The following is a 70,861-nucleotide window of genomic DNA, read 5'->3' as shown; positions in this document are numbered from 1 at the left end:
ACCCCATATAGGGTCACCAAATCGATGCCTGAATTCAAATAAAAGAAAATAATCCTTTAGTTGCATTTGAATTAAATAAATCTGTTTTTTATTTCTGTGGGAAAATTGGTCAAAAATGGGTATAACCCCATTATTTATTTATTCATAGAAACTTGTGGACAACTAAATTATTGATCAAATGAACCCTTTTGCTTTCCCAGTCAAACATGATCTAAAATGATCTGATTCTCCTCTGATGTCATAGACGAAGACATTACTCTCTCATGTCTGTACCGCAGCCACCTTCTCGGCCGTATTCTTATATCCTCTGACTCTGAGAACGTGCAGGTTGTGTGCACGTGACCCCTGTCCAGGCCCATAATTAGCCCTCTTAATTATGAGAGAAATAAAGTTGCTTAGGAAGGAAATAGATTTAATTAGCCCGGTCTTTGCCCAGACGCGTGTGCACGCCATCAAACACGCATACATTCGCGACCACGTGCGCGCACAAAACAATTAAGCCTCCTTTATCCTGGCTAATGGCTTCAGCGACTCAGAGCCTTTCTCATTAAAACTATCAATAATATGCTGATTACAAGCATCCACGGGCTCCCTCCTTTATCGAGGCAGAAAAGGGACAAGAGGGGGTCTTGGGGGGTTTGCAGGGGTGGGGCAGTTTGACGGCAAGACCTTATCTGTTGGAACCAACGTTTAAACGGTCGCCCGGAGGAGCCTGGAGAGGCCGCGCTTTATTGTGCGCAGCTTATCTTATCATGGAGGACGCGTGCGTCTTTGGCGCTGAGGAAATTCCAATGAAGTCGGTGTGGCTGAGGGCTTTATTGAGGGGTGATAGCAGACGCTCCCGTCTGGCCGTCTGCGCTTCCATAACGTTTAAAGTCTCCCTCTAGTCCGAAAGGGGCCGTTTTTTTGGTACCGCGTGCAGTGATGTATGTGTAGAATGTGACACAATATGCAGGTTTTTCTCAAATGTGTCCCTCAGAGTCTGAGAAATGACGTCACCAATAGCCCATTATCCAGCAGATGGTGGATATGAGCTCTTTATGGGATGGTATCATTTTTATGGAATGTGCGTTGGCATGTGCGTGGCAGTCATGTGACCATAAAGCCTGAACTCGCATTTGGGAGTCACGTTACTGGAAATAATGTGGGTTTTGCGATGTTAGAGTGTTATGCTCCAATTCAAACTGGAGTTTAGCTGCGTTGGCAACCATCCGATCCTCCTCCCAGACAGGTCAACATTTTTATTTACTGTCAAACGATGAGACCTTTATCACCGCACGGTTTAGCAAAGCAATTTCAGTCAGAAATGAGCCGAATCGGCCTTTTTGTGCGAGAGCGAAAGGCGTCTGTCACGCTGGCAGGAAGTGGCACACGTCTGCGCCGTGACCTTCATCCTCTTCCTGCTCTGACAGAACCGGGTGTCCTCCCAGTGGACCGCAGAGGAAAAAGGTGGTGTTGACCCCTGGTGCCACGCCTTCGCTCTCACCTACTTCGTCGTGTCCCTGATGGGGGCTGCTGCTGTTTCCCACTTGGAGCTATTGTGAAAGTTGCCTTTCATCCAGGTTTAGGGGTCTCCTGGGGTCACGTGTGTGCCTGATCCACACAACCTCCCCTTTGTTTGGTTCAGAAAAATAAACGCCGACCCGCTTATTTTTCTAAAAAAAATGTTTGCCTTTTGTGCAATTACAGGACTTTCCATCCAAACTGGCGTTTTACCTCAGGACGACCTTAAAGGGGTTGGGATCAGGGAGGATTCATCCACGGAAATCGCCGTTTTGGGGGGTTTTTTTCATAAAATTTGTCATAACTGTAGATGAGCCACACGATCCAACGTTCCCATGGTTCCTCATCAGCTGTGCCAACAACAGCACCGCTCAGAACCTCTCTGGCCCAGACCCACCACCCCGCCGACTGGACCAGGTCAATAAATCACCACGCTGGGAAGCATGTGCACCAGGGAAGCTAGCGCGGATGTGACTTACTGCAGAACAGATGTCTTCTCCCACTGAATCAACACCAGACTCAGCACACACGGAACCCAACACCTTCCTTTAAACCACCAAGAGGACGACCACAACAAAAGGCGCCGCTTCCCTTTATTCTCACTCTAGATGTGGGCTCTTTTTTTTTCTTTTTTTTTTTGCAGACAATGGATGAAAATATTTTGGCCTTGGTGTTTGATGTGGGTTCCTTTTTTGTCCGCTGCTGGTTTTCATGGGAAATGTTTGATCAGAGCGATCAGCTGCACAAAACAGGAACAGGGCCACCGACAAAGGGAGGGAGAGAAGCGGAGAAATCCACACCTCTCATTGGTGGGATCTAATGTACTTACATTCGTCCTCCAGAATATGACCTTTAATCCTGATTGACACCCAGAAAATGGATCAACACGCAAACACGCTCCTTTTATCATTCAAAGTGCGCCACGGCTATCAACCTGAATAAATAAATCTGGCCCTTATCTCCTGAAATAAAACTGGATAAGCTCTCCCACCGGGCCTGGATGGAGGAAACCGTCAGCACCACTATTTTGGTTTGTCTCAGCCTCATACAGAGACAGGATCCTGTTTTTCCCTGTGATCCATCCTCCTGCTTTGTGATCCCCGGGGACTCCTTTTCCTATGTGTTGCGTGAGACCGATGGGCCCCACAACCCAGCCCACACGCACAACATCCCTCTTTTCCTGCTACAGTGTGTGCAGCCTCCATATCTTTCAGCATTTATCAATCCAAATTTGAGGGCAGGTGGGGGGAGGGACCCTTCAGGGTTTCTTTTGAGATATATTTACCAACCAGCGTTCCAGGACTGTCAGGCTTACAGCCCGAGGACCAGAACCAGCCCAGCTGAGGGGCCCATCCAATCTGCAGTACAATACACACCTGAAAGATTTATAAAAGTGACATTAGTTGCTTTTTCTGTTGTTAAATTAGGAGTTGTGGACAAAATATGTTGCAATTAAATGACAGTAATTCCTGAATCTGTAAAACACAAAATATAAGAAAAAAAATGGAGTTCTTGCTTTCTGTGGATTTATTTATTTATTGAAGTCCAGCCATATTCCTGATACTTCTGACTTTGGTTTGTCAGAAACGGTCACTTTCAGTCAACTTAATGGTAGTTAATGGTAGTTTCTCATTTCAGAGAACAGAGGCCGTGGAGTCAGATGTTCGGCTGTCAGACGGAGCAACAGCGCCGCCTGCTGGCGACAGTAGACGATGATCAATAACTGAGTCCGCAGGCACGCTCAATCCAACCCAGACTTTTGTTGGATAAAGGTTTCCACATTTTAGAACTTTTACCCTCGAAAGAATTCCGGTTTACATGAATCCGGATGTAACTCTTTTCTTCTGATGCTGCACAGTCTCCTGTTGAACACATCTGGGAAGTTCTGTCATTGGTCTGTTAGTTAATATCTGTTAAAATGACAAATTTAAATGTTAAATATCACCACAAAAACGCACTACGATTCTGTGTAAACGTTTACTTTGCTGTCAGAAATCTGAGCTCTGCTCCCACTGATCCAGAACCCACAGCCTTCCATAGTGAGCGGCAACGAAATAGTTCTTATAAATTTACAATATTACTTAATCCATATATTCTAAAGTGACACATAAAGTACTATAAAGATATTTTATATAAAAATACAGATGTACAACTTACTTTACACATTTAATATTGATAATGTGGTGGAATATAGATTATCAAAAGACACCAGGCCTCTCTTGTATTCGAACTATATCAATATCGGCCACTAGATGGAGCAATAATAAAATTGATCCAGCATATCAGGATTAAAATACTCCGAATCCTATTGAAAAACAATTGCTTTCGACAGTTTTTAAATCAGATATTGGACAAAATGATCTTTTTCCTTTCCAGCTTTTAATAATGTGCAAACCCAGTGGTTTCTGCCATCTCCACAGATGTTTTCTCTGTTTGATGCAGCCAGTGATTTATTTGACCCTTCTCAAACAGACCAGGGGCACGCCAGTCCTAGAACTAGCAAAACTATTTGCAAAATGTCATTCTGTGGTATTTAATAATGAATAATGAACAGTGGAAAATATCCCTTATGAGGAATTTTGCTGAATTGAACCAGACTTTCCTACAACAAAAAAGCCTCTTAACATCAGTGATTTCAGCTTTTTGAGGTTTCTGATATAATGATCAGCTGCACTGGTTTTAATTATAGATGCAGATGGCTGCTTGGCTGCAATATAGGATGTGACTGGTTTTAGCCTGCATACTGACGACCCTGAGTGAACCTCACCATATGCTAGTGAACGGGATCCTGACACAGTCTCAGAACCTAAACTCCTGCAGTATATCACATCAGCAGGGTGTTCTGTGAAACACATGAATTAGAAATTCAACGGCATATAGGGAAGGGTGTTAAAATGTAAGAAAACCCCAGAAAGAAGCGATTGATTACAGTGGGGAGAATAAATATGTTCAGCCCTGAAGAGCAAATTATATATTTTATATATTTTGAAGCGTGCTGCATCTCAAATGAAATTTGTAGTGTCTACTGTATGTCCACCGTTCTACTCTCTCATCTCTGTCAAATAATAACAGCACTTAAAGGTCGATTAGCAGTGATATTGTGTGTGAAAGAGTGTGTTGTCAAGGTACTACTTGGGTTTAACCATCAAAACATACACTCACAGCATGCACACGCACATCTTCCACCCACTCTCCTCCATAAATACACCCTCAGTGTGAGTCACTCAGCAGATAAATCACCATGGTTACAGTAATATAATAATTGCTGTACTCAAAGCACACTGACTGATGATGCTTGGGAGACCACTTGAATGTCATTAAGGAGAAAAGCAACAATGGCCACTCGTTCACGGCATCAGTTATCGACGCCCGTCTGATCTTCTGAGCAGGATGGGGAGGCTCTTCCCCGTTATGTTCTCTTTTATTTAGTCACTTTGAGAAACTCATACTGTGATTATGTTTTTGCATGCACGTGTGCAAGAGCTCAGCCAGTTTCCAAACCTCTGGGATTTGTCTGATAATCACAGGAAGATTAAGGAGAACTGAAGGTAAAAGTTTGAAATTCCTCACTGGAATTCCAACGACACGCGTCAGTTCTCATCCCCACAATGACAATATAGTTACGGCAAGTCCAAAATCTCTAAAGTGACAGTGGAATTTCTGCACGTTCAACAGTAAAACAAGAGAGTTTAACGAGCACATCAGGACGGTTTGTAGCGATAAAATGTGAACCTGTCTTGGTTTTCAACATTAATGTTGCACAACAGAACATTGAATAGTTAAAAATAAGAAGAAAAAAGCCCTATACAGATTTAGTTATTATTATTAGGATTATCGTTATTATTATTATTGTTGTTGTTATTATTATTATTAGTTAGAAGGTTGAGTTTAGAAGTTTAGCTTATAATCAGGCGTTGGTTGGGATGGTTAGGGTTAGGCGAGGTAACTAGGTAAAACATGACTATGAAAGTCCTCTCAAAGACAGAAATTTGAGGATGTGTGTTAGTGAATATAATGAGCTGCTTTCTGCCTGATCTTTCATGGCTTATTGAATATTTTAAATGAGTCTTTATCATGTTGGATAGAGTGATTTAGCACAGAATCCTCTCTGACCCATTCATAGGCCGGATCAGCCATCGGACAGTCAGGCTTTGAGCTGTGAGCAGATGCTGGAAACTCACCACGTCTGGGGTAGAAATCATAGATTATTGCTGATGTTGCTGAAATTTGTGAGTGAGAACAAGCACCTGGGTCTTGTTTCATCGCCTTTGGATTCCACACACCCTGGCCTTGATGAAATGGCTCCGTTGTCATGGTAACATGACATTTCCCCTTGACATTTCTAAAATGTTCATTTCTCTCCATTACAGCTACTGTGTTTTTATTTTCAGAAATGCTCGTTCTTTAAGATAATATCATAAATGTCCCAAATTGAGAACACTTTAAAAACACTTAAATTTCCTTTTACGTTGTTCCGATTTCTTGAGAGGAAAACTAATTGGGGGAAACATAAAGAAAAGGAGTTCTGGAGAAGAAACAGGGAGAAGGAGCTCACAATAAGTAAAGAGGAGCTGAGAGATCTGAAAAAGCTGAAGAAGAGAACCAGCCTAAGAAGAAGAACCATGAATTAAATGCATTCTGCTGCCATGTGTGCGTGTGGATTTTAGATCAAATGGCATCTGTGGAGGTGCGTCTGCAGTTGGGAATCAGTTCATTGTCAGGAGACCACAGCCACCTTCAATCCATCATGTCTGAGACGCTGAGATTAGCAAAATGCTGATCAAAGTTGTCGTGAGAATAACGTGTCCAGTACAATCGATCAAATCGACTAAAGCCCAAACTGAATCACCCACTGGACTCTTGGTGGTTCAGAGTCCCACAATTCCGATGGCGTGAGGAATTCTAGTGGCGGCAGGAAGTGGAGAATATTAATTGTAAATGACAAAAGCGAGTCATCAAAAGTGTGTTCTGGATTTAATAATGTCACTTTTTGGAAGTCTCACTGGTCATTTGTGCTCCTGGTTATTTCTTTCAACAATTAAATAGTTGTACTGGGTAATCTTTATAGATACCACGATAAAAAAAAGGACAATACTGCTCTGGTACAGTCATTTAATATCACAATTGATTCTATAGTTAGTATATATTCAGATTTAAAGATCATATTAGAAGATTATAATTGCACATTGTCTCCAGAAGAGCTAGGAGCTGCTACGATAGTGCACAGGACCCTTGGGCTCCAGGCCTCCGGTGGAGGAGCCGAGCATAAAGGACCACCCAGGGGAGGCAGGTGATGGTGAGATTGATAATCAGCAGTTATCTCCTGCAAGTGGCACCAAAGCAATTTTTTAACACTACAAAATACAAGGCCTAAAATTCTGGTGTTGTGCCGGTTTATGTCAGCCTTGTGACTTTTATCCTTGTCTTGCAATTCCCGCAGGAACAAAGACAGAGAGTTGCAGTTTACTGGGCCTATTTTGGAACTGTCCTTCATTGTCAGACTGCTAAATTCTAATTCACTTGGCAGAAATTCACAACGATTTCTTAAATGAAACAGAATGACACGTGAGGCACTGCTTACTTTTACTGATAAAAGAAAAACTGTCCATCAGTATTGATTCTGATGAATCTCGTTAGTCTTTGCAGAAGGACCATTCAGCCTGAATGCACACATCTGTTTATGTACTTTCCTCCTTCTGCCAAATGCTCCTTCCTTTGTCTCATCAGGGTTGTCAAGATGCTGCAGTCACCACAGTTTAGCATGTTTGGCCTCATACTAATGGGAAACAAACCCTGGATGAAAGCCAGTTAAGGATCACTAAAATACATGGAGATGTCTGCTCAACGACCTCAGCTGTGCTGAAAACATCTTTTTTCCCTTTCTTTTTTAAAATTGCATCGAGGTTTCATGGCCAAAATTGATTATTTCAACAAGGTTTGAAAATATTGGAGGAAAAAACATCATAAACCTACTAATATCTCCTCTACCTCTCATTCATTTTGGGATAGTTGCAATTGGCGACATTGTGTGTGTGTGTGTGTGTGTGTGTGTGTGTGTCTTTTAATTCTCCTCTTCATATATGTTGAGGGCACGCTCATGCTCTCCCTCCCTCGCTTTTTCGTTCAAATCGTTCATTGTTGGGGCTTGTTGGGGAGTAATAACCTGAAATTGTACATGTGCATTTTTTTAAAAATGAAATCTGGTGAAATTGTGTAGAAATATTGGCCAGTTAAACATGAGGTCTGTTTGAGTTTTCATGACTCTTTTACAGCTGAAATTACTGTGGGAGTCTGTAGAGTTAGTGTTAAGTTAATGTTTTTAATGTTTAAATGTTTCTGCAAAGTATGTCATTTTTATATTATGGGGACATAAACGGACAGTTATGGCAAAATATGGAGCCCGGCATTTTTAAGCCTCGCAACCTTAGGTCAAGTGACTCCAATCAAGGGAACCATAACATTGCTAACGTAACATCACAAAATGGAGGGAAATTCAATGCTTGGAACATGTGCTCCACCAACAGAAACCATTACTGTTGGGAGTCCCCAGTGTTTCCCTCTCCCCCTCCCCATCTGTGTCTTGTCCCTTCTCAGGCTGGGCGGAGTGGCCTCCAGACTCCCCCCCGTCGGGCGATTGACACACACCTGAGACTGATCTCCAGCCAATCACCCAGCCTGGTCCACTCCCCCATCATTGCCAGGTCATTGTCCTCGAACACCCCCCCCCCCCTTCCCCGTGGTACAGCCTGGCTCCTAAAACTCTGTGCAAGTTTGTTTCATCGTTCCTGTGGAACTGATTCAATCAATCAATCTCAATCAATCTTTATTTATATAGCGTCTTATACAATCAAAATTGTTTCAAGGCGCTTTCCAGAATCCCAGGGCCTGACCCCAGACAAGCAACAGTGGCAAGGAAAAACTCCCTTTAACAGGAAGAAACCTGGAGCAGGACCAGGCTCATGTAGGGGGACCCTCCTGCTGATGGCCGGCTGGGTAAAGAGAGAGGAGAAGGGGAGGACAGGTAGAGGATAGGATAGGTAGGAGAGGAGAGGGGTAGAGGAGAGGAGAGGTAGAGTGAAGGGGAGGTAGAGGAGAGGAGAAGGAGGAGGAGGGGAAAGAGGAGAGAGGAAAGAAGAGGAGAGGGAGAGGAAAAGGAGAAGGAGAGGAGAGGAGATTTGTTGATGATTGTTGGTCTCTCCCTCAGATCACCTTTGGGATACCTGCCGCCCGTCCTGCTCCCGCTTGACCGTGTTTGTCTGCTTCCAGCACCACTTGGTTTTGCCCTGAACCAAATCTTAATTCCAGCCTCACCCAGTCGTGTGTGTCTGCATTTGGGGGTCTTGATTCGTGTCTGCAGGGCTTAACAATTACATGTTTGAGGGTTTGATTACTGAATCTACTCTATATTTGAGTTTTCCTTGTATTTCCACATCATGTATGTAAGTATGTTGGACTTGCATTTCTCCGCTTATTTTTTTGCAGAGCAAACAAGGCATTTCTTGTAAAATGTGTAATTAATGAAAATCTAAAATTCAGTGATCGTGGTGGGGCTGCATATATGTTTTGTGTGGTGCGGCTCTAGTTATACACCAAACCTTTGGTAAAATCCTAAAAACAGGATGTTTAACTTTGTGTTTCGTCATATGTAATGAGGCCCTGATCCAGCAGGTTCTGCTCTTTTAAAAGATGCTTTATCTTTTTAATTTCTTTTCTGTTTTTGAGAACCATCATGTCAGGTTTCTTCACTTCTTTCATTTTAATGTGTCTGATGAATTCATTTTAATCTCATTAACTTCGCCAAGGAGGTTATGTAACAGCTGGCTTTTATCTGTTTATAAAAAAATAAAAATTGACAACTACAAAAGGAGCACATGATTACATTTTGGTGATCTTCCAGATTCTGGAGGGACTTTGACCTCACTAATACATTTCTTTGATCATAAAGCAACTACTGTATCATTTCTTTGATCATAAAGCAACTACTGTGTCATTTCTTTGATCATAAAGCAACAGCTGTGTCATTTCTTTGATCATAAAGCAACTACTGTGTCCTTTCTTTGATAATAAAGCAACTACTGTTTCATTTCTTTGATCATAAAGCAACTACTGTGTCATTTCTTTGATCATAAAGCAACTACTGTGTCCTCTTTGATCATAAAGCAACTACTGATTCATTTCTTTGATCATAAAGCAACTACTGTGTCATTTCTTTGATCATAAAGCAACAGCTGTGTTCTTCTTTGATCATAAAGCAACTACTGTGTCATTTCTTTGATAATAAAGCAACTACTGTTTCATTTCTTTGATCATAAAGCAACTACTGTGTCATTTCTTTGATCATAAAGCAACTACTGTGTCCTTTCTTTGATAATAAAGCAACTACTGTTTCATTTCTTTGATAATAAAGCAACAGCTGTGTCATTTCTTTGATCATAAAGCAACTACTGTGTCATTTCTTTGATCATAAAGCAACTACTGTGTCATTTCTTTGATCATAAAGCAACTAATATGTTATGTAACCTTTTATTAGTACTCCCCATGACGTCAGGTGTGTCACAATTTGTGAGGAATTGACGTGCTTGATGGAGGTTTGAGCTCTTCTTTCCTAGTTACCCTAGCAAGGCGGTTATGTCACAGTTGGTGTTTGCTCAGGTTTGTCATTCTATTAGCAAAATAATCCAAAACAGATTTTAAGGCAATTTCAGGAAAGGTTAATAATGGGTCACGGGAGATCCCATTAAAGTTTGGTGATGTTACAGATTCCACAGAGACTTTGACCTTTGATCTTCAAAAAATCATAGGTGATGCTCAAAGCCAAAGGTCTGGCAACCTTGTGTTTTATGTAGCATTGAAAAGCTACTGCCGAATCTGTTGAGTGAAAAATCTTTATTTTTTTTAGTTGATAACTAGTTTTTCCCATGTATCACTAGATTATTTTTTTCACTAAATACTAGTCATTTATTGCTACATTTGTGTAGAATGTAACAGATGAATAAATTAATGTATCCATCTGTGCTCACATTAAATGTGACTGCTTTTTAACTCACTGGGTTGTTTTTTGTTTTGTTTTACTGTTTTTATTCAGGGTTCTTTATGAAGGTAAATTTGGTCAGCTGTTTAAATGATAGCATGATCGGAGGGCCATACATATTACATTACAATTTGGGCCACTATTTTGTGTTTAATATTTTGCTAAAACACAAGTGCATTTGTTAGACATTTAAAACATGTATGGATGTCCACGCGTAACCTTTATCTTTGCAGAAACGCACTGCCTGAGCTTCAGGTTCATGCTAAGCAAAGCAGTAGAAGGTTGAACTCTACCTATAAAAATGAGATTTGATCCAAATGAAATTTTGTGAACATTCTCTCCAAGCTTCATTGAGGGATGTTCATTGATAGTCTGTTTTTCTCTTTTGAATACATTCTCTTTTCAACAGGAAATGTCTGGCTCTGTGTTTACTAACTTCCCCAAAGAGGTTTGCCCTCTTAACCAATTCAAGTTCAACTCACGCCGAAAAAAACTGAAATGGGAGCGTTTGCAGCATGTGGACATAGATCAGGTGGTGAGCCAGCTAGATGTTGGTGTTCTTCAAAAGCATTTAAAAATAACCATCTACAGCAACCTGGACAGGGAACGATGTCACATGTGCATGAGCCCCATAGATCCAAACCTGCTCAAGCTCTTTCGGTTGGCTCAGTTGTCATTGGAGTGGAACATCTACTGCCAGGAGACTCTCATATACAACTACAACCAATTTAAGGGAGAACAGGATAAACTAAAGACTCAGGTCACTGAGCTTAAGGTACAGTTGCTAAATGCTTCCTCTGGTTCTGTTCATGACCCTCTGCTACGTCAGATAACTAGTGTCCTTTAAGCTTTTTCTTAAATGGAAGGCTTTTCTTAATAGGAAACACATGATTCTGTATGCTTTCTATTTCCTTTCTTTTGGCCAAAGTTCAAAGTTTAACTCTGCTCATGGGTCTGAAAAGGTTAGGGAATTAAATCTAATTTAATTGTCTGAAATACTATGAGAATCCACTTGAAACATTCATTTAGATGGCTATCATTGTGTCTTTTTGACCACCAGGAGCACAACCAGAGGCAACAGAGCTGTTGTGAGATGTGTGTTGTGAACCAGGAGGAAAACAAGAGGCTGTGTGAAGGGAAGATGAACCTCCAACAGGAATTAATGCAAATTCAGAAAGAAAAGGAGAAACTGTACAGTGAGATGTTGGGGTTGCTGCAGGAGAACAGCACACTGCAAACGAAGGTGCTAACCACTAACGCTACTTGGAGTAGTAACTTATGGTTTTATTGAGCAAGTGGGCATCTTGGTTAGCCCAATTTCAGGCTAATATGTTTATAGTGGAAACTCAACTGAATTTTTTTAATCTCATATATTGCAATCAGTGTTTTGATTTTACAGGTCGCAGAGCAGAATTCCATGCAGCAGAGTACTAAAACTCAGCATGAGTTTGAAAAGACTCAGGTATATTTATTTAATTATTGATTGCATTTGTCATTCAACATGTAAAAGTCGGATATTTTGCATTCTTGATATAAACAAAGTTCATTATCCCTCCTTTTTGGTCTCCCAGCTGTTGAAAAAACTTAACAATTTGCAGTCATCAACATCAAAACTACAGGAGCAAAACCAAAGACTGCAACAAAAAACCAAAAGACTGGAAGAACAGAAGGCTGGGTGGCTACAGGACAAGAGACTGCAGCAGGAAAATGAAAAGAGCCGGAAGCATCAAACCACAATGACTGAGCAGGAGCAGGTTAACATGATAATATTTCTACTATCTGGCCATAGAGTGCTGTTAACGTACAAGTTGCTGTTCAGGAGAAAAAATTAATCAGTGGTGGGGTCAGGGCCAGCAAGGCATTCTCAGCTGGTGTAAATATAAGCCAAAAAGGGAAAAAAAGGCAATATAATAACTCTCCATATTCCGATCTCGTCATGCCATATCATATCTAAATGGTCGCACTACTTCCAATGTAGGTAGAGTTTTTATCTAATCATATTTCAGCTCATTTGTGTTGTCAGGTGACATCAGATGTGGTGGAAAAGTGAAGGTAGAGGCAGAGGAGATAAGGACAACATGACTATAAAAACTGTGCTGATACAAGATGCAACACTAACACCAACAATTACTGACATGTCTGGTTCTTTATACTTAACGCTAATCTTCCCTGCACAAATAACATTTCTGTCAGTTGCGCAATCGCAAGCGCTGTCAGACCGAATATATAATGAAATTAGGCAATAGTGTGCCGCAATATTGTTTACAACAGGCGCGTCCAAACCCAGTCCTCAAGGGCCGCAATCTATCCAGGTTTTGTATCCTACCTGGACAATGCATTCACCAGGGGTCCTACTTCCCTTGTTGAAAGGGTTTTTTGGCTCGTAGGGCAGAAACCCCAGCTGCATTGTGAGGACTGGGCTTGGAAACTCCTGGTTTCCAAGATAACCCCAATTAATTTAGGTAGGACTAAACAGGACGTCACTAAAGGCCTAGCTGTGCGATGCGCGACCTGCCACTTATACAAAATATGATTATAAATAGTTTGTAATAAATTTTGACACTATAAGTTCTCATTTATTGTATGTTTTGCTGTTTCTCATGTTTGTGATGATCCATTCAGATTATACCAGCCGGGTCAACAAAAGATACAGAAGAACACAATGAGACACAGCACGAGGCCATTAGCTGTTCTAACGGCGACAGTTCTTCTCAGAGGAGAGCAGATGGTACTTTCACCCCAAAGTAAGACAATAAGTGGATAAATGGATTATTATGATTATTGTAGATTCATGGATTAGATTCAGATTCAGATTCAGATCCTTTATTGTCCCACACGGGGAAATTTACAGTGCAACAACAGCAACAAGAGCACTCAGAGAAAAATAAGATAAAATCAAATAGAAATCAAATGGAATATACAAAGAGGATGTATATTTACAATAATCCAGATAAATGGATACTCGGCCCTTGTATACCTGTACATAGTACAGAGGGTGAATACAATATACATATCAGAATATATAATATTCAGATTGTGTTAGCGGGTGTTCTGTTTATTGTGCAGTCTGACAGCAGCCGGCAGGAAAGATCTGCGATACCTCTCCTTCACACAGCGAGGGTGGAGCAGCAGATTTTTTATGGTTTTCTTATGTGTTTGTGCAAGTGATTGTAAAACAAGATTTAAAAAAAACAATGGAAAAAAACCCAAGTAGAAAACTTACTTCCTGATTGATTTTGATACCTTCCTCACAATTACAAAGGAGCCCATCTTCTCAGCCAGAAGTACTACAGAGGCGCAGTGGTGATTTACAGTGTCCCTGCGTCCTCATGCATCGGTCGACTGCTGGTCTTCCAGACAAGGTCGCGTCAGAGGCTGGTTCTGATCATGGAAACAGAAGTAAGTTCTGGATTGATGACAATTATAAATCCTCCATCAGGTGAAACTGTCGACTACTTACTGTAGCAACAGTCCAAAGACATGTTGATGCAGATAATCTATTTTTGTAATTAAAGTAAATCGTTTAAAGTTACAAATCTCTGCACCAGAGACAGAAGATGAAGAACAGGAGGAGAAAGAAGAGGGGGAAGAACAAAAAGAAGATGAGGAGGAGGACGAGGAAAAGGGAACAGAGCTGATGGACATCAGTCACTCTTCCGTTGTTGAAAGTTCTTCTGAAAGGAGCCCAAAAGAGACCGAACCCTCCTCTGCACCAACAAAGGCCACCTCACTGGAGTATGCCAATAAAAAAAGAGAAATTTGTTGCAATAACTGCATTGTTTTCTCACGTTTTATTTATTTGTACAGAAGATAGAGATTCATGCGTTTTTGAATCTAAAAACACATTAAACCTAATAACGCCTGATCTTAATTATGCAGGAGTTCAACTTCTGAAAACTCTGATGATAGGATGACTCAAGTGAAAGAGCAGCCAGAAAAACGCCAAAATGGCGAACCAGACAGGCCCCGTGCAACCACGGCCGTGTCCACCGTTGGTCCAGAAGAGAGTCTGGAGTCAGCGGAGTCGGAGGTTGATTCCCTCACGCTGCAGTGGTGTGAAAAACTCCAACAGACGTTTCAGCTCATGAAAGATCAACGGCCAATTATTCAGAAGTGTTTAACGGAGAGGCTAAATAAATTGGGCATGAAACCTGTAAGTTCACGTTGTTAATTACAGTTTACAATCTCCTCGATTGTATCTGTCGCTTCTCATTTTTTCCACTCCAAACGATTTAGGATCAGGCTGGTCTGAAAGAGGATGAATACAAGTCCATCTTGTTAAAGATGCACACAGACCTGGAGAAAAGTAAAGTGATGAACCCTTACTACAGGAAAATCCAAGCAAAGCTGTGCAACAGAGTGGAGAAAAGGACACTCATGAAGATGCCTCCTGGCGTGGTATTTAGCCGGAGAAAAGGTGTTCGGAGTGAGTGCATAGAAGATGAAAGAGCACATGGTGTCAAAGAAGTGAAACAAGCTGAATCCCAAGCTTGTAAAGAATGGAGAAACCAGATAATTTCCAAAGAGCTGATGGTTAAAATGGATGCCAGAGTCTTTAATATCAACATTGTCATATTAGCCCTTTGTTTGCAGAGGTTCACTCGTGATCTAATCCTAAAATTCTCACCAGTATCAAAAACCATACAATCTGTACCATTTCGAATGGCCGTTTTTCCTTGTGTTCTATCCAGAACGTAGATACGTCTGTCCTTTGGAGACCATACCAGAAGAGTCAGAGGATGATTCCACTGAGCTGCACAGTTGCGGATAAAAACCAAACCTCCACAGCAGCGACGGCAGAAAAGAATAGAGCAGTAAATTCTAAGACTGCCATTACCTGACCCTATTATGGAGGAAGGGAATGCAGGCTAGGTCACACAATCTCTTTTCCTTTTAAACATGTTTCTAAAGAAATAACAATGCAAAGCACACTTATTAAAAAAACAAAGAAACAAAAAAAACATCTGGACTCCTGATCATTCAGAAAAGATTGTAAAAATTGTATGTAGTTGAACTGACTCAAGGACTTTCTGCCACTATTATCAAGAAAAGACAATTCCAACCTCTCCTTTCCTTTATATGTGTGGGTAACAACCACAGATAAAGAACTAAATTAAATTTAGATTTAAATTGAACACAGCAAAGATGTCATGTCATTCATTGACATTTCCATTCATGTTTTATCTATTTGTTCAGTTCAATAATTATAGCAAGGACCAAGGCAACCTTATAATTAAGAAACCTATGGTCTCCCTATAAATACACCCTTTATGACAACATTACCTTAGTTTTATTTATTGTCTATGACTTTTTCCAATTAATTTCAAATCACTTTTTTCTGTAGCATTTCAGTTCAGAATATCAAAGCATTTTTCAGAAAAATATTTTTAGTGTAAACCAACAGCCAAAAAACAACCAACAGCATCTGAAAAATAGAAAAAAATAATTGTTGGTGTGCGGTGCTGCTTATGTTCTTTTTGTTCTATAAATCATCTCAAGAATGATGTAAGTGATCACAACGTATCACAAAACTTTATATGGGGGGAGGGGGCTGAACTCTAGATAAAGGCATTTGATTAGATTAGGTTATTTTCAAATGACCATTTTATAGGGAATTTATAGCGCTTCCATATGCACCTACTGTAAATCAGACTAGACTTTTCGCTCAATTGGCGTTAATAATTTACTCAACCGGACTTCCTGTCTATGTAGCAGTTTGCACTAGTCCACTGGGGAACACAATATTTGTGGAGTTGGGTCTGACCGCTGTTTTTAACTCATTTTTAGCTCCAGAATCTAAAACTGATCTCAGTTTTCCTCTATCACATCAACTTTTTGAACTATAGGATCCCCTATAGGTAGTTCAACCCCTATATTGATAGCTGCACACACCGTCTCTATTGTAACTGCACCAACAAGTTGCCTGGTCGCTGTAGATGAGTCCAGTTGTAATTAGCTGGCAAGTCTCACAGCAGCTAATCAGTGGAATTGTGCTTATCTGGAGGGCGAGCTGTGGAGGAGAAAAAATGACATGCTAGAAAAAACTGACTGCAATTCAATTTGAGATTTAATCACCATAAAAATCTAACTCAACGGATTTTTATTTTTTTTAAATTGTTCCCCAGTGCAGTCAAGCCACCTCCCCCCGGCTAGCTGGAGATTTGCATTGGTTTTTATCAAGAAGAACTTTAGGCAGCGAGGTAGCAGCCAGAGCTAAAGCAACAGCAGCGCTGGACATATTTACATGTCAGTACGCCACGCAGCATCGTCGCCATGTTGCTCCAAAATAGGCTCGCATAGGCAGCTTCGTCTATGCTCTCATAAATCAACTCACAACCAATGTAAGGAATTTAGTCATAATATTTCCATGACACTTGAAAATAAATGATTGCCTTAATCTGACTATTACTGTCTGAAAAGTATGTAAATGCGTCTAATATTGGAGTCCTCCTTTATCCGATAAAGACACCCAAATAATGTGATTAGAAATAGATTGTTATAGGCGTTAATCAGAGTTGCCACAACTAAAACATCTCTCAAAATCACCATGACCACAAAGGTTTCACCCTCATCCAAAAGGCTTCTTCAGCTGTATTTGACTGTCACAGAGAATCTGATACTCATACTGGAGCACAGAAACATCGTTTTATTTTTGTAGTTTGGTTTCCTAGTTACATGTGCATGCGTGCTTCTGTGTTAGTTTTACTTTTGTTAAAGTAGTTTCTGATTATCACCCATCTCTCATCGCCTTCCCGCCCTTGTGTTAATCTAACACCTTAGATTCTAAGGTGTGCCCTTTATCCCTTCTGTACCAGATTGTCTTCATAACTCTCATGTCTAAGCTCTCATGCTTTTGTTCCTTGTTTGACTCCTGTGTTTGACTGTTTGGCACCTTCGACTTCTGGGATTTTTTTCTGCCTGTCCTCCCATGTGTGACCTATTGTCTTCACCCGGATTAAAGCCCAAGTTTCCTGGACATTGATAACTTTGTTTGCCTTCTTTTTGCACTTGGATCCATGCCCCTGGGCTCCTTTACAGATGGGCATCATTGAGGGTCAAGGACTGGCTCTGACATCATACACTCATTGCCTATTCTCTACTCACTATATAGGGAATCGACTAGAAGGAACCTTCACTGATAAACTGAAAGCCAACTTTTGGACCCTATGCTGGTGAGCTTTAAACAATGCCATAGTGTTGCTGAATAAATTTGTCCCACATCAACATCAGCGCTGGTCTTATTTATTTTAGGTAGATTAATAAATATATTACACTCACTTGTTGTTTGATGATGTACTGGCACTACTATGCCCATAATAATTACATATTTATTATTTATTGATACTTAATGTCATGTATTGCTTCTCACACATACCAGCAAAGGATGATGGGATATATTGCTTTCACAATTCATTGTGGGATACATCGAGTGCAATAAATGGGTCCTAATATTCAGATATGCTCAACCTTTTTAGGCCACAATTTCTTGCTTCCACCTCCTTACTTGAAAGAATATTTGATGGTAAACAAAAGACCAAATCAGTTTTTTCAGTTGTTAAATTGTGAAGATTTTAGTAGTTCTTAAAACAAATGTCAAGAGGAACAAACTGCTGTGCTATACAGAGAAACTGCTTCTTGGACAGGGATTGTGAAAAGGTGATAAAGGCTGCAGTTAAACAACTCACTGTGAAACAGCACTATTTAACGCATAATCCAATGCATTCAACACATAGAATCAGGTATCTTATATTGGTAGGAGTTGCGATAAGCAGTTCTGATAATTGTGTGGTTCCTTGCTGCTCTTGCTGCATGTATCCGTGTGTTTTATGTGTCCAGTTTATGCTGGCACATTTGTTTGCAACTGCGTGGGTGTTATGGAGAACTATGCTGGCAGCAGCCTTTTTTTTTTAAAACAAGTGCCTCCTCTGCATCGAGATCAATACATTAGGCCTTGAGGGGGATGAGCCGGACCCATGTGAGCACTTTCTTATAATCATTTGCATGCCAAACACACTTTTTTTTATAATTTTATATTCAGATATCCCTAGATTTTTTTTTCTGAATCAATGCTGATGGCAGGAACGTCACTAAATACGTTTACTCAATTACTTTAAGTAAAAATAACTGTATTTGCATTTGAGAATTCATTTTCCTGTTATTTTAAAAGACAAATACTTATGTCACTCTGCAAGGAGTTGCAGATTTCACACTGATTTACACCCACAACATAGCAGTAAATTAGCATCAGTCGTAACTAAAAAATAAGAAAGAATAACAGTATAATTCTAAAAAAAAATATGAGTATTGCCACCTGTGTGGTGAGTGCCAGATGTCCCATGGCTGCCATCACCTGTATAAGCCCAAATCTTTTATTTCTGTGAATTTCAACAGTATATTTGATCAAGCATTAAAGTTCTCTTTTGTGTGCATGAAAGACATTAACATCACTCTATGGCAGCATGCTAGTCATGTCTTACTGATACTGACAAACACGCTTTCATTCTCAGTGGGGTTCCAATGAGTCGAGCAATCTGTGACCTTGATGATCATTGTTCATGCCCTCAATGGGCGGCGCACAGAGTTGGCAGTAATCAGTGGGACTAGATCCCCACCTCCCTTTCGATTCTGGCGATATTTGTCACACGCTCCTTGTTGACTTGTTGCTCCTGCTGACAATTGATGACTCTGTGCGACTGCACAATCAAGCCAGCTGTATGCAATTAGCCTGCATGCAAAGGTGCACACGCGTTAGCCTCTGCAGAGCATCAACTGGATTTATGATGATGGGATTTCTGTGGTGATTATTTTGAGAGGTTTAAAACAATGCTGGCATGCATTGCATCACATAAGTCAGCGTACCACTTTAAGAATGCAGTTCTTTGTTTATTACACGTTTTAAATACATATTCTAAATATTTACATCAGAAATTGTTGCATAAATGATAAATGCTTTGACTGACATTAGCATAGAAGCATCACATAGTGTGTTGTTGATGCAGTAGTTAATAAGTAAATTTCAATAATTATTGTTATATTTCCCTAACGTTTTCATCGGTCTTTGTTGACAGACAGTCACTGGTTCATAAATCAGTGACTACATCTTTCCCCAAGGGAGATTCACTGTTGTTTCCAAGGTAACAAGCACCCCCCTCCCCCTTCCATTTACCCTTGGTTCGTCTGGATCGTACCATCTGGACTGTAGGGTGTGAAAGTGTTATAGATTAAATGTAGATTGACTATTGTATTCAAGTGGAAGAAAATACAAGGCTACACTAAGTAAAAGAGAACTATCAATATTAGTTATAGTATTTAAGGGGAAATAGTGGCTTATAGAGGTGTTGTTGATATTTAGATCGCAGTGAAAATCCCCCCTAGCGGAGTACCTTCAACACTTCATCGAACTGTCAAAATCGCTTGTTGCTTCCTACCTTAGCCTTAAAAGTAGTTAGCGAGCTAGCACGTAGCTACTGGCAAGCTACTTCAGTCCACAAACAGGAAAGGCAGAAAAAGTTTGCTATTTACCGGGAATAAGGAGAAGAGTGAGCCAGAAAGCGTTTCCACCGTCCTATCGCGGACCGTGTGCCCTGTTTCAGACGGCACAGCGCTCTCGACAGGCGGCCGCTTCGCCAAGTACAGCTGGATGTGACAGGTTCGTCATCAGGTAAGCAGCAGGTAGTTAGCTTGGATGCTAGCACACCCAGCATTTGTTCTTATGTTACAAACGTGTTGCTGCTTCAAAGCGTATGCAGCTGCCATCTGTCAGCCTGCGAAAACGGCCGTAGCTGTGGTATGTTCAGGCAGAATTGTCTTACACTAGTGATTGTTTTGCTAGCTGTGTTATTGAAACCTTTTACTCGGATAGCTAATGCCATTCAGTGAAAGCAGCTCCATTAAATAAAATCAGATTATATCAGGGTGCGCCCTCCCGGAGCAGTGCTTTCAGGAATAAGCTGTTTGTTGCTACTCAATTACTTTTAATGACGGAACCACAAGAAGTCTCTCCCCCCCATCCAAAAAAAAAAATCTTTGAAATGGGCTATGAAACCTTGCAAGAATACAATCGCCTCCACTCCATGAGACTGACATAGATGTGACTTTTCTAAATGCAAATGCAGAACGGTCATACATTGATGAGAGTAAATAAATGTTCAATAATAGCTGCCCGTTGTTGTGAAGCGACCTGCCGAAGCAACAGAGCTCTTCTCTGAATGGCTTCTTTCATTGGGGATCTGCTAACTGACAACTCGATCGTTTGCCCAGAGGCTTCATACTGCTCAATCCTGACTAGATCCATTGGTTTTTTAAGAAATGTACTATTTATCAGGCCACGCATGTGGTCAGAACCTTCTAAAAACAGACCTGTAGATCAAAATGTCCTGAAACGGCATTCGTTTTTAGATGTGTTATTATATAGTTGCTAAGTCCATGTAGTTTAATGTAGTTACAGATATTCACTTGGCAGGACAATTATGTAGAAGTTTGTACTGGGGGTGGGTACTTGAATATAAAGTATAAATCTAATTACCTTTGAAACCTGCCTGTCTACTGATTTCTACCAATGGAAACGTGTTTTTGTGCTAATCCCAACTGTGACATTTCAAACTCGCTCTCTTTGCACAGAATTTTTACCAACCGGTCCATGCATCTATGTAGCTGTCTCAAATATCATGCATTTACCAGAAGAGGTGCTGAGTAAAAAGAAAACATCTCTTTGCTCCTTGATTTGATTTGGCTAATAATAGAACATGATACAGCCATTGCATTGATCTCTCTCTCTCTCTCTCCCTCCGTCTGTCTCTCTTGCTCTTTTCCTGTCAGTATAAAACACTTGGAATCTCTGAAGAAGAGGATCGGGCGCATTGTTTCAGAATACTAAAGTAAAAATGAGGGTTTGCCGAGCGACAGGATCTGCTGTGCACAGAAGCCCAAACCTTTTAGGGTCAGGCAGGACAAGGATAAAAAGAGGGGAGGGGACGCCATGTGGGAAGGAAGTGGCCTGAGTCGTTTGCCTGTGAGGGTTTTGTTTGTTTTCCTCTCCGACAAATCTATTTGGGACTTAGATGGTTTTAGGTGCGCCTGCAGAAATCAGCTGCAGCCAGGGGTCCTTACACATTCATTGATGTTCCATTGACAGTTTTGGCTAATGTGGTTGAGAACCCAGCTGTTCTCGAGACGCAGCCCCCCCTCCTCCTGTCTATTGCATCTGTGTGTAGCATGTTGATGTGAATGATGTAAGGTGACACTTTTGCTTTTGAGAAAGGTTAACACCCCCACCTCCTCAGTTCAGCCCTTGCTAATGGCGGCGCCTGCCTGTGTTATTTAATTACAGGTGCCCCGATGCATGGTGACGTAAGCGTTTAGTCTCATCTGCTGAGGTAGACAATTTTTCACCCTAGAGGGGAAAATGAAGAAGGTCGGTCCCCCTCAGCCGCTGAAAGTGTTGAGAAGTACGTCGCTTGTGCAGCACAGGATTGTGGGAATCGTCTGCGAAAAGCAAATATTTTTGATTCTTCCACAACTGTAAAGACGGTTCGGCCTCGGTGACGTCAGCGAAACACTCCGGCTCTCGGTCCCGACCTTTGTCAAGCGGGAGCGCGGTGACAAAGATGGTACAGCCGTTGTATTGAACGCGGGCTAAAACGTGGCGACGCCGGACCTCTGACTCATCGCTTCTGTCCCGCTCCAAGCTGCACAGCCCCATCAGCATGTCATCGGCTGGGAATTGGGGAAAAGTTCAATTTTAAGAGCCAGGCAAAAGCTTTTTAAACGCCAATGACGGTAACAGAAATGGCCACTTCTTTGGACAACCCCTTTTTAGTCCTGCAGGGGAAGGATGCACATTGCTCTTCTGAAAGCATTTGTGTGTCTTTGTATCTGTAGGGGTGGTGCTGATGAGTTTAGAGGTCAGATGCTGAGGGGAGGGCGAGGGCCAGCGGGAGGGGGAGGCGGTGCGGCGTGTTTGTTTCCTGGGGGGGGATGGTGGTAAATATGATGACAGCACAGAGACAAGGACAGGGCTGATCAGCATCATATGGCTGCATTTTGGCAGCGGCTCAAAAAGCTTCACTGTCTTGCGGCGTCGTCCTGCATGCGCGGGAGTTAGTTTTCCTGGGACAAATTTGTCGTGCGTAACCGGCCCAGTTTTATTTTATCTTAGTTTAATGGAAATTTTCAAGCCTTTGGAGATTGGGGGAATACCTTCACGATCAGCATTCAGAAGCTGTTTCAACCAGAGCACTTTTTCATCCAGTAACTTCTCTTCAACGCAGAGGCAGAGATGCTGTAATTGAAAGCAGCCCTTCTTCTATTGGCTGATTTGCAAGGAGGCGGAGCCTAGGCACAGGCTGGTGGGCAGGAAGGGGCTGGATATGGGGACTGCGGGGGGAGTGGTTGGCTGGAGCCGTTCAGCCAAATAGTTGAAGTAGACACTCTTCCTCTTCCTGCCTGCCGAAAGAGAGAGAGACACCGAAAAAGAAAATCCCCGTCTAGGCATGAACCTCCGGCTGCAGCAGTCTGCGGCTCGCGTGGAATGACAACAGTTCACATGGTCATTAACTCCAGTCACTGAAAAGCCGCGGTGTAGTTCTCTGTCACTGAGGCATCGGCTGCCTCCTTTTGCTCCGGACGGCCAAAAGACACGGGAAGATCTACTGGATCCTGTTAAATAAGGTGGGAATGGACTGTCATACTGGCACGGCTTTTTCCTCTTCTTTTTTAGAGGCTTTTTCAGAAGTTTTGCTGCAGTGTGCTGCAACACCAGCCGGGGTGGGGGAGGGAGCATGAGGGAATGTTTTATCAGTGTGAGAGAAAGAGAAAAATGAGAGAAAGAAAATTTAGAGAGTTGGGATTAAAGAGCAGGAGCACTGGGGCTTGCAGAGACGGAGTGACTAGCATTATTGCAGCTTCCAGCACTGTAATGGACTTTCTCTTCAGAGAGGCTTTATTATCCCAGCAGTCAACTTAGCCCTTCCTCTGTCCAGATGTCACGTGGACCGCATATTTTTCACTCTATTGGGACCAACTTGGGCTATGTTACATTTGACCTCATGAAAATGTTAACAGACTGCAACTTTTGGGTTTGCTTAATAACAAGTTGTTCTGTCATTTGTCCTGTATGTTTGGACTGAACAAATGGGAAATTGACTGTTTGAGAAGGGAAGGATCGTTTCTGATGCGGTGCGTTTGTTAGCCCGGATTTAGCTGTCACTTGATGCTGGGTCTGCCGCAGTCAAACCGTGGACATCATCGCCTGCATTCAGGAGGCCAGCGTAGTGTCATGTGCCTGGTTGCAGATCAGGGGGAAGTGGGTGTATTCTATGATGGAACATCAGTCCAGCCTTTCCTGTTCCTGTAATGGGATACGTGTTAGACGAGGTCGTTTATTGCCGAACCATTCGAACCAGAAACCCTCTATCAATGTACCAAAAGTTTTAAGGAGGAAAATTGTTGGTATTTTTCAACAGTTGTATTGCTTCTGTCATATTTTGGATGATGTTACCTTGGTGTGCAACTTAAAGATACGAGCCACCCGAGCAGATTTGCTCACCTCTTTCCAGCTGTAATGTAATGAGTTTAGGACTTCTTTGATTCCCAGTTTAAAGTGTTACAATTGTCCTTGAAAAGAGCTGAAAATCGTCGCGTACAGAAAGGTATACTGTATTACAGAGTAGCCCTCTAATCTAAGAGATGGGTCCCGTATCATAAGCAGGCCATTTGGGTCACTGCGTTGAAGCTGAGGCTAATATCATATGGGACACATGTACCTGCTGAGTCTGAAATCCTTATTGTGTTGTCTTTGGACAGTAGCTTAGCCCCACTGATCTCACTCAAGCGTCTTTATCGCTAATGGCACTTGATGATATTGAATGAAAGAAGCTGTAGATTATGACGGAGACAATTCCATAGGTGTCATTGTGACTGTAGGATTAAAAAAAGAAGTTGGGCTACAAAGAACAACCCCGTTATTTCCTTTTGAACTTTGGGTTCAGTTTGCTCAGAACAGGGGAGATTTTGATAAAACTTCTGCTGTAAGTGTAACTCATTTTCCATTACACACTGGAAATGGAACATTTTCCAGTTTCCCCTTCACAATGAGCCCTTTTATCCACAGCCCTGCAAAACATTGACTACCCCTTCCTCTCGGCTGTGCAAATGACCAACAGAACTGCGGTTCGACAGCATAAAATAGTCATAAATGGAAAGGCAGGCAGTTAGACGCCCTGGTCATGTACATGAGTCACATGGTCACGTCTGTGTTTGTCTTTGTTTGCTGGTTGACCTCAACTTAAAAGTGTATAACCAGTGGAAACCAGGTAGCTTATCATGACCACTGAGCAAATACCAGCAGCTCCGATAAACTGCGAGGCACAGCCACAGCACACGGATGCCAGACTAATGGGTTACATACAAGAGGTAACGCAATGAGTTTCACTGGAGTTGTCTGGGTCCTGCTGACTCTCATTAAATTAAACAGACTGACTAAGATAATGCCCCTGCCAGCTGGCCATAGTAAGCGTCAGTAATCCATAAAGTCTAGTACCGTGGTGCTTCCCTTCACATCTCCACCCTCCTTTATCAGGTCACCCTGTCTGTACGGTGTTTATACTGTGGACATGAAGGGGACATTTCATAGGAATGCTAAACATAAACAGAACATGGCTTTTTATGTTTGATTTGGATTTTTGTCCTTTACTGCAGAGGCCACGAGAGACGGCAAAAAGATAAATGATTTAATCATCAAAGTAAACATTTCTCCTGATAGTCACATTCTTTTAGTTTCAATCTAGTTCATTACAGTAAACTGAAATGTATTTGTGTTGCCAGCATGTGACTTAGCTCACCTAAGGAGGCACTGAAATATCTTGTGTGAGGCCTTTTCTTTTTCTGGTGCTTTTATCACAAGATACTCTGCCTCAACACACCAGCAGTTAGTTATTAAACTACACAAAGCCTGGTCTCAATGCAGCACATCGACAGTAACCATAATAATAAACGGGGGGAAATGCTTCCACGGAAGTTAGATATGTGGCATATTGCACAGAGTGGAAGTGGGAACAGATGTGGTCTCCATCCTATATGAATTATTAGAATCTTTTTGAACTGCTGTCCTCAGCTTAATTTTGTTTTCAGTCGCTTTCATGGCAAACACTGCCAATGCTTCCTGTTAAATCCCTGTGTGCTTTTCAGATAAATCCAGCCATCCCTTTTCAACACTGCCAACCATCTCAATTCTGTGACAGCCTTCAGTTCAGTAATATTCATAGAAGACTAAGGAATAACTGAACACAATTTAACCTATAATTGGCTTCTTCTAAGGCCAAATAAGAGAAATGTCGCTGTTATCCCTTTACACACACTGATAAAGTAGGTTAGTGTTACCACACACATCTTACGGGTTCTAAAAATAAGAAGGGATTAATTGTTGAAGGTCACATTTAACATGATTTTTACCTGACTTTCTGTTCTGCAGTGATTGGCTGTCTCCCATGGGGAGATGATGCAAAATTAAATCTTGCCTCAGAGAGGAGTGGGGCCTTCAGATCAGGATGTTCAGGCCAGGACGGTTCTCATCTCATCTCATCTGAAATCATCATTACACAATGATGATCACAATGTGATCTTGCATCATTTTGGTCTTAAATTGTTTCCATTTCCCCTTGATCCACGAGCTGTCTGTCCCCTGAATGCACAGTAAAAAAAACAAAAAACCCGGTCTCTGCAGACAACAGGGGGGTCGTAAACGTCAAAACACGAGGGGGACAGGCAGTGCACCTAAACATAACGAACCACATTCCAGCCAATCACCAACACGATGGTGGGGGAGGGGTGGTCCTCAGTGCATGTACATATATAAATATCAATTTACTTACCGAACATTTGGGGCTAGCTCAACCGTCTTAGCAACATTAGCCTAGTACAGATCCACTTTCTATTTTGACGGTTATGAAAACATTAGGGGAAGGGGTGAGATTTCTCTGTTTTGTTTTTTATTAACTTTGAATATCAACAGATGTGACATCATGCTATATCTCATATTGCATCTTTAATGGAACAATACAATCATACAAGATCTAGTTCCACATTCATATGTTTGAAAGAGTTGATGGCAGTATTTCACATGACCCACGATTGTGCTGTAAATATGCAAATCTGTAAGCACAAAAATGCCATACGCAGTTAAAGTAAGTTGGTGTTTTGGATTTATCATTGATATCTTTATCTTACTCTATTTTTCACGCTTGAGGCTTACTTTAGAAGAACTGCAGAGTGTTCAAGAATGACCAAGGCAAAATGTAATATTTAGGTTTTCAGGACAAAACATCTTGCCTTATATTCACTCCTGGGAGCGCTTATTCATTTGTTTTTCATCATTTCAGTGGTGCATGTCGCAAATGTTCAAGTTTTTATCCCTGACAATCTAAAGGAATGCACGTTATGTTCATTGGGAACTGAAAAGTGGTCTCAGGCATGAGTGTTGTGAGCCCTTGGCTGGATTGATGATCTCCTAGTCTGTTTAGCACAGACGGGTTTCCAAGTTTGGAGGAGCAAAGAGGGAATCTTAAAGGAGCTGTTTGTTTTTACAACCCTTTGCCTTCTTCTCCCCGTGTCTTAGCCCTGAATTCCCACCCCCCAGTTAGCAGGAAAACATTTCCAGATGTGCCCAGAACAGAGCTCCCTGCACAGTAGCTTAGCGAGGGATTCCACACACTGAAGCTAAAGGTCACTTCCTGAAATTGTTGCTTTATCAGTTATCACCGTTGCCTTTTCTCCATAGAGGCATGGATCTAAAAGCCTGTCCTAATAATGGCGGGTGAGTGTAGACCTCTCGCGTATATGATCTGGCAGGAAACTGTCAGCGAGCCGGTGTCTAGATTCAGATATATTGCAAGATGCTGGGTTGCGTCATAATTGTGTCTGGCATATGGATCTGTCTGGGCCCCTTTGTGGCTGCTGGGTAGGAGCCTGGAATAGTGCTGCACTGTGCGCTTTTCTATTGGCTGTATCATCCCACTGTGCATGACTCCACAGGGTGGGTTGGATGCCAGAGCTTTTTTCTATCGCTGCTTTAACTCAATGCTCTTGTCCACTGTCTCAGAGCACAGAGCGTTTGGCGTAGCGCAGTTTTTGTATGCATTCTGTCGGAGAGTCGACGGGCTTGAAAGCACAATGGCACACAGCAGTGATTGGGGATACTTGAACTCAAGTGGCTTTTGAATAACATCACAACTGCCTTTTCTCTGGTTCATCAGCCCCCTGCCCCTAAGAGCTAGTACCCCTCTGTTGCACTTTGCACACAAATGCAGATTGGCAGACTAAAACTGTTTTTTTCATTTGAAGCCTGTTAGATAAGTGGTTCCTCATCATAATATTCCATCCTATTTATCAAGCTATTTTCTCTCCCTGAATGACATTTTCTTTTTTGTTCTTTCCCCCATCTCTCTCCTTTCAGATTGCTGACAGAAAAGTGCCTTGTGAGACAGCATACTTGAAGATTCCAGGCTGGAAGAGCTCCAGATTTGTTCCATTAAACTCCTGACAGGACATAGCGCAGCAGCAGACCCCCCCTCACCTTTTGCTTTGCTCTTACCTGGCCTAGGTGAAGAGAAGCTACAACTGGAGAAGCACAGGAGATTCACGAGCAACAGAAACCTTGTGTTGCCCTTAAGTGTGCCATTGAATCTCAAAATAGCGCCACACTTTTTTTTCCCCTGTAACATCCCCTCCTACACAGATATCATCACTCATACGAAGGACATTTTGGGGACACTCGTACACCCAGCTGAACTACCTTCCAAGAATGTCCCCTCTGCCTTGTCAGAGCTCTGCATCTGAAACGTACTGATTGACCACTCAAACGTGTAGTCCCATGGTCCCCTCTCAAACATATTGTCATTCGCTCACCTCCGTTTTTTTAAAAGCAAGGACAAACCTCACCAACAGAACTGAAGAAGATCCGTCTGGTTGCATGCTTGAACACTTTTAGTCGTGTTGTGTATTTTCACTCTGATTCAAGAAGATAACCGCTTCCCAAAACCAAGACACAAGGCTTCTACTCTATTTCCACAGCCAGCCGCTGACATGGCTCTAAATATTGCATCGATAAGGGACACAAAATGGCTGACCCTGGAAGTGTGCAGGCAGTTTCAGAGAGGAACTTGTTCACGCAGCGATGAAGAGTGCAAATTTGCCCACCCTCCTAAAAGTTGCCAGGTGGAGAATGGAAGAGTAATTGCCTGTTTTGACTCTTTAAAGGTAAGGAATTCTTTTTAAATATCATTTTTATATATTTTCTACTCTTGAATAAACACAGACATAAAAGTCTGTGTTTATTTTCATAACACAGAAATAAGGCAATTTCTCCCAAAGTAACCTCACTATAATCTAAGATATAATATTACAGTTTCATGGTTCTAAATAGTTGGTGGTGTAGGTTGTCTTCTCAGCAGGTTTCAGCACTTCGTGCTGTGTTGTAGTTAGCAGCTTAACCTGTGCAGCCAAAGGTCATGGAGGTGTGTTGTCTTGTTTCATACCACCATCATAGAAAGAGAGTGCCATTTAAAAATGAAAAAAAGAAACAAAATCTTCATTGATTGTCATCATGAAGACATTTATTTCAAGTATATAGATGATTTGAAAAAGGATTTGATAAGTCATCACATTATTGTAGTTTAGTGGCCAAATGTTTGTCAGTCAGTCATGATCAATTTGTTATCATCCTCCACCAATCTGACACAGATCCTCTGCACGCTGTGCACTCGGTGATTTATCTGCTTTTGGAAACTACAGTCAGACAAGCCTGGCTGAGGAACATGAATTATTTCACCAACTTTCAACATTTTCTCTTGACTTCTTCGAATTGTAGCTTCCAGGCACTGACGGATCAGGTGTCATTTTTAACTCTTTAAAGTTGTGATACATAAATCAGCTCCACTTATTAAGGACATACGTCTTATCTTCTTACAGATGTTTCCATCATTGGAGATGTTTCTGTTCAGGTTTAATAGAGCAGCCTGCAGAATATCAGTAATAACTGGTGCTAATGCTCTGAAAAGCATAACATCAATATCCTGTGTGTTTTGGATTAGAATGGTAATGCAGAATTGTGGACTCAGCTTTCGGGTCTGATATTTACTTACATTGGCTAATGCTAATGAAGTTGAGCTCTTTAATACTATGATTCTTCTGAATGTTGCAATGAATATCACAATTATAAATAATACCTGCATTATTGACGCTTTACCTCTTTTATGCCATTGTTTTTGTATTTATTGCTCATGGAAATATACAATTTAAATGTTTCCAGGCATCTTCCAATGTTCATATTAGATTTATAAGATGAAGGTCATGCATACAGCAGGAGAGGAAGAAACACAATGGTCATTTGATTCAGTGTTTAAAACAAAAGATATAGAAGCTGTTGAAAATATCAAACATTGCAGAATTTTCTTGTAATATCCGATGCATCATTTCCCCTCAACGCCATGAAGGTGGAATAAAAGTGGTATAAAACGTACGGATTCATGGATCCAATCTTGAGACAGTTTATGCCATTGTTCCTCAAGAAATCTTGTGTTTGTCATTTCACGCAGTTTAGGAAGCCCCATCAGCTAAAACCCTAATGCCACTAAACCAATAAATGTATAGATGGGTCTGTCTGTAATTAAAGGCTCTATTCAGAACAAGGAAACTGGAATCGCTTAACTCATGACTCCAATTCTCTGTCAGCCTTGCAAAGACTTTCCTTGTGACAATGAAGAGATTGAGTTCTTTATTACACATCAGGGGATGCATTTGGCTCCACAGCAGGACAGTTTCCACCCCATAATGCCCATGTAGCCCTCCCAAACCTCATGTGATCAGGTTATTGTGACAGCCAGCGTGTTAAGCTGCCAGGTGTGACTTTGTCATTGATCAGAGAGGTACTTTAGAGACCCATTAAGCTGGAAGTCAGCAGAGTTATGGGGTGGGAAGCATAAACTGTGTTGCATTTTTTAGACAGTAGTAGGCAAGAAAGTGGGTGGAGGAATCAACCCCTTTTACTGTTGTCAGGCTAACATGTTTCTTTCTACTGAACAAGATTTACAGCCTGCAATTTTTGTGTGTATGTGGAGTTTTTCAAAACTGTGAATTTTAATTCACAATCAGAAAGTTTCATACTATTGGAGAAAATGGAGAAACTCTGCTAATTAGATTTGCAAGTGTGTTTATCTCTGTGTAGCTTGTGACTGTGCATCCACCCTTGTACCTGAGCTTGGAGAACAATCTCTTCTTTCAGTATTTTATCAGGCATAGTCAGCAGATAATCGGCATGCTAAGGGTAGGGATAGTGGGGGTTTTGGACCATTCACTAACACAAGTTCCATTTGTGTGGAGCAGAAAAGGACCATCAGATAAACGTTTGCATATTCAGACAGCTAGTGTGATTTGCATGGGCCACACAGTGAAGAGTCATCCCTATTGGGGCTGGTTTTAGAGTCACAAGATCGACGCTCCGTGCTGCTCTCGGGGTTTCTGCGGTGTAATATTGAAGGTATTATTTTTGTCTCTATGCTACATTTGTCACCACTCTGCTTCATCATGAGCTGGATTCACTCGTGCTTAGTTGTGTTGTTCGAGCTTTAGTTTTCAAGGTATCATTAATTTCCATTGAAAGCAGCCCTGAAAATGTGAGAAGCCATGGTAGATAAAGAGGTACTATTTCCATAAGTGGTTTATCAGGTGAAAGGAAAGCATCACTAGCAGGTGACTGTCACAGGTGACTGAGTTTCAGTAAGGTTGTAGTTTCCTAAAGCAAATTACAACTTGGTAAACCAGAACAAACAATGAACTGTTTATTTTCTCTGGAATTTGCTTTTTTTGTTCCTCCTTGAGGAATCCCCAGTGAACTTTTTGCCCTTGGCCCCATTTTTTTTTTTTTAAGATGGGCTCGGCTGCATTCCTCTGTGTAATCCTCTCAAACTGGGCCACACCCTGGACATAGCAAACATGTGCAGGGGAATGCATGCTGCACAGCGAGAAGTGTGTGTTCCCCTAGGGTCATTCACACAGACACAATCGTGCGCCCAATTGAGGTTGACAGGGGGCTGCAACACATGTGGCAATATTTGATGAGCCGTCACTAGACCCCCGCCACTCCTGTTTTTAAAAAGGCAGACACATGCATCACACACTCTGCCTTCCCAGTACAACCCATGTCAAAATGTATTTGATCCCTGTGAATCCATCCCATACATTCCACCGTATTGGTTGCAGCTCCTGCCTGACTGATCTAATAGTTCCTAGGATGGGAAAGAGGGAAGCGGAAGTCGAATCAGCTCATATTTATTGTCACATGACCCAGGTCAGGCTTTAAGGGTGTCTCATTGTATACTATCAATACATTTTTGTCATGCTGTATCCATGTGCATTTAACAACTGCTGTTGATCAGGAAAGAGAAATAGTAGAGCACATGTTGGAAAGTAAATGGGCCACTGCGCTGACCCACATCGGTGTGTATGTGTGTATACGTGTGTTTGAATTAGAGACTCTCTACTATATTCCTGCATGTCCCTCTCTGGGTTTGAAATATTGACATGCAGTAAATAGATGGATGTTGCATCACATCTACTCGTCAGTATAGAGATGGTCAGTCTCTGAACCATCAGCCATAGGTATTGCCATATTGCACTGGTGACACCTTTTTGAGTCTTGTGGTGCCTGGAAAGCAGAGCTGCCATCTTGAGTTCTCATACAACTGAAAAATAACCAAGAGAGGAGCTGTGCTGTCAGTCATGAAGCTTGACAAAGTTTGTGTTCTTTCTTAACTGATCAGAAACAACATTGTTGGACCAGTGTTGAAAGTATCTTCGCCCTGGATTGCAGCTGTTTTAAGGTATTGAAAATATGGCTGCAAACATTAATTAAGAAAAAAATGGTAGTCTGTGGTTCAGTAGAAGCCAGCTGATCTTGTAATCTTTAAACAAAATTACCTCAATGTATTCAAAAAATGCAATGCACCTAAGACAAGTGTGACAACTGTGTCTTTATGAATTTAGGTTTTAAGGCTGTTGGTGCATGTCTCCGCTTCAGGAACTCCCCCCGAATTGCGATTTACAGGAACTTTTACAGGGCATAATCACGTCCCTCCTCCAGGGTAGTTACTTCAGGCCTGAAAAACCCCAGGGTGGGACAGGAGGATTACTCGGCGACATTTGGCTAAACTTAGAGCAGGATGTGATGTGGACCCCAGCAGAAGAGGAGCATTAGCCTAGCATACATCACCCCAGCGACGTCACAGTCAAAGCTGTCGCACAATGATTACACAACGGTTGAAACTTCTGCCGTTACCAAGGGGAGACCTGAGGCTCGAGAGGGCCAAGTGAGAGGAACAGTTCCTGTAATGTTTCCGACCCCAGTATTTACCAGAATCTCCCACGGTGAAAATGCACCCCACAGTACTTGGTGTAGTATAGATACTATAGAATAGTAGGTGTTTGTCATCTTGTGAGAGCCTCCTGCAAAATGATGGACCGCCTGAGCACTGAAAATCTGTCCAACTGATCTATCAGTGTCTCACCTGTCTCCATCCACCCACTGACTGAGTCATCTTTATTTTTTTCCTCTTTATACTGCCCACAGAGCAGATAAAGTACTAGATGTATCTACTTAAATCAGCATTGCAGGAAGTACAGTGCCACACTTACAGTTCATACCCAGCTACTCCCAAATATCCTATATTCTATAGCAGTTGTAAATGGAGGGGAAGATCTATGGCAAAACATTCAGGAGGCTCACTGTGTATTTGACCTTTAGTGTTTGTCTCGTTAATTATTGACAAGCAGTTTCATCATCACTCATCCAAAACAGACTAAGGTCATCTCATTCCTACCGATGCTGTCCTTTGTTTCTCTGCTTTCCTGGTAGATATACAACAAAGAAAACGGTGGCCTATTTTATACATACAGATTTTCAAGAGTGTTGAGGGTTTCCCACAGGCTTTCTGTTATTCTCCTCTGCTTTTCTCAGATGCACATGCATGCACCTACACACACACACACACACACACACACACATACCTACCTACCTATGGACCTACTGCAAGTAGTTTGACAGGGCCAACAGTCTCCCAGGAGCCAGCCTTTTATAATGAGACAGAGATTTTCTTAATTGGCGCCATGTAAGGAGGTGACAGAAATCCAATCTGTAGGGGCTCTGCCTTCTTGTTTTGTCTAAATGACCATCAGTGTGTGTCATCAGACCTGGCATGACAACAAATCCCAAGTGTGTGTGCAGAAGATGTCAGGGTATAGGTTGTAGAGTCATTAATAAAATATTTCACTGGCAGGGAATGAAAAACCCTGACTTCACATCAAAAATTAAGTGTCCTGCAGATATTGTCAAGCCTAAATCATCAAACTAAAGTAGCACATTAAATCAAAACTTTCTTCCCACACTGGAATAAATTCTCATTTGTTCATTATGTACATAATAAGCATACATTTAGATGATTGAGTTTAAAGAAATAAATTCATGCTGTAGATTCTAAAATAATGCATTTAGGAGTAAAAAAAGAAAAATGTGAGGTTTGTGTATGCAGTCAAGCTCGACAGGATAGGGTAGAGCAGCAAGAAGTAATTTAGAATTTTGCAGAGATTGTACCTTAATGTACATGAACTATTGAAAAACAGTAATCAAGCCCGAAAATCAGTCATCTCAATCTGTAATACTCAAACTGGGGTTTTTCCAGGTCAAATATATATATATATATTTCACATTTTGTTTTTGCTCCTATAGGTCGGTCATACTGTAGAGGTGAGCGGAAGGTTTCTGGGGTATATGATGCTGTTCTCATGCGTGTAAACAAGGGCCCTTGATTAGGCTGAATTGGCTCGGCATGCTGGTTCATGGATGAACGTGAGATGGCCAATTTCACACTCAGCAGATGCCTGCAGCAGTGACCTGCTACAACAGGTGGACAGCACTAATTGGCAACGGGGACTCTGACAGTGTTGGGTGAACCTGTGGAGAATGGGAGTGGAAACCACATGCTGTTGCAAAAATGGAATTGATGGCTGCTTAAACGACTTGGGAAAAATGTCAGTCAATGACTTTAACTGCTGTTGTCTGTCTTAAGAGGACATTTTCATCATCTCTGTGTGGGTTTATTCTACTCAGCCCGCGGGAGTAACAGTCCTCAGAGGCCTCATCATCACAACCAAAAAACAACATGGTGATTCTGCACCGTATTCCCATTCGGTTACATATAGTGAAACAAAATGACAGAATAATTCTGTGTAAACCCTTTTTACATTTGTGGTCTGGTTGTATGTAATTCATCAAACTGTTTGATGTCTGTAAAAGCTGTTATGTCTGTAAAATAGAAACAAGATCAATAAGAATCGATAAATTTGCCTCTCTATCAGTTTTATTGGAGCTTGAACGATAGCCTTCATAGCAGTGAACTTTTTGGTCAGCACCCAGAGCTTTAATCTCCAAACTGGAGAGTAAGCAGCTATACAGGAATTCTGCACCTATCTGCTGAGTGTGTCAGAAAGAGGCTTTGATGAATAGATCTGTTCTCTCCCTTCCATCTCATTATCCTCCTTTATCTGTTTTATGGATTTGCACAACTCCTTAACATGCAGTGACATGCAGTCAACGTCAGATGGGAAAGTAGTTGTAGGGTAGCCTTTTTAGTATCCTGTTTGTTTTATTTCTCAGCAGCATCTGTGGTGGGCTTGAGTTATATTTAGAGCGCCGCAGACAGAGAAGCTTTGATTGTTAGACAATAATCGAATTTGAGATACTGCTTTTAAAATTAGAACATTTATTTAGTAAAGACCGACTGGCCTTCTAATCCTCATGACAACGTGGCATACTTCTAGTAGGACATTAACACTTTGTAGATAATTTATATAAAATTTTATTCTGGCATGATCAGTTGCCGTTAATAGATGACAAGGTCCACCTTCAGGAAGACGGCGTATTGAAATACAATGTCTGAGTGTTCTAGCTCTGTCTCAACTATCCAGACTGAAATGTGGCATTGTCGTAGTTAAGCCTGGGTTAAGGGTGCGTATTTGTTGGAACACTTACTTCATTTAACACGAACCACAGCATAATGCAACTGAGTGCATCCTGGATATTGGTCTCAGTGTGTGTGTGTGTCTGTGTGTGTGTGTCTGTGTCTGTGTGTGTGTAGATTAAAGGAGCTCCAAGGGGTGGGTTTCATGTCTCAGCAGGTCACAGATGATCAGATTAACTGAAGCAGCGCCTCAACCTCCAGCTGGATTTGCAGTGTTGACTCTGCAGGTGCTGCACAACAGGGCAGCCAAAACTTTAACATAAATTTATCACTAACCTGCCATTAAGGGCTGATTGAGCTATATTTGTGGATTTTCAGATCAGATGCATTTAACGGGATTATTCTGCAACTTAGTTTTCTTTTTTAAGTTCTTTTGAAAATGTAACTGAAAACTTGAATGAGATCATGTTTTTGTGATTGGAAGGCAAAGTTGAAGTAATATCCAACAAGTCCATTCGCATAAATATCACTTGAAATATGTAACTGATTCCTTGAAAATGCTGTTTTTTTAACACCACATTGGTGCTCTTGTGTAAATCTTAATGCCAAATCGGATGAATAAAATCCAAGCAAACTGGTGCTGACACCCTTAAATCAACTCCAGACATTTTGTAGAGGTAACTGATCACTAAATTAAGCCACAAGTCGGCACTGTAAGAATTCCAGCATGTGTTTTTTCAGATGAAATGACAAAATGTTCCAAAGAAAGTGCCAAATCTTTTAAAATATATTTGGAAGAAGTTGAAGAAATTCAGTTGCTTAAGATAAACCTGGCTATGTCAAAATGTCTTTATTACCCATCACACACAGAGGTGGGACTATTTTCTCTTTACACCTTTATTCCTCTCTGGTCTTGGAACACGCCTGGATTTCTCTCTTGTTCTCTTTTTGGGTGAAGGCCGCCATCACCAGAACTCTGATGGATTACAGCCGCTAAGACAAAAATCTACCCTTTTTATAGAGGAAAGCAAGCTGATCTTCTATGAAGTCCTCTTCAATTCTGCCAGTTAATCACAAAATGAAGCATTTTTGGAGTTTGCGCGCTAAAATATGTTTCAAAACTCCCCATTTAAATGATCTCGCAAATTTCCATTTTAGAAAATCTTTGCTAAGCAGTAAAAGACTTTTTCTTATGAAAATGACTTGTTCTTACCCACTGTTCACTATTGATTTACAGTGTCCATTACAAGCCAAAATGTAGGCAAAAAGCCAGTTCATAATGGATTTTCAGTGTTTCCTGGTGTCCTGGAGCCTTACATCTTTAAAACAGATCCATTAGTTCAAATGGATCCATGAAAGCCACAAAACAAAACAAGATCCTTAAGAGGGAGCATTCTCCAGGTTTGAGAATGACACTCTGTCCATGTGCATCCAGTGCCTCCCTACTCTACCAGGTTCTGGCTTTTCAGAGCCCTGGAAAGATTGCATTGCGTGTCCTGTTGGTGTCTTATTATAGCTGGGGCCTTTCAAAGAAGTGGTTTCATGTCAACTTGTACTTCCGTGGCTGTGCAATCAACTGCTGAGCTGCTTGTTTGAACCTTACTGAGAACGGAGTGAAATGGGCACGATTTGTAAAGAAAAACCTTTTCTACATCAGTGCTCAAGGGAAACGTTCACTTCCAGTTCAAATGTCAAGAGTCAACATTTGTGCACGCATTTTGAAAGTGTGGAAAGAACTCATTTCCAAAAGCTTTTGCAAGCCAGGAAATGCTCCAAATTGGATATTTATAGTACCAATATGATTATCTGTAAACAAAACAAGATAAATATTATCTATATGTACAGTAAATCCTTGATGAAAATGAATTACAGGAAGTGGGAACTTAAGAGATGTGAGGGAACATTGCCAGACAGGGCAATAGAATGAGATTCTATGCACCTCTTTTTTGCTGAACAATAGCTTCTCTGGCTATATTTTAAAAGGATTACACATGTCATAGGCTTCATGTCAGAAGTCTCTCTCCTCCTGCTCTTGGACTGAAGATGACAGTTGGATAAGTCTGTACAGTATGTGAGATGTTTGTGGAGGGGCTTGCTGCAGATTGTCTTGGGTACTGCTATCCAAAAATATATTGCACATGTTGGATCCTTATTATATGACGTGAGTGACAATACGTGCCAATATTGGGACGTTCTACTGTCCTGATTTTACACCCTAGTTTTTTTTTTTTTTACTTCAGGGAGCTGCAGCCTCCTAGGGTTATTTAAGCTCTCACAAGATGTTATCACTCCATATTGTTAAGTTACCACATCTCCTGTCTTAGGGCCTGAGCTACTTACTAGCATCTCAAATAATGAGCGCTAAATTGGATGAGTGAGCTAAAAACTTGTGCATGCTTTTAGTAGGCTTTTTGCAAGTGATCTACTATGTTTGCATGCACAATTTTAACAGGTGCAAAAGTGGTGCAGACAAGGATTTTGGAGTGCTACCAGCTGTCACCATGGAGACACACCATAAACTATTCCGGAGATGATGCCAGGCCTACCTGCGATGGTGCGCTGGAATGTTCCAGACGCAAGAAAATGCAGGGTTGCAGGAGTTTTTCCTCAGGAGATATGGCTCCGTTTTGTGACTGGCTCCAAATCAGCCCTTACGTCATCTAGCAGCTCAGAAATGGCATCACCGGATAAAAGATTTGTCTCTACTATTTTTATTTCTGAAATTCCAAATATGTTGACATGCTGACAGAAGGTTTATTTATCCATGAAACCAGAGGAGACAGAGAAGTTAGTGAAGCTCCAGACCTGTCTTAAAGACATAAAGTCCTGGATGTCTTCATATTTCCTCCTCCTTAACCCAGGAAAAACTGAGGTCATGGTGTTTGGTCCTGAACCTCTCAGGGATAGATTAGATCATATGATCACTCTAGATGGTATCTCATTAACATCTAGTCTCTCTGTGAGGAATCTAGGAGTAACTTTTGATCAAAATCTCTCCTTCAACTCACACATTAAATTAGTATCTAGAAATGCCTTTTTTCACCTGAGGAACATCACGAAGATCAGGAAGCTACTGACCCACCATGATGCTGAAAAGTTAGTCCATGCATTTGTTACTTCCAGGCTGGACTATTGTAATTCTTTATTATCAGGGTGTCCAAACAACTCTTCAAGAAGCCTCCAGCTGATCCAAAATGCTGCAGCCAGAGTTCTGACAGGTATTGACAAAAGAGATCACATAACTCCTGTAATGGCGTCGCTTCATTGGCTGCCTGTTAAATTTAGAATAAATTTCAAAACCCTTCTTTTGACCTACAAGGTCCTCAGAGGCCTAGCTCCATCCTACCTGGAGGAGCTAGTGACACCTTACCAGCCCAATAGACCGCTCCGCTCTCAGAATGCTGGTCTACTTGTGGTTCCCAGAGTTTCTAGGAGTAGAATGGGGGTCCGAGCATTTAGCTACCAGGCCCCCCTGCTATGGAACCAGCTACCTGTCCAGGTACGGGAGGCTGACTCCATCGCTACTTTTAAGATCAAACTTAAAACCTTCCTCTTTGAAAAAGCTTATTATCACTAATTCTGTAGTTCCAGTTATTATTCTAGACATATTTATCACATTTAGAGAGTTGTCTAATTATTAGGTTAATATCTTAGCTATGCTGCTATAGGCCGAGGCTGCCGGGGTCCAGAAACATGATCACCTGACAGGCCTCTGTCACCCCACTGGGTCATGGTCTCCTCTCCCTCTCCCTCTCCTCCCTACTCTCTCCTCTACCTGTCCTCCCCCTTCTCCTCTCTCTTTACCCAGCCAGCCATCAGCAGGAGGGTCCCCCTACATGAGCCTGGTCCTGCTCAAGGTTTCTTCCTGTTAAAGGGGAGTTTTTCCTTGCCGCTGATGCTTGTTGGGGGTCAGGCCCTGGGATTCTGGAAAGCACCTAGAAACAATTTTGATTGTAACAGACGCTATATAAATAAAGATTGATTGATAAGGTCTCATCTATAATGCTATGTTTGATTTAAGATTAACTAAACAAAGTAATTTAACAAAATATATATTTAGTTGGTTATATTCTGATTATTAGTCATTTTCTTTTGATTTCTTTCTTCATTTTTCTTCTCCAGTTTTTGCTTTGACTGGATCATCACAAGGATTGTAGGTTTTTTATTAGATATTTGTAGAGACCACAGGAATGTAATATAAAGGCAGGACACCTGTCCTGTTTTTACAAAGACATTTACAGATCTTCTTTTGGCTGCTTTAATCTATAGGCAGCCATTCTTTGTTAGAATAGAGCACCCTTTCAGTTCAAAATGCAAATGTTACAGTGGTTAACGAAGGGGCCCACAAATGAAGCATTATTCTGCCAGGGGAAGGGGAGGAAGACTGGCCCTCTTGTGTCTGTGCCACCCACAAGCACACAACAGCAATCACTCTGACCATTCATCTGGACTGACGAAGGAGGTGGGGGGTGGGGGAAAGGCTTTCTGCTGCTGATGAAGATGGCAGAGGAAAGCTCAATGTAACACTGGTTCCAAATGGACCATTTGGGTCAGTTTTACATGTCATTTGGTGATGATCATGATTTTTTAACCAGTTCTTTGGGGATTTTTACTTTCAGAATAGTGTTAAGATTAAGATTAAGATGAACTTTATTCATCCCCGTGGGGAAATTGAATTATAGTAGCAGCATATGCAGAGTAAAGAGACAGAAAAAATAAATACAGATGAGATTAGAATGTTATAAGCATATATACAGCATATATTATAAGCATATACAGTATATATATATATATATAAATATACATAATATAATATATACATATTATAAGCATTATAAGCATATATACATAAATATAGAATAAATTAGAAATAAAATTACAACATGAACATTACACAGTTGTTGTTATTGGCTGGGTTTGGATGAGTTATAGAGTCTGATGGCAGACGGCAGGAATGACTTCCTGTACCGTTCCTTAGAGCAGCGAGGCTGCAGGAGTCTGTTGCTGAAGCTGCTCCTCAGTTTGTCCACTGTGTTATGGAGGGGGTGGGAGGGACTGTCCATGATTGTTACATTATGTGGTGTCACACTATTATGACATGTTTCTTTCTATGAAATGCAGGATAGGTATTACATTTTTCTTCCATAAATTTTGTTGGTATTTGTTGATATTACCCGTTGGTCCGTGCTGATCAAGGTCAACTTTGATTGTAATCTTTTGACAGTGAAAGCTGTCCAGACATAACAAATAGGTATTCCTTTAATTTCATTCAGTGTCCTCAGGCAGTGTGAAAGAAGGTAACCCTAACCCTAACCCAATTCATAGCCGAGCAGCTGTTTGTGAATCCCAAAGCATGGATGAGCACAAGCATGATGATACAGCCTACAATGAGTGGTTGCTATGTGAGCAACCCTGCTGAAAGGTATAATTTTATCATGTAGCTATGGCTACACATCACTGGTGAATCGCAGGAGTGCCTTGGGGCTTTCAAAGATCTTTTTCATAGAGGGCCGCTCAGAGGCAACACCAACCATGAATACATCTGTGCTCTGCACCGAGTGAGAAGATGGAAGACACAGATGTCCAAGCAGGTGTCGGTGTATTTGCATTTTATCACCCTCAAAGACAAAGACATTGCATACTGTTGTCATCAGCCGCATATGACTGTGAACCAAATGTTGGACCACCACAATTTTTATACCTTTAGGCTCAAAGCACACTCGTTGTGTATATTATGCAGTCAGTGTGTCTGTATGAATGTTCAGCTATATTACACTGCAGCAATATTTTGTAATGAGAGAAAAAAAAGGTGCAATCCAAGAGGTGTTTGGTGATTTTGAAATTTAGCGAAACAAAATCACACAGCAACATGAATCTGAAGCAAAAGTCCAGGCCCCATCCCCAGCACTGACTCTGGCATGTGCAGGTTTGGCGTATCCTTTCTTGTGTCAGCCTGTGTCTGTGATCTCTGTAGGGTGCGACTGTGACGCCTTCCTTCCCTGCTGTCCTCCCAAGCACACAATGTCACACTTGCCTTCATAGTCCCCCTCCACACACCCACACACACTGTCACACTTGCCCACGCAATTTCGCATACACAAGACATACTTGGACATACGCACCTTTACCCCACTGTCATTGTGGTGGCTTCAATTAGTAGGTTCAGTGATTACATTATTCCTCTCGTCTGGACAGGGCTTACCAGATCTGTGTGTGCGCCAGTGTGTTTATCTCTATCCCCATGCTCTGTGTTATGCTTCTGTTGGTGTGTGGGCGACACTTGTTGTTATCGTGTGATTTTTAGTATGCATATGTGTGGGCAGGTGTGATTTTTGTGCCTTTCAACTCTGGGGGGGGGATATCAGTGGATCCCTACAGCTTTAACACCAGGCTCTGAAGATCAGTCCTGTCACACTTGTAAAGCCCCGCTGTGCCAAGCCTGTTAGCCTATACTTCTATTTAGTCCAAATCCAAATGTCTTTTTTGTGTGTTTTTAATGAGCATCTATGAATATTCTAGTCTCTCTTGTAGTACAAACTCGGTAAAATTACAAATTATTGACTCTACTGCATTTTTTATGTTCTATGTGATGTGTATAATGTCATTCTGGAAATTAGGATGGTAGAGTTTTATCGTTTTAGTTCAGGTTAGTCTGAAAGTTTACTGGTTATTTACACTAAGGGGCAAGCTTTGGTGATAACCTGAGGTTGTTTCAAAGTTTTTTGTCTCCTGTTTTTACTGGCAACAGGTGTTTGGCTAATTGGTCTAGAACAGGTTTAGGAGAACATTCAGTGGCGAGGGGTGCTTCAGTGCTTTTGAACCTTTAAACCTTTGCTCATCCATATAATGCTTTCATTTTTTTTGTATCACAACCCATGGGATGTGTTCTAGATGTGTGCTTTGCAAAAAAAAAACTCAGAAAAGAACAATATGTTTTTTTATGCTTTCAGACCTCCAACTCATTTATCACCGAACAATTGCATATAGTTTGATATGGTCCATACCTTTTAGTTACCTTTAAGTGAAATAAAAACCTTTTTTTTTAAATTAAAAAAAAAAGACTTTTTCTCTGTCAGATTTTAAGCCCATAACATTTAGCCATGTAAATTGTGACGTGTTCAATTGTTACCGTTTATTCCAGCAGCGTAAGCAGTACATGACAGCAGCTCTCTCCTCCTAGCAGAGCTGAGAAGCCGACATGTTGTCTTGTCTGAGCGGAAATTAGCCACTCTGCTGTCACTCTTTCCTGTCATGGAAATAGGGTCTGTTCGGACATCCTCGTTCTACACTCATTGTAATCTATTTTCCCCTCTGTACGTATTCATGTCTGTCGGCTCTGCCCACATCTTTTCCACTGCTCACCTTCTCATTCCAGCTTTCCTCTCCCCACAGCTCTATTCCATTTATTTTTTTGCATTGTGGCTCACTCCTGACCCTCTCTCTGGTGTTCCACCCACTCTCTTTGCAATAAGTACCACACCGAGTATCCATATTGGATTATTGTGTTTGCTGTTCGCCTCTGGGTAGACAATGTAATTGGCTTTATCCACAAGGGTCTCTGTCATCCTGATTCTACCAACACTACATTCGCCTTTTCATGGTGAATGGGGACTGACCTGTCCATCAAAAGACTTTGGGGACCTAGTTCTTGTGCTTCTCAGGATTTTTAAAATGAATGTGAACTGAAGATTATTGAGTTGATGGTGACCGTGTTACCCAACTAACAATTCAAAAACTGGTTTTTATTTTCCATGGCGGTTTTTTATTCAGTGCCACCTGCTTTCCCCACCGCGCAGACATAAACAGCCCTCAATATAATACATTCAACACTCTCCAAGTCTAATGTATTTTGAAAAGCTGTTCATCAACAGCTTGATTATTTTTAATCATTCACTTTAGTTTAGTATCTCATTGATCCAGGTGAGACCATTTATGATGTTTGTCTCTTCTCTCTCATTCCCCATCTACTCTGTCTCCCCTGCTCAGGGGCGCTGCACACGAGAGAACTGCAAATACCTCCACCCACCTGCTCACCTGAAGACCCAGCTGGAGATCAATGGGAGAAATAACCTAATCCAGCAGAAGACAGCGGCGGCCATGTTGGCTCAACAGATGCAGTTTATGATCCCCAGCACCACCATGCAGCATGTGGTCAGTGTGTGATTATGTACAACAGAAGATGATGCTGTGCTAAACTGTAAAATCATTTTTCAAGTCGCTCTTTTCTTTTATATTTCTTACACAGATGTGTGGGTTTTTTCAGATACCCTTCATTGTTACATTAGCACTCTTTCTTTGCACTATTTTCGATCAGCATGTGTTTACCCATGATCTATGTTTTATGAGATGCCCTTGGGTAAAGAATTCCAACTTCTCCGTGGGAGTTTCACTGCAGGAAATGGCTCGGCTGTAGTTGTACTGGTCAGGTGTCAGATGTGGTAAATGCAGAGGTGTGTGTGTGTGTGTGTGTGTGTAGTAGAAAAAAACACTACTGAGCATATTTATCAAGGATAGGTTTAGTAAAAGAAAAAACAGTCCTGCATGTGTTTATCCTGTCACTCTTATTTTCTAAAATAACCCTTGTTTTTACCCTCTCTCCACCTACTGTGTTGGAGTATGTCTATTATGAAATTAATAAGAACATAGAAAGTATTGAGAAAATAATTTCTTATGACCATCACATAATTTCTTATGACCATCACATCCTGTATTTACAGCAGACGTTTCCAGTGAACCAAGGTCTGGGTTCCAGTGCAGGTTTGAGCTATACACCATACCTGACCCCCATGTCCCACAGCATGGGCCTGGTCCCCACAGATATCCTGCCCAGCACCCCAGTTATTGTCCCTGGCAGTCCTCCTGTTTCTGTCACTGCTGGCTCATCATCCAACCAGAAGCTCCTGCGCACAGACAAATTAGAGGTGAGCCATTTTATCTGACACTACAGATGTGATAACCCATTATTACTAATGTTTACTGCGAGATAATGATTACATTGACACCTTACTGTGATTATGTTTGAACTTAGCTTCAGGAAACTTGTCTTTTGGATTTAATACAAGTCATTACTAACGCTAATAAACATTAACTTTCTAAAATGGAACAAATTACAAAATAACACCAATTACTTAATCATTTAATCATCCCTTTTACATTGTCCATGTAGAAAATATTTACACCAAATACAGTCATTTATGAACCCAAATAGTAAGTTATTTTCTTGGGGAAACATTCATTTTAAATAGTGTGTTTTATCCTTATTTAACGTGCTAACCTGCGAGATGTGCGTACTATTCATAAGCGATATCTGATTATGCTACCTATCGTAGACATTATTATCATATTCTGCATCACATTTATTCAGATAAACAATAATCTTTAAACCTGGAGGTGATGCGTGGGTGTGCGCCTGTATCTGTTTTTCTCAGGGAGGGTTATCACTTAGCAACAGAATGAAGTTGGCTCTAATGAAACACTATCCCTCTGAGACACGTGCGCACTCCCACGCAAAGCTTGTGGATGGGTGCAACACACATGTACGTGTGATGTGTGTGCATCGGTTTGTTTTTAATATGTGTGTTGTTTAAAGTTGATATGTATTTGCAAATGTGTGTCTAAAGTGTGAGTTCATGTTCAAGTGTGAGACTGTGATGAGAATGCTTCGCCATTTTCAACGTGTAGTAGTTTATTTACGTTGTGTGAAGGATAAAGAAATGCCAAGTGCAACCAAAAATATTTTGATTTTAATAATAAATAATTGTACATGGTCCAAATGTATAGTCTAGGGGTTTCACATAGTTTAAATGAAGGCATGATCTAGTGCAAGCAATATATCTGAATGCATACCAATATCCTTTAGAGGTAAAAAGATTAAAGACAGCCAAACTATTTAAGATTAATTTGTGAAAAATAGTAAACAAAGAAAAAAAGTTAAGTGAAATACTGGACTACAATAGGTTAAAAAAGGATAAGCATGTATAAAATATTAACAGTTCAAAATAAGTAAACAGCTTTTTTTCTTGAAATCGTGATGAGCTTGATGAGTGTCCCATGAAATGTTTGTTTGTCTTTGTTTTCTTGTTGTCCTTCATAATCGCTGTGTGTATTGCTTGTGCCCTTTACTCCAATTTTCGCAGGTTTGCCGCGAGTTCCAACGGGGAAACTGCGCTCGAGGTGAGACTGACTGTCGTTTTGCCCACCCGAGTGACAGCCCCATGATTGACACCAGCGACAACACGGTCACTGTCTGCATGGACTACATCAAGAGCCGCTGCTCTCGTGAGAAGTGCAAATACTTTCACCCCCCAGCCCACCTACAGGCCAAAGTTAAGGCTGCACAACACCAGGCCAATCAGACGGCTGTGGCCGCCCAAGCTGCTGCCACAGCTGCAGCCATGGTGAGAGCACAGCACTATTTTTATTCCTACTACACTCAGTGTGCACAGAGGTAGAGCAGTAGTTACACCAGAGGCCTTGATGATATTAAGGTCTATTCCTACAAACTGGCAGTTTGTGATATGTTATAACCAATTTGGACTAACTCAGTCACTCACTCAAATTTTATTCTACCGAGCACTTATTTTTTCATAGTTTGCTGTGATTTTTACATTTATAACAACCTGTGCTGTTCAAAATGCTTAAAGGCACCTTTACCTTTACTCTAAAAAAAATATATATTTTTAATTAAAATACCAGGAGAGAATTTTATATGGGGTCAACTTGGCAAGTTAATAGTAAATGTTTTAGAGTTAAAATTTAAGTATTCATTAACAATTCCTTTATAGTTATATTTTAAAATGAATTCAGAGTACTTTATGATTAGTTCAAATAGTCAAAATACAGCGGTACTACAGTGCTATAGACTTTAGTAGCACAAAAACAAAATAAATCAGCAAACGTCACTGAATAATAATGGTATATTCCCTCAGTTTGCACAACCTGTAATCATGCCCCTTCACATGAGACCTACCGCAACATAAAATGTGGAGCACTGCTTTATTACTGTATTTAACATACCCACCTCAGCTGGATTGTTCCAGTAGACTCTGGGTAATTCACTAACAATAGTCATCCCAAAGTGAGGCCATTGTATATAGTAAACAGGGTTTAGTCAGACCTAAACTCATCAGTATAATGGCACAAGAACAATCTGTTATTATCGTAACGCATTCCGCTTTTATTTTCCAATGCCCTTGGTTCATAAAGAGACAATTTGTGCTGGCTCACCCACCCCATCCTCCTCCTCCTCCTCTACCTCCACCAGCCCCCCCCTCTCTCTCAATGATAAGTGCAACTCTCTGCAGATCAGTGCAAATTGAATCAGGGATGGATGAGGATGAAGCCACATGGTTGGGAGATTTATGCTCCTCTGACTATAGATTAGGCTGTAGAGGAGACAGGCAGACAGACGGGCGGGGCAAGGCAGGTTTGGCAGTGTGTCCTGGCTGCACCCCACCCTCTCTAAGCCTCCCCCCAGCTGCTTGGTCCTATGGCTGCTGCACTCGCACACCTTGCACTGTGCCAGACTGACTTCTCCTCCCTTCATGGCATGGGCATGCTTTCCACGTTGACACACCTTTGTCATTGCCTGGCTCCATTTGCTGCTTTCTCTCCTTGTCCTTCCTCCATTGAGTGAGTGTGGGTTAGTTTGGTTTGCAGCTGGTTTGAAGCTGCATAAGACAAGGAAGTGGAACAAAGATAAATAACAGACAGCCTGAGACCCATAACCTGATTCTGCTGTCAGCATTGGTTTCTTAATAAGCTTCCCATCAGGTGCAAAAAGCAGATTTATTTAACCATCCCCATATATTCTCCTGACAGGTTTAATGTTTATATGTGCGTCTCCTCTGCAACTTTATGACTCAATTCCCACGGTTACAAGCGAGAGATCAGCAGGCTTAACCTATGGACAACGAGTTGTTAAGTCAGCACCTTCAATCCAATTTTCTTTTACCCCTGCAGCACTTTTATTTAAGTAAAGACCCATAAAAGTGCTACTATTGCTACACTGCTGCAAATAAGTCCTGTTGTGATCCATAATTCATAACTATGTAAAGTAAATATGCTAGAATGTGTATACGTAGTCACACATTAAATGGTACATTTCCATTAAGACCATATTATTGAGACAAACTTGTGTTACTGTGTCACATTACAATGTGTTGCTTGCTCTTCCTCATTGTGAGGCCCATTGCATTTTTTCCTTTCCATGTGACTTTAATTGTCCATCTTCATTTGACTAACCACAATGTCAGAGTCTTTTGACAGCACAGTGCATCAGCAATGCATTGTGGCTCTTTATTATGAAAAATTCAGCTAATTAAAAAAATCCACATACGTGAAGCAAGAGGCTTGTGCATGGACCTCTTTAGTGTTGAGCTCATCACATCTATGAATTGTTTTGTCAGCAATGGTACTCAGTAAAAGAGAATCATTTTCAATTTAATACAACCTAAAACATGAAATACCTCATGTAGGGGAATTGTTGACAATATAATTATAATAATTCTTTTTGTAATCTGGAGGTATATGTGTATAAACAGAGCTCCACATTCTGAGATTAAACCCCTCACACTGTGATCACACTTTGACGTAGTTTCAGTCACTTATTCCAGATCTGAATGTTGCCACTAGCAAGCGGTGTGATTATGCAGCGATGTTCTGTTTGTTGCTGCCACATGGCACTGCAGTTAAAGTTAAACGCTGCCAGCACGAGCCAGCTCGCCCTGCCAGCTGTGAGGGCAGAGTTCTCACGCTGGCCAATCTTTGACCAGACGGCTCACTCACATCCAAAACACTGTCGAGCCCCTAAACCGTTTTAATTGAATTCTCCCAGGGCCACTGTCATGATTGTGTTATTGATGTGTGCATATATCATATGATGTGTCCGGTATTGATACTGCATTTGACTTGTTTGAAAATAGTTGAAGTTACTAAATGCTTTCACTAGATTTGACGTTCAGCTTTGTTGACCAGCAGTTAATTTAGATGCTCTTTTGCTTTTGTACTAAATTCTAAGAAAGCAAATAGCAATGTTTCTTGAAATTAAACAAAACAGATTTTGTTTATGTGCATGCCTATTGTTTTGTATGTGGTAAACTTGCATTCAGATTATTTTTGTTTTTGTTTTTTTTCCTTCTCACCTATCCACAATGCAATGCTGTCCCCCATGACGCACCTCTGCTTGCTGTTACCTGTATGTTAATACGCTTGAATCCCATTGGCCCACTGCCATCATGTGCTCGCTGCCTGCTAATTAAAGACTCAGTCGACTGCCAAAGCAATGAAGCGACCCCTCGAGGCAACTGTAGACCTGGTACTTTGACCTTTCACCTTTTGCTTTGCATGTAGCTTCTTTAATTGTACTGTAGCCACTCACAAAAATTTAAGTTGGCTTTTGTTGTTGTGAAAAGACACTTTAAAATATTGACTTTTATCATATATGATCACCAGTGGCAAATGTTTGTGATACTTTACTTTTTTTTTTTAGCAAATATTGTAAGGTTAAACTAGTTTGTTTTCTTCATTGATTGCTATGCTACAGTTTTTCATTTTTGTTGTGATAGTTACAGCAAGTATCCATTTATACCATGTGCTGTGCACATTTGCAAATATTGTGGCTTTGTGAATGTTAAATTCTCAAACATGCTTTGTCGTATGTGGTGGACAGGCTTTCCCCCACAGTGGCCTCCAGCCCCTACCAAAGAGACCAGCACTTGAGAAGAGTAATGGATCGAGCTCCCTGTTCAATCCCAGTGTTTTGCACTACCAGCAGGCGCTGGCCAACGCACAGCTCCAGCAGCCAGCGTTCTTCCCAACAGGTGAGTTCTCCCAGTCAATGCACACACCCAAGCAAAAGCACTCATAGTTGTGTCAGACATGCAAACACACCGCTAACACTCAGCTAACCTGTTATCACAAATGTCCCTGGTGGTAGAGTGAGAGGTGCTGCTATTATCGGGTGCTGTGTGTCTGCACTCTGACACAATTGAAGATGGTGATTTCCTGTCTGCATGTATCCTCTGTGTGCATTTGTAGTGCTGTGACAGTCATAAATAATTTGAGAAAGAAACGTGAAGCAGTGCTCGTTTGAAGTGCTGCTGAAGACACAAACTCTTACCCCTCTGGGCTCCTCTGCCCCTTGACTGACCAGTTTAGAGACATTGCATCATCAAGGAGAAGAACTCTGTTTTTTTGCTGCCTGCAGTGTGAGATGCTTGATAATCCCATTCCTTCCTCCCTCAATCTCCAGCGGTGTGTGAGATATAGGCATGAGCTTAAGCCATGTTCACAGTTTGTTTTGTTTCCTTTACAAGTTTATGGTAAATATAACTTTAACACTAGTTGTATCTATTACCGTAAAGCTATTTGTAGCAATAGTGAATGTTATGTAATAAGGGTTAGTTTGGGTGCTTCCTTTTAATACATCAAGGAAACGCTCCTGCTTGCTACTGTTAACTGCCCTCACGGTTTGGTGTCAGCAGCATCGGAGCTCAGCAAAGCCGTCAAGCTTTGTTGTCTCTTTTCTAACCATGTTCTCAATTAACACATTTATTTCCTCCCTCTCCCCTCTCTCTTTTTGTCTCTGCATGTACACCACAGGGTCAGTCTTGTGCATGACTCCTGCTAGCAGTCTTGGTAGGTCCTGACCTTCCCTTTGCTCTCTCACTTGCACTGTTTGATATAAAAGAGTGGAGAAGGAGGTGTGGGTGGGATGCTGGATGGGGAGGCATGGGCAATATCTGTAGCCCTCACAGGTGAGACAAAAGAACAAGAGTGTAGCGCACTGATTGGGCTGATTTTCATCAAGCCTTTCATTCCAGAAATGTTTTGTGTCACTTGAGAGGGTTTTGACTTTCAGTTTGTCTGTCTCACTGATGAATCATATGCTAGTTTGGATTTTGAAAGAGCGAACTGTAGACTGCTCTGTTCCTAAGCTGGAGCATAGCTAGTGTTTTCTGTGCTGATGATCAGGAAATTTAAATCAGTTTTCCAGAAACATCATCTCACTGCTGGACCATTTTTGTCGGCTGGGGACCCGGGTGGATTAGTGAATGCATAAATGACGTGTTGAATATGTTGCTTAGGGTGGGTTTTGGGATTGATCCTGCAGTTTTTATATCACACAGTTAAAACTATAAAACTTTAAACTATATACAGTATATAGGTAAAAATGCTAAAAGTGTAACCACGGCTTCTCTGGAAAAAACGGCAAACTGATTTTCATTCAAATTTCCTTATTTGTGATTGTAATCAGCTTCTCTCCTCTTTTTTGTTATTTCTTTCTCCCATACTCTTTTTCTTTCTTTCCTCTTTGCTTTTGCATTGTGAATGGTTGCATGCCATCTGCTGGTGTAACCCTAACGATGGCTTGCTGGCTCTCTGTAACACCTGCCGCCATCACCACCACCACCGCCACCGCCACCATCAACAACAAACGATACCGTCGACACACACACATCGCCGCGGTTGCCATGGTTGCCATAATGCTTCACCTTACTGTCCATTTGCTGCCACTTCCTTCCCTCCCTCACCCCCCCCTTCCCTTTCCTACCCCTCAAAACAAAGTCCCAATGATGTACAGTGCTACGCCTGCTACTGTCTCTGCAGCAACAACTCCTGCCACAAGTGTCCCCTACGCAGCAACAGCACCAGCCAATCAGGTTTGCTCCTTTTAAAGCTTTCTTTCATCAGTCCCCGGAGCTCTGAATAAGTGCTGCCTTCTGATAGTGAGCTGCAGTAACCTGCAGCTGAGCCTTAGCCTACGCCCAGCCTCTCCCATCCCTCCACTGGGTGAACACGCACTGACAAAAAAGTGGGTGACGTCTTTTGCTTTTTCCAGGGAAGGTAAAACATTGAGGCTGCCAAAATAATGCACTCACAACAAGCACTTCTTCAGAGTTCCCACATTTGCAAAGTAGTATTTGTGTTGTGTTGCACTACATTCTGGTTTTGCATGTTATGTGTCAAGTTTTATTTTCCACTTTTTGTTGTCAAATAAGCCTCTTCATCTGCAGCAGGGGGCATTGTTTGTACTGCTTGTGTCTGATGCAAACATACATATTTTAGCAAATACATCAAGGTGGTGTCTACAGCATTTAACAACTGCCATGTTTATGTGCATTCCTTCCAGTTTTATCTTTAGATTTTTTTTCTTGTTGTAGGACAACCAGTTAAATAAATGTTTTGGGGGAGAAAAAAACCCACTTGCAGGCGATGTTGGTCAGATTCAACAGAGACAAAGGGAAACACTCATAAAAGCCATCTAAAAATGGCTTCTGATCATTGGCTGTCCTGTTGTTGTGTGTCAGCAGGAGCCAAAGAATCAGAGCCAGGTTTGAATGCCAGAGTGAGGCGTACACAGCTCAGTTTAAACCTGGAAATTTCTGCACAGTGCTGGTTTTTCCATTCTCATACAGCTGCTAAACATTTACTGGTTGTTCCGTTCACAGGTGCCTTGAGGACACGCAGATGACAGTGTTCCACAGATAATCTGTAAAACCAAGGCATTATAAAAGAAGACCCCACATTTATTTCTATATTATATTTAATAAAACACAGGACTTGCAATTATGAGTTAATACAATAACATGCCAGAAATAATTTGAATTGCTCAGATTTTTCAAGTAATCCAGCCTATGGCCAAGCTACCTTGTGCTTGCTTACATTTATTGGCAGCACGTGCACTTCCCGTGAGTCACCATCTCTTTCCGCAATTGGCATGCAGCAGTAGTAGCAGCAGGAAGCAGAGCTGCTCTTTAAAGATGCATGTGGGACAAGAAGCCAGAGAAAGACTGACGTCAGTCCTGTTTATCTACTCACCAGCCACCACGCACACCTTGAATGAACGTCCCCTCCAGGTGGAACAGAATGGAGAATATCACATATCTTGTTTATTTCACTTCATAACCCACACATTATGCTAATTTGTCTGCAGTAATGTTTTTGCTGGAAGTCAACTAGCATCTCCTATATTGTCAAATAGAAAGTTCTAGTTCTTGCTCGGATTTGTAAGGTGGTAGCGCCGCCCGGTGGTCATTTATGATATAACAGGGTTGTACGGATGGCAGATATGAAGATTAATCCTTAAACTCCAATATAAAATGAATGCTTTATGAACTATCTGCTATTGGACAGTAGTTCAGCCTTTTTCTCCCTCTGACTTGAATATTCCTAGTCACGCATTTATAGAAGAACAGAATATTTCACAAAAAAAGAACTTTGTAACAATCCAAAATAATAATCCAAATGAATTAATCATAGCCGATCACAACATTTCAAACCTCCATAAAGATTAGACCGTGTCATCGTGTTAAATGTTGATTAAAACGTGATGGAAACAGACATGGCCTTCAGACAATCGTGTTTGAATCATGGGTTGTGTTATACTGTCTGGCTGATGCACCCATTTAGCAATATCTAATATTCCCCATACTTCTTTAAAGAGCTAGCACAAATCACACACAACACTGTGACTTCATGTCATATGTGATGTGATCAGTGGCTTCTGTCCTTTGCTGTGTGCCTTTGGTCCATTAAGAAGCACCACGCAGCCTTGTGTTGGCTTGATGACAAGATGACGGCAGCCAGCAGCTCCTCCCATAGACATTCGCTCTCTCTTCTGTCTCCCTCTCTGTCTGTCTTTCTGTCTTTATCCTGCGTTGTGTCAATCTGATAACAGAAACAGATGCTTTTGGTTCCGACTGCAGGCTATTTGTTAATACTTTGAGCCATTTACTCTTACTGCAGTTGCATGAAACACTGGGCAAAACGGAGCGCAACGGGATTTGTTCATATCTACAGTTGTCGTTTATATCCTCTGCCTAAATATGTCAGATTGAATCACTGAAATGTTAAAACTGCTGAATGGCTAAAAGTCCTGCCATGCTTGTGCACCCTGCAGCTTTCTTTATCTGCCAGTGTTTTTGGTTGCTCAAATGAGAATTCAAGTTCCTGGTCTGAGATGGCAGGCTTCACTAGAAGGTCGTGTATTAAGTCGAATACTCGACAGATTAACAGACAGAGTTCCTAAGAAATGTGTGTTAACCTTAGACACTCCTTGTTTGAGCGGAGTTGTTCTCCACAGACTTTCAAATGTGCCAAGTAACATTTACACTAAGATCCTGTTCAGTTGAAAAGCTGAAAATAATAGTGTGATTTATTTACAATCCATCTCTCTGGAGCCAGGCAGAGAACAAATCCGGACCTGGACCACCCACAGAGAAGATTCCCCTAATTACTAAAAGAAAGCATAAGACAGTCCAGGATCAGGATCAGCACAGGGAAGCAAATTCTGTTTTCTAAAGAAAGCAGACACATATGATACAGAAGTCATAGCTGACCAAGACCATATAAATCAAAGAGTGTGAATTAATAACATTAGAACATTGCTGCCTTTAATCTAAGAAGAATGAAATGTTTTTAAAAGGGTCCTTTGGAACGAGTAAAGGCCTGATCCTCACTCTCTAGTAACAGATAAAATCATCCTGAAATGTTTTTCTCAGGAAGAGAAATGAAGAGGCTGGAGGAGCTCCTGGTGTAGGAGCACACCCATTTCAATCCCTGTAATGATGTCATTTTCCAGAGAACTGATTGGTTAGGATAAGGCAGACCTACAGTTCTTTGTTTTCTGAACCACACACATTTTTACAAAGCACGTTAGCCATGCAGCCCAGGCTAGGCTTCCTTATTGACCCAAAGGGTACGGAACCTCCTTCATACCACAGGCCTTTGTTGGATCAGCCTCCAACACACTCCTGACACACTCTCACACCCTAAATAGGCAGCAAAAGAACAAATATTGGATGATCTAGAATTAAAAGGACCAAAGTCCAGATCCTTTGTATTCAACACCGGTCCATCTGTTTTCACAAGTGTGAACATCAACATCAGGCGAAGTATCGCGGTTACATTCGGAATCATAAAAAGCTGATTTGGTTTGAAGTATTGTCTTTACATTGACCGTGTAAGCCAATGGAGTGCTACTGTTTTACCTAAACTGTTCTTTCCTCTCCATCCCTCTTTCCAGATCATCCTGAAGTAAGCCTCAGGAAGGAAATGGAGTGTCACAACACCACACTAGGAAACCCAAAACAACCCCTGTGTAAATACTACCTTACACCTCCCTTAGAGATCCAGCAACCTGCATGCTAAAAGTGTGAGACTTCAATTTACCTGTAAGAACTGCAGTGCCAGTGTAACGCACACAAAAGAAGATATACACTGTATATATATATTATATATATATATATATATCTAGACAAAAAGGCTAACAAAAATGTTCAAAATATTCTTATGTATAGTTTCACTTACATAGCAGACACACTATAGAAGTCATTTTCCAGCTCCAAACGGTTGGATTCTTCTTTCTAATATTTATTCTACAAACAGCTGCGCAGCATTCATCCCTTTGGTTAGTCAGAACAGATGCTCAATTTGCACTAAAGCTCCAGTGCTCAATGTTGGAAAACAGGAAGAGTCGCCGAAAAGCCCACAGCAGTCTTCTCTTTCAAGTGGGATCTTTCTTTTTATTTTTCTTTTTTAAACTTTCCACAAAGTTGAATGTCCCCGGGGCAGACGGGCTCATGCACCCTCAAAGGTGGCCGTCCTCGTGAGGGTCCCACTCGGACCAAGCGCCCCGTGAGCTTTTTAAATCCCACCAAGGATCCAGTCCCCAACACCCACCCACGCCTCTCGTCCCCTCGCCAACTTTTCATCTCCCGAAAACATCTTGCCAAAGTTGGAGCGCAGAAGGAGTCGGTGGAACAAACCTGCCGGCGTGCCGCATTCTTACCCCCCCAATAAACTCCTTTTATTTGTTTTGGTGCTGAGTTCAGTTCTTTGTTGAGGAGGAGTGGTGGGAGAGATTGTGCATGGAATTCTTTGGCATGTAGTCGGGACGAGAGAAGACGCAACCAGTGTTGACGGAGGATAGTCACGGCCATTGCTGACAACGCCAAAACGGGTCAGGCCTGTGCCAAGGGCTTCATAATGCTTGAGGATTTGTTCCAGACATACCAAGCCGTGTGTGTGTGCGCGTGTGTGAGTGTGTGTTTGTGGGCTCATGGTCTGCCGGCAGACTGGCACTGGCAAAGTGAGGTCGAGCAGGTGATGACAGCACCGTATACTGTTTCCATGGTATGCGTGAGGAACTTAAGTGCTTAACGTGAGGAAAAAGGAAAACGAGGGCGCATTTGATGTGACGCTCGTGGAGTCGGAGACGACTCGGACTCCGAGTGGAGGGCTACCTGCGATCGCCAGTTGTCCTGTCCACCTCTATTATCACCGAAGATCCTGTTCCATTTTAGAAAACTGTAGAAGTGCCTAAAAAAGTCACCCATCGACAACACCAGACATCCAGACTGCATCATTAAATTGTCACAAGCGGAGGCTACGCGGACCTCACCGGAGAGACTTTTTACAAATTAATGTCACAAGTGACTTTATGGAGACAAATAATTTAAGGAATGACAAATCAAAACTAGCTTTGTAGAATGTTTGGTAACTTTCACAGTATACCATTGTTTCTTACCATGGTTTGAGTAGTTTACATGGGGCGGAGATGTATTGTAAACCATGTAATGTATGTAAAGTGTTTCTTATTTTGAGAATTTATATTCACAGTTTTAGAAATGTATTCAAGGTTATTTAAAATGTGTGTTGTCTGCTATCAAGGTATGTTTGTACCCTTCCCGTCATCTCCACCTCCACCCGGACCTCTCAGTTCAACACCAGAAATAGTTGATTCTTTCAAACAGCTCACAATCCATGATTCTGTTTTTCCAAGCATGTTTTAAGAGATCATACTTAAGTTTGTGGTGGACGTTCACGGTGCTTGATTTCCATCTCCAATCCACGGTCACACCTTAAATCACACCTGGGTTCCATCGTTCTGATCGTCCTCACATGCATTCGAACGATGCATGAAATGTTTGTGGAAGGCGGTGAAAAGTTCTATTTTATTGTAATTTATCTTATGTTATTCTTGTTCAAATTTTAGTCTGAAACAATGTTGTTAACTATTCTATTTTGAAATGAATGTAATTTATTGATCTGTGCTGCATTCTGAACAGTTTGGTCATTTCAAAGTCTAATGTGTCGGATGAGTGAATGAGAAGTCGGAGGCGTCTCGGGGGCTTTAAAAAGTCCGCCCTCTAATCGAAAGCTACTGGATCTTTTTTTTTTTGCCTTCTCATCAATTAAAAAAAAAAAATCACAGCGTTGCAGTAATGAGCAAAGTTCTAGAGTTGCTTGTGTTGATGAGAAAAAAAAATCTGTTTATTGTGTAGACGAGATTTTACCAAAAAAAAAAGAAAGAAAGAAATCTCAAAAAAGATGTACTTTTCACTCTAGTATAATATTATTTCATAACAATATTAAGTTGTTGCTGTGGCAACCAAATGTTGCAATTACTAAAGTTGGGTATTTTTGTAAATGGCATTCTTAAGGTTTTGTTTTCTTAGAACACTGTACACACAGCTAGATTGTAAAGAAGATATGAACATTTCTTATTCTTCACGGAGACTATGACTGAATATTTTCATTAGCAAAGAGCAGCCTCTGTATTGCTGTCACTGTAACACTTCTAGAGTTTAAGTCATCAATGTTGCATAGATTATATATAAATATGAGGACATATATATAAATAATCTATAAGATGTACACCTCCTCCCCTGACAGAGGACCTCTGGGTTCCACACAGACATTTTATCCAATGTGTGACTAGTTAAGGATTGCACTTTTAATGTTGTTTAAAGAAGTCATCTATTTAGAGACGCCCCCTCCCCCACCCTTAGTTATATAAATCAGTTATCGGAAACAGGAAGTCCCAGTAAATAACTTTGAAACACATTGCATGAGAAAACTGTTTTTCTTTTCCTACTAAATTATAATGTGCTGAATGTTCCTAGTGACACAAAGACAAAGTGACCCAAAATGCCCCCTTTCTATGGAATCCTGAAACAGTCTTTAGAAATGTGTTGGCAATGATTGATGCTATTAAAAAAAAAAGTAAGCACTTTCTGAGCAGTGTGTCAACTGAGCAGACTCCGCTTATCCAAACACTTTGCCTTATCTCCAGTCCAACGTGCTTAAAGGTTTTATGTTTTTAAGAGCTCTTATTGATTTTATTTTAGACTCAAATGGGTCTCTTTCTTCAAATTCCCATCTCAGTTTTCTCCCAAATGTTGATCTTTACACCAGGATCTTTTTTTAAAGGTTTGAACGTGCACACCACAAGGCCAAAAGTGGGCTTCGACTGTAACAGTGTGAACTGTTGTTGATCTTTGACCTTGTTGGTCTCCATGGCTTTCCAATGGAAGTTTCGAGGTTGTAGTAGATGACTTTGACCAGCAGGGGCGCCACTCTGAAGGCCGCAGGTTTGGAAGCGTGATTGCCTGTGCCATTGTTGTTGCAGTCTACCCAGTAAAACAAAGTAAAGACCTAAATCGACCCTCGTCAGAGTTATGGTTTCAATGTAATCGTTTTTAAGTGTATTCTCTTTTGTGCATATAATTTGTGCTATTTTATGTTTCTATAGTCAAATGTTTCTTTGGTTCCAGCAAAATAGTGTAAAATCTATTGAAAAGAAAGAAATTAAAAATAATAAAAATGAATTCAAATAGACTTGTTATATCTGAGCTGTGTCCCAGTTTTTGTTATTTCCAGCCCCCTGATAGGCTGCCGTGAGTCACATGATCTGCAAATTGGTTTTGTCTTCACCTCCTGATTCCAACCTGGCCTGTGTTAAAATAGATAATTACTCCTTAGTCAATCTTTGGTTAATAGATTAAGGACATCATTGAGAGATTATTGTTAAATAATGGGGGGGGGGATTATTACAATCCGCAATCTGATTCCTCCACTTGTCATCCTCCTTTGTTTCGGCTCCTTGATTACTTGGATACTTGGTTTAAATAAATAAATCAATGTAATACAGTTAATCAGTGACTCTAAAACGTGCGGCAACAGATGATTGTGCTAAGACACCATGTGGACCATTCCAAGAGGTGTTATGACGGGGCGAAGGTGGAGCTGGTAATGGCCGAGCTCCCTCACTCATCTGATTATTACATTACAGAAAATATACATAGCAGTTACCAACAGGCCGCACACTAAACTCTCCCTTTTTCTTTGCTAAGTGGTCAAAATTGGCTTTAAAAAAGTCGATGGATTCATCAGCCGTTTTGGTCCTGGCAGGTCCGTGCAGCCCTCCAGCTGTGGGTCCATTCTACACTCTCCTCCCGTGCAAATCCACAGAAATATGTTTTAATGGCTCCCGTTCCCAAGAACCCAGTGGTTGAACTAAGCATCGACGAACGAGTAGGTTATGTGTTATTTAATCACTAGAATGTGTGAGTAGGTGGGGGGGGGGGGGGGGGGGACTGAGGGTAGGTTGGCATGAGGGCAGGACAGGCTGTAAGCACAGTCACATTCTTTGGAAGTGTTATTATTATAGATGTATTTTTAATATTAATTTTAAAATATATAGAAAAGGTTTGAGTGGGGGGGGGTCGTTTACATATTTTAGACACGTGATATTGATTTAAAATTACAGTAGTGGGGCAATGGTGCCGTGGAGCCCCTGAATTCTGCCTCTAAGCATGTCTAATGCTGTATGAGGGATGAGCCAGAGGGATCTGAGATGGCGTTAGCTGCACCGGAGGATCCTCGCTGATTCCTCTGTCTGCGGGATTTACAGGGCGTGCATGCGGACGTGGGCGCGACCGGGGCCTCCTCCATCAGGCCCTCTGCAGACAGCAAGAACCGTCTCATGCTGTGACATCATAAAGGTGCGACGGGGCGTCGCCGTCACCAAAATAAAAAGAACGGGAACCTGTGGGACCCTGAGGTGTTCTGGGTTAGCCGAGCTGCAGGGGGTCTCTGCAGAGACGTGTGACCCGTGTGACCGTAGCGGCGGGGTGTCCACCTCCACCCGGACCACCTCACTGTGGCTCTCCCTCCTCCGACTGGACCCTATCTAACAGAGTCAGGTGAAAAGCAGTGCTCTCCAAAAGAAAATCAATTACCGGTCATTAAAAATAATATAATTCAAGTCCTGCAGTCGGTCGATTTTTTTAATTGAATAAAAACGGACAGTGCGGCGCGTAAATGCAGCACCGCGGGGCCACCGTAGCAGCAGCTCAGAGAGAAGAAGCGCTTGTTTTTCTTGCTTTTCTCCCCCTTTAATTGTCTGTTGGCGTGAGATCACGACACGCCTCCTCGGCGCTGCCATGTCACCCTCCCGGTCTCCACCGTGGCACTGATCGGCCCCCCCATATTTTCCGAGAACGAGCAGCATCCGCGGGCGCAGCGCTCGGAGGCGTGGATTCCCAGCACCGACGCCTTTGGAAGCATAAACGGACGCTTCGCCTTTAACTCTATTGTGCCCCACTGTGCAGAGAAATGCCTTCTGGTCCGCGGCCGCATAGAAAAAGATGTCCAGTCTAGCTGTTTCTAAGAATAGCCAATCTTATTTTTACCACAGCGACGCCTTATTGCATTATGGATGCCTCTGGAATCGTGTCCCTGCGAGATAGCGTGGGAATATCTCAGTAGAGGTTTTTCCTGTTGTCGGGCCGTGCGTCTGAGGGCTCCAGCATCCTGTCACTGCAGCCTGGAATCGCATCTCATTCGGCTCTTTGTGCACCGGGGGATGCGTCTGTTCCGGCCGCTGATGTAACCCTCGGTCCCTGCATGCCGGATTCCGCAGACGCGCCATGCGGGAATATAAGGTGGTGGTCCTGGGCAGCGGCGGGGTGGGCAAGTCCGCGCTCACCGTGCAGTTTGTCACCGGGACGTTCATAGAGAAATACGACCCGACCATCGAAGATTTCTACAGGAAGGAGATCGAGGTGGACTCCTCTCCGTCGGTGCTGGAGATCCTGGACACGGCCGGCACCGAGCAGTTCGCCTCGATGAGGGATCTGTACATCAGGAACGGCCAGGGCTTCATCCTGGTCTACAGCCTGGTCAACCAGCAAAGTTTCCAGGACATCAAGCCCATGAGAGACCAGATCATCAGGGTCAAACGGTGAGAGAGACACCACCCTTGGATTTTGTTTACCCCCCCATACACACACACACACACACACACACACACACACACAGACATGATCATGCAGCTGCAGGCCCTCAGATTTAGGAGCAACATGCTACCAAAAGTTAGCTTCATTACTATTTTTAGAGATTTAAATTACTGTATAAATCAGGGCAGGGGTTGATCGGGGGTTCAGCAATACTGGTGAACAAGGCATCTGTTTCCATGTGCACGGGTCCATTGGTGTTTCCTAAACGTGAGCTAAGGACTTAAATGACGTCCACATCCATGTGGCATCATGTTATAGGTGTTAAACGTGCGCTCGTATATCCAAACGATGCCGATGTCGTTATGCCGGCGAGCTTCTGCTGTCTGGGTTCATCAGCGTACATCAGTGGTGCCAGAGATCTGTGCACGTGGTGTCGAATGCACGTTGGTTGCTGGTTTGGAAGTAATGCATTCAGGCCAAATCATGTGTCAAAATGTGCACATCAGATATCACGTGTGCGGTTTAACCTGCACAGTTGACGCGCTGGAGTGGTTCCGTACATCAGTGGAGGTCAGATGTGAAGATTTGTGGACGATTCTGATACAGTCACACCTTTTTTTAGCAGAATGTACCTCCACGCCGCCCCACCCGTGCAGCTGGAGCTTACCATCCCTGTCAGACTTCCGATTTAAGCTCGAATCCAGGAGGAATTCCAAGCTTTCTGTGTTTTCCACAGAAGCTGCCTGAATCTGGACTTCAGAAACAGTGACATCATTCCAAAACCAAAGAACCAAATATTCAGTCTAGTAAAACTGTCCTTATTCCGCGTTATTGTCTGGTCCAGTACTCCCAGCTGGCCTCAACCTGAAAGTGGAGAGGGTCGCGGCGCTCCTGCGATCATCTGCTGCCAGTGGCGTGCACAGATTGACCCGAGGTCCCGCCCTTTGCCCTTTGCCCTCTCTACCAAGTGCCCTTTTCATTTAAAAATAAAAAAAAGTGTTATGTATGTGGCACATGTTGACATGATCATTGATCAATTCTCAAATAAAAGCCTTCCCCGCCCCTCCAGTGCAAACACACACACACACACACACACACACGGCCATCTCTCGTCCATTGGCAATGTGAACATGCAGATGGGACACAAACAGGGCCTTTGCAGCGCTCCTCCCCTGCCCCAGCAGCCAGGTCCCGGGTCTTGTTTCTCCCCCTTCTCCTTTAGTTCCCAATCAGTAACTTGCATTTTTGTGTCTCTGTTGTGATGTCGTCTGTCTCAGTCAGCGGCAAAACGGCTAAAACTAAATGAGCCGACTGTCCGCCTGCTTCAGAATGTAAAGGCTAGCCAAGAGCAATAGTGAACATAAGGTGGTGAGCACCACACAACCAGTGGTGGGATACACGTGAAGCTATTTCAGTGTGTGTAGGTTTGCATCAGGCAACAGAATGACCACTTAATGACAACAGGAGATGTGTCTTATTCCTTTCTTCTAAGAGAGGAGAGAGAACTGGAGCTTCAGGAGGCAACATGTGTGTTCCAGAGAAATAAATCAGCAGTTTCTGATCAGCAGAGTGAATTTATTGACATGCTGACATCACCAGATATACGTTTCCATTCAACATGTGTCTGTAATTAGTCAGCTGATGGTTCCTCAGGCCACAAAACCTGCCCTTTCCCTCAGCACATGCCCCCCAAATGTCCCTGCACGCCACTGTCCGCCGCCTCCCCTCAGCTCCCCTCCTCTTCCTCTCCTTCGTGCGAAGGCCCAAACCGGTTTCACGTGTTCTTCATAAAAGCCGGGCCGCAGCTCGCTCGCCGTGCGTCAGCCCTCTGAACCAGCGCCGCCTCTGATGTCTCTCACACATGACTTGACTCTGGATGGATTTAATCACTTCACTCCATTAATCAAATAATCCAGTGAGCTCATCCCGCAGCTGGGTGAAAGAAACACGCAGATCTTGAAATATTGGTGTTTTTTGGGCTGGGAGCCGACGCCGACGTGATTTACAGATGGCTAAAATCCATCTGGCTTCACTTGTGGATTCTAGTTTGGTGCTTCAAAGCAGAGATAATGAAGTCTGACAATGACTGATAAGAAGTCAGCCTCAGTTCTATGTGGAGTTAGCTGTGATGTCCTGAAAGTGCAGTGAGCTCTGCATGGTAGCCACCAGGCTACGGTTAGCTTAGCTTGTCTGAAATGTCAGTCTGCTAAGAATCCAGTAAAAAGTTTGAGGATTCCCAGTGTTTTCCACTATTGCTGCTGCTGACGGTGGCCGAGGCCCACAAAAGTACGCCTGTGGAGAAACAGCCCAGGATTATGGTTTCATTCAGGGCGTTTGTCCCTTCTGGGCTACTGTAGAAACGTCAGTATTTATATAAATCATTTACAAAAACAGATTTAGACTTATTATCACTAATACTGTCACAAATTTTTACCATTAAGCTAACAAACAAACAATTTTTTCCCACAAATAGTCCCTAGCAACATGCTAAAATGTAATAGCTGAAGCTCAGGAGGTGGAAGGTCATGGGTTTAATCCCCGTCTACCTCTATCTGACCACTCTTTGCTGCGTTCAAGACTCACTGCCGTTGCAGCTCGCCATGCGTTCAAGCGCTGCGTCCACCAACCCCTTTGCGTAACGAGAATTTAGAACCTAACCTGCGTGCTGTAGTCAGATTCGCTGCTTCCGCCTCCGCAGCCTGAACCCAACGCTCTCGCCGTGCTGGCGTCACAGGCCGAGCGTCACCGCCGGCGAGTGCACGAGGGAAGTCCTGAAAGGAAGAGACGTAGAAAGTAGAGCCCCAGCCGGCCGCCGGCCAGTGACGCTGCAGCCTGCACCCCCCCCCGTGGATATCTATTAATATTTCATTCTTTTATTTCACACTGCTGTGCTTTTGAAGCGCAGACTATGACTGCAGAGACGCTCTTCCACATGCACTCTGAGGCCGCGCCGGAAAAACATCAAGAATTTCAAAGTAAAAGTCTCCTTCCACCTGCATTAGTCTGACGTACATTATAGAAACATTAAAAATGCACCAACATATGGCAGCAAATCAACACAAACCTTTCGCTGATTAGCATTGCTAATTACCAAGTAACCTGTTTCAACCTGTTTCAACTAATAAACACTGTGGTGTTTATTAGTTTTATACGTTCAGTAAGCTATAATTGACATATGGAATTCTGTTAATGGCAACAACTGTCATCTTTTGTAAAACCAAACCCAGTTTTGACAGATCACAGTAGCAGGAAATGGTTAACAATAAAAGTCCCCTCTTAACGCTGTCATTCCATTTTGTGTGAAGTGGCGTCACCCCCAAATCAGGGAGACAAACATCGTCTAATTAAATTCATGCGTTTTCACTTTAGTTTTAAACGAAATATCCCCCAAAACTGTCAATTTTGACTGGACACGATGGTATTGGGCTGGAGCCCTGTGGGTTCCCATACAAATCCAACGAACCTTCGATGGTAATCCTGCGACCATAAATCAAACCTCCTCCCAGCGTCAGTTCAAGCATGCGCCGACATCACGAGGTGTAGGAAAACACAGCATCAGCTGCTGCTCCCCATTATCAGTCTCCAGGAGATCCAACTTCTTGCTGATGCTGCAACAACAACAAGCACCACGCTGAGATTTACTGCAGCGTTCTGTGTTTCTGCTCACCGCAACTTAATGGGATTGTTTTAGGTTGGAAGCCAAGAAGACATCAGGCCTCCATTAGGGACTCATAAAAGCAGGAATGCTAACGCAGGCCCGCTCTGGGGGGGGGGGGGGGGGGATCATGGGAAACTGGCTGTGCTGTGTGCTGTGAAGCGACTCCGCTCGTAGGACGTCACTTTTGACGTCCATGCAGGAGAAGCAGGAAACGCATTAAGAGTGATGGTTCAACATGCTGAGAAAAACTGTAAATATTTAAAGAGAGGTGGCAGCCAGTTAGCTTAGCCTAAGATAAAAATGCAAACACTGTAAAAGTGCAACATTCCAGGGAAAAAAGGGATCTTCTAGAGCGTGCAGAGATGCTGGATCTCCTTCTGGTTGCTCTCTGACCTGATTCAGTATCAACAGGGTTGACGTGTGAAGCTCAGCTGCAGCTCAGCTCAGTTAGCACCAGTGCTACATCCTACTGCTCCACATCTAAATCATCAGCCTCTCCACAAAATCCAGATGTGTCATGTGAACATTAACTGTAATTGTTGTACACTTTTTAGGTTTATGTTTCATGTTTGTAGCGCTATCAAGCTAAATATACTGCACATCCATCTTAGCTTAGCTTCAGCTTGAGTTTATCCAGTAAGAGAAGAACTCAAGATAACATTTATCTTGTGAGCATTTTCCTCTAAAAGGAAAGAATTGTTGCTTTTATCAAAGGTTTATAATTAATAACAGAAGAGTCTTGCAACTACCCTAAACTAAAACCAACGTTTTAGAAGCTTCCAGTGATGATTAAGCGCCTTTCGCATGGTATCGTAGCTATCGCTAATTGACACACGTTGCGACTGCAACACATCATCTCGGACATTTGCTACCCTAAACAAGAGTTAATAGTTTCTGAGGCTGACCTAATGAAGCCCGTCTCGATCGCTATCTGCGAAAACAACATCTGGGCGTAGCCCCCCGCGCAATCTAATAATCTCCTTTGCTTCCATGTAAAGACTTATTGTTGCTCTCGTCCAGGAGGAGGAAGCGTGTTCAAAGGACGGTCACGCTGCACTGATGCTGTGTCTAATGGCAGGAGGTGAGCATCACGCACCGCTGAGTGGGAAAGCAAAACGACCCATCTCAGGAGAGGCCTGAGGCCTGCCTCGGTGTCGGGGCAACTCTCTGACCTCCAGATTTTACTGCCATCAGGCAGCAAACGGGTGAAGCAACCAACTGCTCCAGTAACGGGATTATTGCTGTAGTTTGTTGTGAAAAATGGAAGGTTTGTTAAATATAAGGCATGAAACACATCTGGGCAAAAAGATCATGTGACGCCAAACTTGATCTGCTGGGTATTAGGCAGAAGTTCCTGAGGGCAGCAGCTAACGCTACAAATACCCTGCTAGCGCACGTGAGAATGTGAGGAATGAAAGACCGATGGTCTGCGGAGGGAGGCCTGGTGATGATAAGGAGGTAGAGGATGAAGAGCAGGCCTTCGGCACAAGATTGATGCAGCGTGCACGGTCCAGCGTGCACGGAAGACCCGAGTGGCCGAGCGGGGACATCTGTGGAGTACAGCCACGGGAATCCACATCCAAAGAAAGAAAATATAGAAGTAGAAATACATGAAAGTCTTGGTGTATATGAGTAAACGTACTTCCAGTGCTTCTGAACCTTCGCGTCTGTGCAATTAGCAGCTGATTCGGCCACCAGGGGGCGCCGTGTGGCTGAAACTCATTATTTTGAGTGCGTGTCCTTTGTGTCAGAGCTGCTGTTTTTGTCAGATCTTTCATTTCAGCGTTTAAAAATCCGCCTCAAAGCCTTTTCCAAACGTTTCCTTGTTTGTGAGCCGCTCAAAGGACAGTTAACCATGTGCCAATGGACGCACTGCCCACCTTTTAGACGTCAACTCACTGTAATAAGATGAAAATCATCCTGACGTTCCATTCTTGTTGCGTTGGCTTTAATAGACTTTGTACACATTTAATAGCTTTATGTTCTCTCCCCCTGTTGTTTTTGTTTACTAAGCGTGTTTTTTAGAAAGAAACATGGCTTTTCCCAGCAATAACAAAAGACGGAGGATGCTTCCCATCTGCTCTCCGGGCCTTTTTATCGGTGGATCACTGAAATCTTGTTGTCTTGTTTTTGCCCCGTTCCGTATCAGCGCTGTGGTCTCCGGGGGCAACACCCCGGGACGGGGACGGGCCTCCTCGGCCCAGGCCGAGCGTCCGCCTGGTGGCCACAAACGGGCCGCTGCGGCTGTTAATTAGCAGCAGATGCAGCGCGGCGGCTGCGGGGATGCACACCCTCGCGGAGGAGGTGGATGAATGTTCCTTTGTTGTTGCTGCGCTTGTTTGTCGGCGCCGTGGGGCTCGTGAAGCCGGGAAGGTGGAGTCGGCGCCGCTATCCGGCCCAGCGTGGAGCCTCAGCGAGGCCAACAAGCTTCCCAGCTGAGTGGAAAATCCGATATTTGTTGTTTTACGTGCTTTTCTCCTCAAAGACGGATGCGTGTCAGTTGTTACCGACCCAGTGACCAGGGAAGCCTTCGTGTTGGGTTTTTTATGTGAGATTTTAAAGGAACCAGTGCTGATTAACATTCCTTTTCATTGTCTGAGCTCATCAAAATTCCCTCCTGGTGCTTTGAGAGGCTTTTCCCACTTTGCTGATAACTCCCGTAATGCATGCAAAGAGGAGCCATTTTCCACTGTTGGGCTTTTAAACTGCAATTTATATTCATATTCTAAATAACTCTCATCAAACTGACAAAACAACCTTCATGCTTCAGTCGAGGCTGAAACTTTTTGTCAATCGGTTCTGGATTTGGTTTTTTACAGAGCTTTAAGAGTCAACGATCCTGGATTACGGAGCGTCCGCTCCGGCACGCCAGTGCACGTTTAACCTCCAACGCTAACTGCCATGTTCATCAGTTGGACGCAGGTTCGGCCGTGGCGTGCGCTTCCCCCGCTGAGAGCTTGATGCCGCATGAAGCGATCAGACGTCAGCCCCCCCACCAGGGAGATGCTGGCTCTTCCTGCGTGTTTGGGGTTATATATAGAGTTTTTCCTGCAAAGGCTGTCAGCCTGCATTTGGCTGCACCGGGCTCTCCCTGCTCCCTCTTCACACCCTCCAGACTCCAGCTTTCCAAACATGCCGGCCGTGCGAGATGCTCCCCCCGCTGAGGTCGGATGCTGCTGCACGTGCGTGTGTGTGTGAGAGAGAGAGAGAGAGATGAAATGTCGAGCTGCAGGGAAGCCGCTGGCATTTGAATCTTTCTCTGACCGTATTCCAGAGAATCTACAGGGGTCGTCCAGCACGAGGTCACGTCAGCACCTGGGGGCATCTGCGTTGGCTTCCTCCACGGCGTGGCACCTTCGGCTCAGAGACTGGACTCCAACTAATCTCCCGGACGAATGTTGTGGCAGCCAGCCATCGGCTTGCGCATAGGAGTTCATTTCAATTTCTCATTTCTCTGCACCAGCAGATCAATAAGCTGGGATGCACTTAGGAATGAGTTAATGGCTGAGGCCATTAAAGGGTTTGTGGGACTACCTGCTGTGGGAGCGGAGCCTTTAACTAAATCACTGGTAGCTCCACGGGCTTCTAATAGAAAAGAAACATGAATATTTCGAGGGAAGAAAACAGCAAAATGTGGCCAGAAATGTGTTAAACCTGTAGACAGCTTCTCGCCACTAGGGGGCAGCGTACGATCAAATCGCATTCAGAAGTTTTTAGAAAACGAGTTTGAAGGAGGATTTTTTTTATTCTGGCTGTGAAAATCTTGTAGCTGATGCAACTGTTTTAAAAAAAAAAAAAATCGAATTTACCGTTTATCTGTTGTGAGGAAACATCATAAATGGTAACATAAATCCATCTGATGCTATATTTTAGACATAAAATGATGCAATGATGCATAAAATGATGCAAAGCTGCACAGCAGTGCAGTGCCAAGCATGTAAAAGCAGCGTATTATCTTTATTCAATTATTCAATAACCTATACCATTACTCACACGGCCTGTTTTCCTCCTATTGATGGTGGAATCTTCAGCCACACTCGGGAGGGAAAAGCTTTTGATCCGTTGAGACGTGCACTCTAATGCAGATGCAGCGTGGAGAGATTTTATGCAAGAATTAGAGGCCATTACGCGCGGGGCGTGTGCACCATGCCGAAGCATCCACGATAATTCCAGGAACAAATGGAGCGTCGGAGCGATCAAAAGAGACAGTTGTGGTTTTTCTCGTGCTGACAGTTTTCTAACGCAACAGCCTCCTAAAATTAGCTTTTTAGAATTTCCCAGCTCCGATATTAAATGATTACAACAAGATGATCATTAATCGCTCTCGTGTCAGCTGGGGGGAAGGTCGGGTGTTCTCTTCCGTCATGTTTCTCCGTTGTTTTGGTTCCAGGTACCAGCAGGTTCCGGTGGTGCTGGTGGGCAACAAGGTGGACCTGGAGGACGAGAGGGAAGTGTCCCCCAGCGAGGGCCAGGCGCTGGCCGAGGACTGGGGCTGCCCCTTCATGGAGACCTCGGCCAAGAGCAAGACCATGGTGGACGAGCTGTTCGCGGAGATCGTTCGCCAGATGGACTTCTGCCCCCTGCCGGACCGGAGGAAGGCGTGCTGTCCCGCCTGCAGCATCCAGTAGCGACAGGCGGCTGCACTGGAAGAGCGATGGGGGGAACGATCCCACCTGCTGCACTGTGTCAAACGGCATTCTGGGAACTAGGGCGGGAGACAGACGTAGCCAAAACGGGACAGTCTCATTTCAGCGTACATCACTCTTCGGGCACAGGGTGGGTTTTCCCTCGAAAGAAACCGTTTGACCTCTGACATTTAGCGCCACCCTTCAGATTACGGTTCATCTTTCAGGGAAAACCAGCCATCGACTCAAGCAGGGACGGCAGTGTGCTCACTTTGTTCTTATGTCTTTTTGCACTTTTTGGACAGTGCAAGAGCATTCACCAACGATCCGACAGGATGTCGAGTAGCAACAGGGCCGCACAAAGACCCAAGCCCCCCCCCCTTTCCCCCGGCCAGGACACAAGACTGCTAATACACAACATTCATGCATTTTTAATTAAATAAAGTTTTGGTTTTATACGTAGCATACTGATATGTTGTACATTATTTTGTTTTTCTCGTCTGTTTTTTTTTTAACAATGATCAGGTTTCTCTTTTTTACCAACAGACTTCTGTGCACGACCTGGAAAAGGAAGATAGAAAACCTGGAATCATGTGAAAATTCCTACTTTAATTTCAAAATGAAACGGAGGCAGAATGACATTTTTGACTTTAAAGTCAGAATTCTGGGATTAAAGGGATATCTTTTCCTCACAGTTTGGCCTCGTCATCTTCTGAAAAATAGAATTATTTCACTCTAAAGTTTGGTTATTTCACCTTGTTGACCATCATTTCAGGCCCTCAAGGGCCCCCTTATGGTGCTGGGGCCCCAGCCCGCTCTCTAATGTACGTGCGGCCCTGTTCAGCAGCGTCACTGATTGACATCTAACAATGAATGAATGAAAAAACTGAACGAATGTCAGAGGAAAGTGCACCTTTCGACCATCTCCATCATAAACTGCGGAGGATGTGTCCACAAAGTCACGCTGACAGTACCGAGTACAATCAATCTCACCCAAAGAGATCAATCAACCCAACAGCCAATCAGCCAGTCGATACCACACACACATCTACAGCTTACAAATGCCTTGTTTCAGTGTATGGCGTGAACGTCGGTGTCAATGTAGTGTTCATTTATCTTTAATCACAGCAGACATGTTAGCGGTTCAATGTCAGAAACACTTATTTTCAACAAGAAAAAAAATAAATCTTTATGCACAACTGTGTCGTGCCTGGTGATTGATCGTCATCGCGGTACATTTGATCAGATCTGAGTTCCCTGCACTCCCGGGCAGACGTGCAGCGGAATTCCCAGGTGATTATTGTCACGTCTTGCTAATATGCGGACATTTTCCACATTGTCTTCGCTCCACTAACCTAATAAGTTGCGCAACAGTGAGAATCTGGAGACACTTGACAGCAGGATCAGATAACTGGCTATTTGGGTCAGACCCCTGACACATAGATGTTCATGTTCCTGTACTTCTGTGCTCTCCTTAATTATTTTAGATTAGCAATTATAAATGTACGATTTTAAGCCCCAAAGTTCTAGTTCACATTCTGCATAAGTTTGAGGTACATCTGAGGTATGACTCTTCCTGCTGTTGCCTCTTTGCAGGTCATATGATTTACACTTACTGTAAGAAGCCTTTCAGCTTTGTCATTTAGGAGTAAAGTGGCTCCATCTCATCCTGCATTCAGATGATTTATAATGTTATGATCATGAGGCAGCATACCCAGGCCTGGCGTTCTGCCTTTCCTGCGGCTGCTATTAGAGCCAACATCTCTGCTGATTCTGGTTCTGAGAAATCCAACAAACATTTGTCAAAGTGTGAGTGCCATTAGAGTCCATTAGAGGATGAAACCGGGGACACGAGCTCATATTTTATTCTATATATCTTAGTGGGGGATATAGGAACAGCCAGGATATTTTATTGGGGTAGATTTTGGAGGGACATCCTTATTAATTCTTTTGTATATGTGCGGATATATTCTTGCTGACTATTTAACAATGATCCTGAAACTAGATTTCCTTTT

The 70,861-nt window shown here is 42.5% G+C and overlaps 3 protein-coding genes and 3 long non-coding RNA genes across 20 annotated transcripts; 4 read left to right on the top strand and 2 right to left on the bottom strand.

Annotated features, from left to right (window-relative positions):
• Positions 1-3,012: 3,012 nt before the first annotated feature.
• On the bottom strand, positions 3,013-16,854 carry LOC130523132 (uncharacterized). Of its 2 annotated transcripts, XR_008949801.1 has the most exons (4): positions 16,427-16,854; positions 13,758-13,915; positions 4,271-4,345; positions 3,013-3,413 (listed from the first exon to the last, which is right to left on the bottom strand). It is a non-coding gene; the product is annotated as an uncharacterized LOC130523132 (long non-coding RNA). The 2 variants fall into 2 exon arrangements; XR_008949802.1 differs by lacking the exon at positions 4,271-4,345 and having other exon boundaries at positions 16,427-16,851.
• Positions 11,629-16,414, top strand: LOC130523131 (chromogranin-A-like). Of its 2 annotated transcripts, XM_057028149.1 has the most exons (9): positions 11,629-11,777; positions 11,934-11,996; positions 12,106-12,288; positions 13,157-13,278; positions 13,797-13,933; positions 14,083-14,269; positions 14,414-14,687; positions 14,771-14,960; positions 15,226-16,414. In XM_057028149.1, exons 1-9 carry the CDS (start codon positions 11,676-11,678, stop codon positions 15,303-15,305), a joined length of 1,338 nt encoding a protein of 445 aa, XP_056884129.1. In that variant the 5' UTR covers positions 11,629-11,675; the 3' UTR covers positions 15,306-16,414. The 2 variants fall into 2 exon arrangements, with proteins under 2 accessions (XP_056884129.1, XP_056884128.1); XM_057028148.1 differs by having other exon boundaries at positions 14,771-16,414.
• Positions 16,855-19,890: 3,036 nt separating the features above from the next.
• On the top strand, positions 19,891-58,175 carry LOC130522110 (muscleblind-like protein 2a). Of its 13 annotated transcripts, none has more exons than XM_057026140.1 (10): positions 19,891-20,195; positions 27,984-28,786; positions 43,525-43,689; positions 44,256-44,459; positions 45,675-45,935; positions 48,800-48,853; positions 49,208-49,358; positions 50,140-50,175; positions 51,148-51,200; positions 54,566-58,175. In XM_057026140.1, exons 2-10 carry the CDS (start codon positions 28,613-28,615, stop codon positions 54,578-54,580), a joined length of 1,113 nt encoding a protein of 370 aa, XP_056882120.1. In that variant the 5' UTR covers positions 19,891-20,195; positions 27,984-28,612; the 3' UTR covers positions 54,581-58,175. The 13 variants fall into 13 exon arrangements, with proteins under 13 accessions (XP_056882120.1, XP_056882116.1, XP_056882115.1 ...); XM_057026136.1 differs by having other exon boundaries at positions 51,106-51,200; XM_057026135.1 differs by lacking the exon at positions 51,148-51,200 and having other exon boundaries at positions 44,259-44,459.
• Positions 58,176-59,049: 874 nt separating this feature from the next.
• LOC130522114 (uncharacterized) lies at positions 59,050-70,045 on the top strand. Its single transcript, XR_008949557.1, has 2 exons — positions 59,050-59,566; positions 69,393-70,045. It is a non-coding gene; the product is annotated as an uncharacterized LOC130522114 (long non-coding RNA).
• LOC130522112 (ras-related protein Rap-2a-like) lies at positions 59,589-70,045 on the top strand. The gene is made up of 2 exons (XM_057026147.1): positions 59,589-60,568; positions 68,612-70,045. Exons 1-2 carry the CDS (start codon positions 60,255-60,257, stop codon positions 68,847-68,849), a joined length of 552 nt encoding a protein of 183 aa, XP_056882127.1. The 5' UTR covers positions 59,589-60,254; the 3' UTR covers positions 68,850-70,045.
• LOC130522113 (uncharacterized) lies at positions 62,118-63,556 on the bottom strand. Its single transcript, XR_008949556.1, has 2 exons — positions 63,222-63,556; positions 62,118-62,855 (listed from the first exon to the last, which is right to left on the bottom strand). It is a non-coding gene; the product is annotated as an uncharacterized LOC130522113 (long non-coding RNA).
• Positions 70,046-70,861: the final 816 nt, after the last annotated feature.

This window comes from Takifugu flavidus, chromosome 3 (genome assembly GCF_003711565.1).
Source record: "Takifugu flavidus isolate HTHZ2018 chromosome 3, ASM371156v2, whole genome shotgun sequence".
NCBI classification, from domain to species: Eukaryota; Metazoa; Chordata; class Actinopteri; order Tetraodontiformes; family Tetraodontidae; genus Takifugu; species Takifugu flavidus.
Note: the sequence above shows the minus strand (reverse complement) of the source record. Positions and strands in the feature narration are given on the sequence as shown.

Excerpts from the sequence above, each read along its gene's own strand:
- LOC130523131 (XM_057028148.1), top strand. The coding sequence starts at position 11,676 with ATGAACCTCCAACAGGAATTAATGCAAATTCAGAAAGAAAAGGAGAAA. Across the intron at positions 12,289-13,156 it reads CAATGACTGAGCAGGAGCAG|ATTATACCAGCCGGGTCAAC; the intron begins GTTAACATGATA and ends TGATCCATTCAG. Across the intron at positions 13,934-14,082 it reads TTCTGATCATGGAAACAGAA|AGACAGAAGATGAAGAACAG; the intron begins GTAAGTTCTGGA and ends TCTCTGCACCAG.
- LOC130522110 (XM_057026133.1), top strand. The coding sequence starts at position 28,613 with ATGGCTCTAAATATTGCATCGATAAGGGACACAAAATGGCTGACCCTG. Across the intron at positions 45,936-48,799 it reads CTGCCACAGCTGCAGCCATG|ACTCAGTCGACTGCCAAAGC; the intron begins GTGAGAGCACAG and ends TGCTAATTAAAG. Across the intron at positions 48,854-49,207 it reads TCGAGGCAACTGTAGACCTG|GCTTTCCCCCACAGTGGCCT; the intron begins GTACTTTGACCT and ends TGTGGTGGACAG.
- LOC130522112 (XM_057026147.1), top strand. The coding sequence starts at position 60,255 with ATGCGGGAATATAAGGTGGTGGTCCTGGGCAGCGGCGGGGTGGGCAAG. Across the intron at positions 60,569-68,611 it reads CAGATCATCAGGGTCAAACG|GTACCAGCAGGTTCCGGTGG; the intron begins GTGAGAGAGACA and ends TTTTGGTTCCAG.